The 72,089-nt window shown below is 43.6% G+C and overlaps 1 protein-coding gene across 1 annotated transcript; it reads left to right on the forward strand.

Moving 5' to 3' along the window:
• Nucleotides 1-20,650: 20,650 nt before the first annotated feature.
• LOC117531565 (E3 ubiquitin-protein ligase TRIM11-like) lies at nt 20,651-51,186 on the forward strand. Its single transcript, XM_034194686.1, has 6 exons — nt 20,651-20,832; nt 22,692-22,793; nt 34,314-34,487; nt 34,748-34,852; nt 49,965-50,011; nt 50,281-51,186. Exons 1-6 carry the CDS (start codon nt 20,651-20,653, stop codon nt 50,817-50,819), a joined length of 1,149 nt encoding a protein of 382 aa, XP_034050577.1. The 3' UTR covers nt 50,820-51,186.
• The last annotated feature ends 20,903 nt before the right edge of the window (nt 51,187-72,089 follow it).

Below are 72,089 nucleotides of genomic sequence, written 5' to 3' on the forward strand. Positions count from 1 at the left end.
CCTTTAATGTGTGCTGACAGCATGTGTCCTCACCCTTCCCTGCTTCACGGCTCGATGTGTCAAACCCAGGTGCGGTCCTCAGCGTCTCACAAACGAACATCACAAGGTAGAGTTCCCGGCAGTTCTGCTTGAATCACACATGCCTTAAAATCAGAACGCCATCCAATTATCTGCTTCAGCTGAAAGTCTTTAAGGTTGCATGTGAGCACCAGTCACAGGTGCTTCACATGATGTTGATGAGGGTGAGGATTCTTCAGCCAGCACTTTCTCCACAGACAAATCAGTTTCCATGCCACCTGAAGAGCAAAGAAAAGAAAAGAACACCAAAACATCCAGCCACACCCCCCAACACACAACACATTCTTTATAATATATCCTTTTTACACAATGAAATTTGCCTGCATTTAACCCATCCAAATTACACTTAGACAGTTCTTGTTATGTGCCGACATGGGTTGAGGAGCGGACCTGCGTCTGACTGAACCCAGCGCTAAATAACCAGAAAGCGGTTCCAAAAACAAAACAATTTTATTTTTCCCCTCTTGTGCAATAATTGTGTACAACATAAAATATGGTTTGTCTGGCAGAGTGAAGGACGGCGCGCTCTCCAGTGCCCAAAGGGATCGAAGCCCGGCGCTTCTGGACTCACATTCACCGCCAAACACCCCCCAGGTGGACACGACAAACTGACTCTGTGAAGGATAGAAGAGGTGAGGTAAGTCAACAGCTACAACTAATATCCCTCAAAGGCACACACTATCAGCAACACATTCAGGTCTGAATTTAAGCTTTATGTAAATGAGCAGCTTCTCACAACAGGTGGAGGATCATCAGTCCGTACGCCACGGCAGTGAGAAGCAAACTGCACAATTCTCATCAATGTTAAAATATACTGCGTAACAAAATACCAAATTACTATTAACAATTATTCAGACAATCAATCACCTCTGATGTGTGCTGACAGCATGTGTCCCTCACCCGTCCTCCTTCACAGGCACGATGTGTCAAACCCAGGCGCGGTCCTCAGCGTCTCACAAACGAACGTCACAAGGTCGAGTTCCCGGCAATTCTGCTTGAACCACTCATGGCTTAAATGCAGAACGCCATCTAATTATCTGCTTCAGCTGAAAGTCCTTAAGTCTGCACGTGAGCATCATCCACAGGTGCTGCGAGTCATTAGGCCTGCACGTGGACATCCTCCACAAGTGCAGCCAATAATGTTGATGAGGGTGAAGGATTCTTCTGCCAGCACCGTCTCCACAGACAAAAACCAGTTTGCATACCACCTGGAGAGCAAAGAAAAGAAAACAACACCAAAATGTCCAGCCAAACCCCCCAACACACAACAGTTCTCCCAATTCATTATCAATTTACAGCTTGTTTAATAACTCCTTGATATGTAACAAAAATAACCCTTATCCTTTTCCTGATTATTAAATGCCCCAAGCACACAGATCTGAGTTTTTAATATACCTGCAATTAAATGATTCATTTAGATTAACTAATCACAAACCCTGTAATCAATTACATTATTTTTTTAATAACTTGACAGCACTAATTAAAATATGTATGCTGTGTGTGTGTTTCAGATGGTTTTCTCAGTCACTGCTGCAAAGGTTCATGCCATGGAATGGGACACCTATGTCATCACGTTTGTGTAACATCAGTTTGATTTGTAAAAGTTACCAAGGCTTACTGATTTAAAGGCTAACAGGAAAAGCAGATAACCCGTAAGTTGGAGAGGAAATGGCGTCTCACTAATTTAGAAGATCTTCACTTAGCCTGGAAAAAGAGTTTGTTGCTCTATAAAAAAGCCCTCCGTAAAGCTAGGACATCTTTCTACTCATCACTAATTGAAGAAAATAAGAACAACCTCAGGTTTCTTTTCAGCACTGTAGCCAGGCTGACAAAGAGTCAGAGCTCTATTGAGATGAGTATTCCATTAACTTTAACTAGTAATGACTTCATGACTTTCTTTGCTAACAAAATTTTGACTATTAGAGAAAAAATTACTCATAACCATCCCAAAGATGTATCGTTATCTTTGGCTGCTTTCAGTGATGCCGGTATTTGGTTAGACTCTTTCTCTCCGATTGTTCTGTCTGAGTTATTTTCATTAGTTACTTCATCCAAACCATCAACATGTTTATTAGACCCCATTCCTGCCAGGCTGCTTAAGGAAGTCCTACCATTATTTAATGCTTCAATCTTAAATATGATCAACTTATCTTTGTTAGTTGGCTATGTACCACAGGCTTTTAAGGTGGCAGTAATTAAACCATTACTTAAAAAGCCATCACTTGACCCAGCTATTTTAGCTAATTATAGGCCAATCTCCAACCTTCCTTTTCTCTCAAAGATTCTTGAGAGGGTAGTTGTAAAACAGCTAACTGATCACCTGCAGAGGAATGGTCTATTTGAAGAGGTTCAGTCAGGTTTTAGAATTCATCATAGTACAGAAACAGCATTAGTGAAGGTTACAAATGATCTTCTTATGGCTTCGGACAGTGGACTTATCTCTGTGCTTGTTCTGTTGGACCTCAGTGCTGCTTTTGATACTGTTGACCATAAAATTTTATTACAGAGATTAGAGCATGTCATAGGTATTAAAGGCACTGCGCTGCGGTGGTTTGAATCATATTTGTCTAATAGATTACAGTTTGTTCATGTAAATGGGGAATCTTCTTCACAGACTAAAGTTAATTATGGAGTTCCACAAGGTTCTGTGCTAGGACCAATTTTATTCACTTTATACATGCTTCCCTTAGGCAGTATTATTAGACGGTATTGCTTAAATTTTCATTGTTACGCAGATGATACCCAGCTTTATCTATCCATGAAGCCAGAGGACACACACCAATTAGCTAAACTGCAGGATTGTCTTACAGACATAAAGACATGGATGACCTCTAATTTCCTGCTTTTAAACTCAGATAAAACTGAAGTTATTGTACTTGGCCCCACAAATCTTAGAAGCATGGTGTCTAACCAGATCTTTACTCTGGATGGCATTTCCCTGACCTCTAGTAATACTGTGAGAAATCTTGGAGTCATTTTTGATCAGGATATGTCATTCAAAGCGCATATTAAACAAATATGTAGGACTGCCTTTTTGCATTTACGCAATATCTCTAAAATCAGAAAGGTCTTGTCTCAGAGTGATGCTGAAAAACTAATTCATGCATTTATTTCCTCTAGGCTGGACTATTGTAATTCTTTATTATCAGGTTGTCCTAAAAGTTCCCTAAAAAGCCTTCAGTTAATTCAAAATGCTGCAGCTAGAGTACTGACGGGGACTAGCAGGAGAGAGCATATCTCACCCGTGTTGGCCTCTCTTCATTGGCTTCCTGTTAATTCTAGAATAGAATTTAAAATTCTTCTTCTTACTTATAAGGTTTTGAATAATCAGGTCCCATCTTATCTTAGGGACCTCGTAGTACCATATCACCCTAATAGAGCGCTTCGCTCTCAGACTGCAGGCTTACTTGTAGTTCCTAGGGTTTGTAAGAGTAGAATGGGAGGCAGAGCCTTCAGCTTTCAGGCTCCTCTCCTGTGGAACCAGCTCCCAATTCAGATCAGGGAGACAGATACCCTCTCTACTTTTAAGATTAGGCTTAAAACTTTCCTTTTCGCTAAGGCTTATAGTTAGGGCTGGATCGGGTGACCCTGGACTATCCCTTGGTTATGCTGCTTTAGACGTAGACTGTGGGGGGGTTCCCATGATGCACTGTTTCTTTCTCTTTTTGCTCTGTATGCATCACTCCGCATTTAATCATTAGTGATCGATCTCTGCCCCCCTCCACAGCATGTCTTTTTCCTGGTTCTTTCCCTCAGCCCCAACCAGTCTCAGCAGAAGACTGCCCCTCCCTGAGCCTGGTTCTGCTGGAGGTTTCTTCCTGTTAAGAGGGAGTTTTTCCTTCCCACTGTTGCCAAGTGCTTGCTCACAGGGGGTCGTTTTGACCGTTGGGGTTTTTCATAATTATTGTATGGCCTTGCCTTACAATATAAAGCGCCTTGGGGCAACTGTTTGTTGTGATTTGGCGCTATATAAAAAAAAAGTTGAGTTGAGTTTGAAAAGCTGTTTAAGCATAATCCAGTAGTAAAATAAGTTTTACATTTAATGGGGTCATAAATGTAAATGTAACAGACAGTAAAACTGCTTGTTCAAAATTCCTTCATGTAATGGTGCCTTCACTGAAGTGACTAAACCTTTTTGTTTATGTTAAATACCATTTGGTAAAATCTCAGTTTAGACATGATTATTCCAGCATCTGTATAAAGATTCAGTCAGGTGTAGTGTGCAGTGTCTTCTGGAGAGGCTAAAACCCAAATTAAAAATTCTTAGAAATGAACCATCATTGCACCAAAACATCAACGACAAAATGTTGTTTTACTGTTGACTCAGCATGAAATGACAAATTATGATACAGTCACATGAGTCAAATTGTTTACTGCAACAAAAAAGAGCAAATACAAAAAAAAAAAAAAAAAAAAGCAACACAAACTATACAAAATTTTCATGTGTCTGTAGTCTGGGTTGGGGGCGCAGGTCACATGCCCCGGTCACGCATCGCGTGCACAAGGTCGCCCAGCATGCCAAGATATGCCTGATTAAATGCAGCTTCCACCACCGTTGCTTTCTCAAGGATCAGTCGGATGTGTCGATCACACTGAAACCAGTTCAGCTTCAGCCTCAACATCACTCAAGATGTTGAGATTCGCTTGATGGAACAGGCTCCCTTTTCTCTTGCCTGGACAATGAAGGTAGAAATGGGAAAGTGCAAAAAAACAAACAAACAAAAAAACACACAACAACAACAACAAAACCTCCAGTCTCTTTATGATCATTCCCCAGAGTTTTAGTTATCTTGGTGACTTTGCATAAAAATTATGTTCTTTCAAAATTATCCTTCAACAAATCAGATCATTTGGAGCATCATTTTGAAAGAATATGACTTTTTTGCAAAGCAACCAAGATAACTGAAACTTTGGGAAGGTCCATCAAAACTGGACCATCAATAACGGACCTTTGTGGGATTTATTACAATATTTATGGGTTGTGGGTTTTTGTTTTTTGTGAAGGGGGGGGGGGGGTGTCACCCTGTATATATCGTATTTGGGAAAGTTAAGGTGCTGTGAGACGTTATTCTTACCTGTGATGACACGTTGCTGTGTGGTGCTGGACGTTGATACAGATGTTGAAGCTGCTGGTCGAACCCTCCTCGCTTATGGAACTGGATTCTTCAACAAAAACACAAAATGGCGACATGTCAAAAAAAAAAAAACCCACACACATTACAGTAATGGCACTAAATGAGTCAAATGTACATGTTTGTTGTCTTGCTGACTTTAGGTGTTTTTCTGTCAGACGTTAATACTTTAAAGCGGAGCACGGAGTTAGCTAGCTTGCTAGTTAGCAGTCAGCTAGCTCACTGTATCCGTGTACATGAGACAACGATGTTACTTTAACACAAGTTTAGACTCACAATCTTAGTTTGTTAAAATGTGCTTCCCACCAATGGGATAAGTAACGTTAAACGGTGCTTTCAAGCAGTGTTGGGAAGGTGTCGTGACACGGACCCACAACAGGGGGCGTTAATGAAGGGACAATGGAATAGCCAAAAAGTAACAATTTAATGTTGTGAAGCGCACAACGAAATACAGACAAATACAAATATGCCGGAATATCAATCAGACACAAGGTGACGTGTGGCAGGCTCGAAGATAGGAGACGTCTGGTGCGAGAAGAGCCGGATCCCACACAGCTTCCACCACCAACGGATCTGAAGAACACCGGAGCCGCCAAGCCCTGCGCCCCAGGTGGCCACTGTATTCAGCAGTCAGACCCGGTACTGCTGGCAGAGAACAGAAACAGTTCTTGGATGAGTGTGAGTTCGCACACTCAGTAATCCCACAGTCTGTATACAGTTAGGAGGGAGAACCTCCACCCCAATAACACACTCAGACAGCTCCTGAGACAACCACTTATCTGGGTGGGGTGGGAGGCGAAGCCGTCGCAGTCCACACCAAACGCCAACTCAGCAGACAAGGAATCAGTCCCAGGAAAACAGCTGCAAGAGAGATCAGATTAATGCTCGATTAAGGTTCAGCAGAGAATTACCTGTATGGTAGAAGATTTCTCGGCGAGGAGGTGGAGTTGCAGTCCGGCCTTTGTAGTGGTGGTGATGAGTGACAGCTGGTGTTGATAGGTGACAGCTGTCACTTCCAGCGGCTCCGACGCCCTCTCGTGCTTGGAGCCTGCACTCCAAGCAGGGCGCCATCTGGTGGTGGTGGGCCAGCAGTACCTCCTCTTCAGCGGCCCACACAACAAGCAGACTACAGTCACAAAAACACTTACCAGCCATCGCTTCTAACAAAGCCGAGTTGCGGTCATCCTGCCTCCCGTTGCTCGCCGGTCGGTGTCCGTAAACAGTGTTCCTGTCGAACCGTTTCCAGCCCTTATGGTCCGACCTACTCCGGTCATTGTAGTCCTGTAATCACTTTTAAGCTTTTTCAGCTGTTCTCTGAGTTGCTGTAATGTCCGGTGAGCTGGGCACGGCCAAAGACTGGGAAATTTTCTCATTTCGGATCGCTTCATCCACCAAACACAAACGTCTGCAACTCATCCACAGACCACGGTGTGGTTTTGTGCGATTAAAAAACAAAACAAAACACCATGAAACGAAAGAAAACGACAGTCGCTGTAACGTCGCTGTGACTATTTAAAAATGGCGGGTTTTGATTTTCGTCTCGAACGGCGCGCTCATGACTCGTCCAGTGACGACATTCTCTGACCAATCAGTGGCAGGCAGCCTATTGACGTCACATTTAAGTATCAGCTCGGCTCGCTTGGAACCGCTCCTGAGCAGGTACTAAAAAAAGCACCCGGTACCAGGTACTAACCCTGGTGGAAAAACAAAAAAAAAAACGAGTAGAGTCGAGCCGAGTAGTCTCGAGTAGTGCTACTTTTGTGAAGTAGAAAAGCGCCATTAGGTTCCTATAATGTAGGATTACTGAGAAAATAAGTGGCTCATAACTTTTAATGTTCACACCAAATGAAATTGTTCGGCGCACTGCTGCACAATCCGCAAAAAAATATGATATCATGTTTTCATGAAATCATGATATCATGAAATGTTTTCTATATGTGGGTAGAAGATGTTACTGGTGATAATATTGAGATGCCTCTATTCTCCAACTCTGTTAAAAGCAACATAGAGCCAGAAATGTGGACAAAAATGGGAAAACCTCACACCCCTGCAAATATGACACATTAGATACACTTATAATTCTTGTCAATAGCCACACTTAACTTGTAAATGTTTCTATGTTGGGCCGTGATTAATCATTTTTGCTGAAAGAGTATGTCGTTGGCAACCATACTGAGATTCAAACAATTATATCAGCAAAGATCAAGTCTTGGAGATACGTCAGGGCCCCGTCACACTGGAGCATGAATGCTGTACGAATCACACAAATTAGTAAAACAAAACAAAAATTGAGGTGCATTCGGACAGGACAGACAATGAAGGCAATCTGAATGGCAGTCGTACACCATGAAAGTCGAAACATGACAACATAATAAAATAAAATAATGAAGCCAGCAGGAAACCCCACAGTGTGGCAGTATGCAACATATGCTGAAAGCTTTCTCTCTCTCCCCCCTCTTTTGAAATCAGCTGCTCAAGGGGGCCGAATCAGCTGCTCAAGGGGGCCGTGGCATGTGATCACTGTGCTTCCTTCTCTCTCTCTCAGATACAGGTTCAATTTTCTGTTTCAGTGAAACTTTACTGACATGGAAACATACGTTTTCATTGTCGAAGCAAGTGTTACATTGAGCAAAAAATAAATATAAAACCCCTCTCTCTCTCTCTCTCTCTCTCTCTGCACCGAACCGGGGGGGTGGGGGGTGGAGCAAATGTTGATGTATTATTTGACAATGACTGTGTTTATTGTGAAAAATGTAATTTTTCCCCCCTCCTTCTCCTTATTTGGATATGAAAAAAAATGACAATATTCTTTCAAAAAAGCACTTCTCTTTACTGATGCCACAAACATGCATGAACATAAGCATGAGGTATCAGAATAAAGGTATTGACGAGTGAAATATGATCAAATAAAACAGACTCCAGACAACATGTTATTATTGTAACATAAGATGATACTTAAATTTTAACACATTCTTGCTTGTAGCTGTTAATCATTTAATTCACTCTATATCACCTAAAGTCTACTCCACAAACCTATCATACATTTTAGACACTTAACAAGACTGACAAATCCAAAACTGAGGTATTTGCATATAGAATGGACAGTGAAGTAAACTGTGACCTGTTGTAAAGATATTTACAGGTATTTGTTCTTTTAAACATTATTGATGATGATGTTTTCTGATCTTTAATAAATTTTTGGTGCTGTTTGTCTATCAGTGTCCATCAGAGTCCAGACTCATCTTTACCTGAACCCAGCTGTGTGTCCCTGAACAGTGATTGGTCCATGGATAAGCCTCTTCTTTTTAAAGGACAGCGTCCCTCTGTTGGACAGATGTGAGCTCTGACTGACACTAACATGTTTCTGTCTTTATGATGTCTCTGTGATCTGGTGAATCTCAGTCTGTGGTGCGGCTCTATATTGTTTCTCAGTGTGCATCATTGGATATCTGATAATCAAAACATATCATGATATTACATGACATTAATGTGCTTAATACCACTTTTATGATTTTTATTTAAATATCTGCATAAATTGTAGTGTGTGGTGTTGGTGTATAACTGAATGTTTTCTACTTTAGTTATACTGCCTAATGTGTATTGTAGTAGTATATCTGGAGGGTTTCCATCTCTGTGACCTCACATTTGCATCTCTGCTATTTTGCAGATGATGTGGTTCTGTTGGCTTCATCAGACTCTGACTTCGGATTCACACTGGGCAGGTTTGAGGCAGAGTGTGAAGCAACTGCCATGAGAATCAACATCTCCAAATCTGACACCATGGTCCTCTGTCGGTGAATTGTACATGCTGGGTGAGGGGAGAGTTACTGCCCCAAGTGGAGGAGTTTACATCTCTTGGGGTCTTGTTTAGGAGTTGGGGGTACTGTATGTTGGAGTGTGAAATCAGTAGACTGTTTGGGGCTGCGTCTGATGTTTTACCAACTTTGTACCGGACCACAGTGGTGCAGAAAAAGCTGAGCCAGAAGGCCAGACTCTCGGTTTACACTTGTATCCTCACCTACACTCATGAACTTTCCTCTCTCGGATACCTGGGCCTACGTTCCAGGACAGTGTGAGTAGCTCAATGAACTGGGAGGAGTGCTGAGTAGAGCCGCTGCTTCTTCACATCAAAAGGAGACAACAGAGGTGGTTCAGGCATCTGGCAAGGAGACCCTGGTCATGTTCCTGAAGGGGTTTCCCAGGCATGTCCAACTGGGAGGATACCCCAGGGAAGAACCATATGAAGGGTCCTCCTATCCTCCTATCCTCCTATCCTCACCGACACTCATGAACGTTCCTCTCTCAGGTTTCTGGGCCTATGTTCTGGGACAGTGTGAGTAGCTCAGTGATCTGGGAGGGGCTCTGAGGAGAGCTGGTGCTTCTTCGCATCGAAATTGAGCCAACAGAGGTGGTTCAGGCATCTGGTGAGGAAACCCTGGTTATGTTCCTGAAGGGGTTTCCCAGGCATGTCCAACTGGGAGGATACCCCAGGGAAGAACCATATGAAGGGTCCTCCTATCCTCCTATCCTCACCGACACTCATGAACGTTCCTCTCTCAGGTTTCTGGGCCTATGTTCTGGGACAGTGTGAGTAGCTCAGTGATCTGGGAGGGGCTCTGAGGAGAGCCGGTGCTTCTTCGCATCGAAATTGAGCCAACAGAGGTGGTTCAGGCATCTGGTGAGGAAACCCTGGTTATGTCTTTCAAGAGGTCTTCCAGGTATGTCCAACTGGGAGGAGACCCCAGGAAGACCAGGACACCTGTAGGGGTTATATTTCCCAGCTGGCTTTGGAACACCTTAGATTCCCACAGGAAGAGTTGGAGGATTTGGCTGAAGTGTGGTTTGAGCTGCTTGGTCGACTGCCACCGTCACTTGGACCTGGATCACTGGCAGAAAATGAATGAAATAATCTGACTTGAGTTCTGCAGAAAAGTTAAATTAAGTAAACATATTTTTGTTACTCATCAGTTCCACTTCATGCAGAATTGTCATAAATCTAAGGCACAGAGTCATTCTGAGTAAATATTTTAGTTGTTAAATATATTTTTATTCTTATTATTGGTGGTAGTATTAGTGTTGTTGTTATTACTGTACAGTTTGTAGTAGAAGAACAGAGAACTGTATTTATGGGAAAACTGCTCTCATCACTGCACCATCAGTATCTGCCCTCAGTGCTTGCATCGGTGCACCATTATTAACTGCACCCAGTGCGCTCTCTCTCTCTCTCACTCACACACACACACACACACACACACACACACACACACACACACACACACACACACACACACACACACACACACACACACACACACACACACACACACACACACACACACACACACACACACCTGTTTGACGCAAATCAGTCAATGTATTTAATATTGACTGTGTATAACTGCTGTAAACTGTTCAGGTGGCTCTTCAGAGTGTGTTATTATTATTTTGTTACTTTCTACTGGATCATCTTTGATGGTGTTGAACCATTGAAATCTTTTAAAAATCACTTTTTGTTAAAGTTTGAAGTTGTCCATCTGTATCCTGCTAACCAACCGCTTATTTTAAATTCAGCCTGCGAGACTTTGATTCAAAGCTTTGATTAAAAATTTCAAATATTCCGTGCATTGTGCTACAATCACTGCTTTGAATTGTGTTTTCAAGTGACGTTACTTGATATCTCACTTTATCAATGGATAACTAGGTATCATAGCTTAGTTAGTCTGTAGTCTGCTTCTTGGTTTCAATTCTCGCTATGAAAAGCTTCAATTCAAAGCTTCAATTTGCACTTACAGGATTCCAAAGAGTGCTTTGTGCTAATCTTTACTTTGAATGATGTTGTGTGACGATCACAAAAGCGCGCACATACAAAGTAAGACAATAGCAGCTTGAAGTTTGACTTAGAACACAAAGGCTGTGATGATCTTTGGTGTACCAATAATGTTTCTGTCCAGAGTGACATCAGGTGAGTGAACCTCCTGTACGACATGTGAGTGATTTGTCCAATAAAATTTAGATGTAACAAACAAACCTGAAAATCTTTCCATCAGAGCTGCGTCCCTGAGGGACAGGCTGATGAGCAAATTAAAACTGAGCCTCAAGTCCCATGATTATGGACGGGCGGAAACATTTCTGACTTTTAATGAGTGGCGACACAAAAAGGAAGTGGACTTTACGCTCACTGAAATGAAAAACTGAAATGTTGATTTAAATTCACACTGACAGACTCTGATTCTGAACAAACCAGACTTATTTCTAATTCATTCATTATGTTATAGATTTTCTTTAACTCAGTATTTTGAGGGGGTGGTGCCATAGCGCCCTCTATTGACCAGCTGCCACTGCTTTTAAACATTATTGATGTTTTCTAATTTGCTGTTTTTCTGTCAAGATCCATAAGAGTCCAGACTCGTCTGAACCTGGACCCAGCTGTGTGTCCCTGAACAGTGACCATGGATAATCCTCTTGTTTTTAAAGGACAGTGTCCCTCTGCTGGACAGACGTGAGCTCTGACTGACACTAACATGTTTCTGTTTTTATGATGTCATGATTATTTATCCTCTGAATTTGATCATAAACAGGAGTTTTGATTGATTAATTAATTAGTCAATACAAGAATCTGAAGATGAGACTGTTTGGCTGGAGGACTTGCAGACATGGATACTGCTGGTGACCAGACCCTGGACGTTTATGAGGAGGAGCGGGAAGATATATACCTCTCCTGTCCTGTCACGTTGGACTGGCTACTTTAAGTAGTTGTCTGAGGCTGATCCTCTTCCTGGGATGTTACACAGATGTGGCACCATAGTTCTTAAAGCTGATTGTCCAGTCAGTTGTGAACCACAAAATCTTGTTGAGATCACAAAGTCCATGAAGCAGCTGATAGCAGGGAAGGATCTGGGCATCTGTGGTCCTGGAGCTGGTAGTTGAAGTTGCTGTTCTCCTTCCATTGCAGTCTTTTTTCCCTATCTAATCTGGGAGACAAGTGTCAACCCTACAGACTGGAACAACTGAGGACATTTGGTCGTGTCTCTCCCTCAGTCGTCTTCTTGTAACTACAGGAGTTAATTATTAGGTTTTGTTTGACATCAGATGGTTAGTTAGGGACAGAACTCGTTAAACCTCACGTCTCTTCTCAGAATACTTTATATATATATATATATATATATATATATATATATATATATATATATATATATATATATATATATATATATAATTTAACTTGTTTAAATTGGCAGAAGACAAACGATTTGACTTATTGATATTTTGAGAAAAGCTTCCAGTTGGACAGAATATATCAGTTTCTACAGAAAGGACAGAATTTACATCTGGAAGCTGTGAGGAAACTTAGCCTCGGTGTGGAAAAGTCACAGTTTAGACTTCGGGATCTTGAACCTTGTTGGATTCTTGGACCCGGTGGTTGTCAAAGTCCACAGCTGGTTTGCTGCTTTCAGGGCCATCTGATCTGGACAGAAAGAGACAACTTTGAGGAAATCATGTTTTCATTTACGGCATGCAGAGATTTCCTGCTGGAGAACGGACTCAGTGAGAGCGACTTAGAATCCCGTAGAGGGAGGAAGTTCATTGGTACCAGCGAGCTGTGAGGAGACAGAACAGGACGTGGACATCTGTCAAATAACAGCAGCTGCATGAACGGATCCTGAGTTCCTGATCATTCAGTTTGATCCTCACTGCAGACACCTAGTACACAGACAGGAAGTCAACATTTATCATCTTCAGTCAGGATCAAAGCTCTTCATTTAGTGGTGCTGATGGAGGAGCCGTCACTGTTTCTGGCATGGCGGGCCGTCCTGCCAAGACTGTGGAAAGGAAACACAACCAACAAGGTCAGTGTGAGGTCCTCTGTGGACGGACAGTCAAGCCCACCGTGGGACACTCAGGGGGACCAACAAGAAGACCATGAAAACCAGTTTGAGTGTTCAGATCAACGATGCAGGTTGATGTGAACTTGAAGCTGTTTGTGTTCAGACATCATGTGAGTAAACTGTTTCTGATTGGTCCACAGAGTGAAGCAGCAGAGTTCAGAGGTTCTCAGGCTTCCATCTGCTCAGCAGCATCAAAGACACCTGAACCACATGTCTACGGTCTGTTGACGTCCATCTGATGTCCTCATTGGAGAGTTTGTTCATATTGTCTCCATGCTGCAGCAACAAACACTTTGATCATGTTTATTCTCTCATTTATGCTCATCAGTGCATCATTCATGGATTCATCAACACTGACACACTGACTGTTGTTGTTGTTGTTCTTGTCCATGTTGATGTTCTGCTGCAGAACATCGAGGAGAACATGGGGTTGTTTATGAAAGATGAGCTGAAGATGATCCAGACGTTTCTCCTGACAAACGATGCAGAATACTTGGAGAGTCAGAGTGAGGATGAGGAGCAGTCCATCCGAGAACATCCGACTGGTTTTCCTGGACCTCACAGTGGCCTTCATGAGGAGAATAAATTATGAGGAGCTGGCTGACTGTCTGCAGAGCAGTAAGAGGACTTCTGTCCACATTTAACGCACATGCTAAATGACACGTGATGTTTGTCCATTTGAAATATACGAGGTCTGTTAGAAAAGTATCGTACCTTTTTATTTTTTTCAAAAACTATATGGATTTGATTAATATGTTTTTACGTCAGCCAAGCTTGAACCTTCGTGCGAATGCGTGAGTTTTTCCACGCCTGTCGGTTGCATCATTCGCCTGTGGGCAGGCTTTGAGTGAACACTGCTCCACCCCTCTCATCGTTGTTTCATTGCGAGGAAATGGCGGAATGATTTGGGCTTTTTTTCCATCAGAATTTTTTCAGAAACTGTTAGAGACAGGCAGCAGGAAACCATTCGAAAAATTTATCTGGCTTTCGGTGAAAATTTTACGGGCTTCACAGAGAATAAGGACTGTTACTACAGCTTTAAGGACGACCCACAATGGCGCACGGCGAGCCGTGCTCCGAGCCGCCATCGAGAGGCAGAAACCACCACATCATTTCTAAACGGATGGCTGTGTGGAGCCGGGACCATCGTGTGCTCTTTCTCTGGTTATCACAAGAGCTGGACATCAGCCATTTTCCGGCAGATTTCACTTTTAACAAGAGATCATCGCGCGTCACGACCGATTCGCTGATGAAGCGAGACAAAGAACACCTCCGTTTCGGACTGTTAGAGGACAAGTTGGGTCAAGCCCAGCTCTCCACAATTTCTCTTATACTCACTCGACTGGTAAGCACTGAAAGCCAAGATAGGCATGTCCCAACTTGTCCTCTAACACTCCGAAACGGAGGTGTTCCTTTGTCTCGCTCCATCAGCAAGGTCACCCACCTCTCAGAGGTCGAAGTGGTGACACTTTTCAGACTGATCGGTGACCAAACAGTGAAAAAAGAACAACAGCCTGTTTGTTTAGATCTCCCTATGAGATAACCCCACGAACAGCTAAAATGGGTAACTGCTGTTGTTCTCACAGTAAACATGACACACAGTCAAATGATGTTAGGTACATGAAGACAAAATATCCAGCATCACCTGAACACTTAAAAATGTGGCGAGAGACAGTTAATTTCTCGGGGAAAATTACAGTTAAAATCTACAACAAAGTCATTTGACACCATAAAAGAGAACACCAGTGATTTTAAGTGTATTTTGTAGAAAAGTGCAAAGGTCAGCGCTGCAGAGCAGCCAGAGGTAAATCCCGTGGCCGTGTGATATAGAGGAATTTGACATGTTGGAATTGTGGAAATAAGGGACACTTTGCATGTGAATGTACACACTCGCAAAGATGAGTTCTCCGTTTTCAACATGAATTTCGTTTATGTACATAAGGTTGCAGAACCCCTTTTTTTTCTAGCAGATTATAGTTGTCAGTTTTTCCTTACTTTTGTTCTGTTGTCGCTATATAGACAGATTGTGTGTAATTATTGTGAATTGTTTTAGATAAAACTGTCAAGGTCACAGTTGGTGGCGCTCCAACATTTTAAAGTGTGGAGTTAAGAAACTGAGAAATAAGTGCACATTAATCATTTTTGTACATGTATATGAGTGTGAGTTGGTGTCCAGGGTAAAAATAGAGTGTTTTGAGGGAGAATTCTGAAATAGATCTGTTGATGAAATAGAACTTTTCAGCTTGGTTTGATGATAACTCAAAGACAATAAGTGTTATCGTCTTCCTACTTCCCATATTGAATGATCATGTAACTGGAATGAAGTGGTTAAAATATGGTTGATTCTTGTGCACTGGATAGGGTGTAAAAGTTGATTGGTTTCGCCTATTTGATGGATTTTAAGCAAAGCTGATTAAGATTATATTTCATTAATGATTGGTTTATTGTTGTGTGATATATTTTTGTGTGTTGTTTTGAAATGATTCTCTTCTGTCTGGAAAAAAAAAGAAGAAAATTCAGATTGACTGCTTCAACTGAACATTGCAGTATTTGGCTAATCTTGCCTCAGTAATTATGAATGAGCTACTGTGGAACTGACCACTTAGATCAATGAGTTCCAGCGGGTATTCATAAACTCGTCTGGAAACAGGCTCATCTAGGCAATAAAGACTTTGGGTTATAAAACATTTCTATGAGTTCCCCAGTATACATATTAAATACTGCTAAAAGATTGAAAAATTGTGATTGACTGATCCACTAATTTTTCTTTTGATGGCACATAACAGACAGAAGGGAGCAGTGGTTGTGGTAGATTCTCTGAGGACTATTAAAAAACTGATTGTGAGACCGTGATTGCATACCCGGTTCTTGACCTCCGGGTCCCAAACAACCTGACAGAAGGTTGGTGAAAGAAAAAAGAGAAAAAAGTCTTCTATCAGTTCGCTGTGCTTGGTGGTTCTGTTGAGGTCTACGTGTCTACATGTGTGTATAATATGTTGCGTGTAATGTAACACAGGTCTTCTTTGGACCTGTGGACGTTTTTTGGGTTTTTATTTGAGAAGAGTTGGGATATTTTGCTTATTTGTTGTAAGCAGTTGTGATATTCTGTTTTTGGTCTGGGGTGTTGGAGGAGGAGCGTGTGCACACAGCTGCTGAGGGAAGCTCTAAATGCTCACTTCCCTCCTCCTCCTCCTCCTCCTCTCCTCACCGCTCCACACCCCCACAACTTGAGGGAGGATTTGAGAAACACTGCAGCAATGTTTTGTTGTGCTTTAACACATGAAATACAGTTGGTTTACATGTAATTGATACTAATGTTTTAAAAGTGCTTCTTACTGTTAAATTTAGAGATGTTGTTTATTTGATGTAATCATTTCCAGCTTTAATGTTGTTTTGCATTACGTTGCATTGACCTTACCAAATGCAATGTTCTCTTTTTTTTTTTTTTTTTTTTTTTTTTTTGAAGTGTGGTTTGTTTTGGGAACAAAGTGTAATTTATCACTCCAGCTTGAGAGCAGAGCAGAAGGTTGTACAGCATGTGAACAGTAAAACTGGGCTTCTGTTAGACACATTAATGTTGGCGAGGGTGAATCGACAGTAATGTAGGAGCAACAAATAATGAGAACTCAATATTTTTGACATATTGTGTGAATCTATTGTGTCAATAATGTGAATTTTTAAGTGGATGCAACTAACCCCTGCTGCACATCAAACAAGAAGCTGCAGGCTTTCATAAAGCATTGATCACCAGTGAAGTGCTTATTATTTTTTTTATTTTTTTTTTACATGCAGATTAAGTTAGGCTTTAAAGGATAGAGATTGTTGGACAAGTTTTCACTTTATTATTGTCCATTCTGACCCATAGTTACTCCTGCAAACCAAGTATTGTTTGTGTATCCGATTCTGCCATTATTTTTATTCTATTTATTGTTGGTGTTTAAGCATTGATTAATCCAACAGATCCACTCTGGGATTAATAGAATAGAATAATCTATTCTGGGATAAATTGCTAAAAGATACTTCAATTCACTTTCAATGATCCTGTATGTTTAATGTTCTGTGCAATTAAAACTGTTTTGACATGACACCTCTTAATGGGTGTTCCCCCACCCCTTGGAACCCCTGCCCAGTATGGAAGGCTGCGAGCCCATGACGGGTAAGATCCCATCTTAAACCCTGGGACAACCTAAGACAGGCCCAGTCACGATTACTCGACCTTGTCTCTGTGACGCTCTGACTCACTAGGACATGAGGAGATGGCACTGGGGTACTATGGTGGAATCAAATTTGCCCGCATGCCTACATGGTAAGGCGGTGTATTGATTTAATTGGAGTATTGGATCATTGTCAGGAATTGAATTGTCATATTAAGATCGGCCTGTACGTATTAATTGATGTTAATCAATGCTTATCATTCATCCAATCAATCAATTTTGAAATGGTTGGACTGGTTAACAATCATTTTGTGACATTTGGATTTCAGACATATGCAAAGCATTACTGCGGAGCATGTTTAACCTGTGAGAAACACAATTCACAGGGTAATGAGAGACCAAAACGAGGGAAATTTCCAACACCTCAATCCCCGTTTCAAATGGATTTTATTGAATGAACCAATGTGAAGTGAAAATATTGCCTAGTATTGATTGAAGCATATAACAAATGGGTAGAGGTGTTCCCTGTTAGACATGCAGATGCTCTAACAGTGGCAAAGATACTTTGTAGAGACATAATTCCAAGACATGGGCTACCCGAAACAATGTACAGTGATAATGGCATTCATTTTGTAAATGAAATCATTCAACATTTGACAGAACATTTGGAAATAAATGCAAAAACACATTGTGCTAATCATCCTCAAAGTGCAGGTTTAGTGGGAAGAACAAATGGAACAATTAAAAGTGAGGTCAGGGAAATGCATTGTGGAAGGAAAAAATAAATCCTGGGTTTGTTTTTTTATTTGGTGAAATTGTACATGCATATAACACCCAGCTCATGACTAGCTGCTAGCAAACTAGCGACTGTCCTTAAGCCATTCAAAATTTTGTATGGCAGGCCCTACAGAATACCAGATTTACAGAAGATAGCAGGGCCTGATAGTGAGGATGAGGAATTAGTTGATTACATGAGATGAGTGTTGTCCCATAAGAATGTTATACATTCTAACACGATACCAGACGCTCCTATTTCTGTGCAGGACCCTGAGAATCAGATCCAGATCGGCGACTGGGTGCTGATAAAGACTATTAAGAGGAAGAACTGGTCATCTCCAAGGTGGGAAGGTCCATTCCAAATGCTGTTGACCACCCCCACTGCCATGAAAATCGCAGAGAGGTCATCTTGGGTGCATCTATCCCACAGTAAAAGACAAAGATACCTGAAAGATCCCGAACAAGACAAGGGGAGTGACGTGTAACAGTGTCGGCTGACGGCCTATGGGTCCAGTAACAGCTGGAAGCGTGTCACAACAGAGACAGAGAGTGACCAGGAGTGAACAAAGACAAAGACCAGAGATTGAAGCAGGCGCCTGGGTCCTGAAGCAGATGAGAAACCAGCTACAACCGAGGAGAATCCTGTCCACATAATCCAGGATTAGAAGCAGACGTACTACAGTCTTGAAATAAGAGCACTGACGTGACCAGACCAGGAGAAAAGAAGCAGATGAAACTGCATCTTTGAGAACGGGAGACAATCCTGTTCTATCCCTGTGCACCTGTGTTTAAAGAAAACATCAAGAACAGGGCACAGGACAGAGTACATAACACATTATTTTGATTCCATTTGCAACATGCTGTTGTGTGGGCCGCTGAAGAGGAGGTACTGCTGGCCCACCACCACCAGAGGGCGCCCTGCCTGGAGTGCGGGCTCCAGGCACCAGAGGGCGCTGCCGCCGACGAAGGCTGCCAGGGTGACAGCTGTCACCCATTACTGGACACAGCTGACTGCACTCAGGACGGAGGTATATCAGCAGGACAGCGTCTCCACCTCAGTGCCGAGATATCGCCTTGAGATTAAGGTAACCTTCTCTGCAAGCTCATATTGAAGACTCTGATAAACCTTGGTAAACCTTTTCAGGACAGCTGACTACAGAAAGCTACTTGCTTGGATAAGTACTCACCTTTCCTGCTTCATTGTAACAAGAGGTGGAGGCGGCTTCTCCCCTCTCTGTCTACTGGGTGCTGTCGCACCCATACCTGTGTGTTTGTGCTCTTTCCCGCCAGCAGTACCGGATCCGACGAGCGGAGGCAGTGGCCACCTGGGAATTTGGGACTTGGCGGTTCCAGTACTTCTGGGGTTCGGTGGCAGAGGAAATCTGGGTGGTTCCGGTTCGACTAGGACGGACGCCTCCTACCTTCGAGCCTGCCCACACGACACCAGCAGATTTCGGCTTCAAACTCCAAATTATTAATTGTTGTATTGGTTGTGCTCTTTTCACAACAGTAAAACTTGTTATTCACCTTTCTCCATTGTCCGTTCATTGCGCCCCCTGTTGTGGGTCCGTGTACCTACACTTTCACAACACATGCTTTACACATACTGATGATAGCACAGATTATACACTACAGCTGAAGGGAACTAACATAAAAAGAGTTCCAGATTCCCTCAGCCCCTTGCTGAACAGAACTGAGACTGTGAACTGTCACCAAAGAAAGAAGACATCTTCAAGACCAGAACCGTAGTCTCTCTCTCTGGAAAAAAAAAAAAAGAGAGCAAGAGGGACATAGCAACTGGTTGTTCAGAATACTGTTTTAATTATGGAGAGCTTTGCCGCCAGAGCAGGCTGCAAACTGTGCACCCTGATGATGATTTTGACAATTATTGCTGTAATTGTGGCGTTTACTGTGTGGTGGTATGAAAACATATATGAACTCTGTTACAAGTCAGGCCAGAAGAAAGTGAAACCACAAAGTTTTGAATGGATGTTTGATACGCCTCGCAACCCATATCAAACGAACATGTGGTACAGATATGCTAAGTTTTTGGCTGACGGAGTGAAGGTGAACAACTGTTTTGTATGTTCCTTAATGCCTGTCTTTGCCACACACCCACGTATAAAACCACTGCCGCTGTTGAATGTTAGTCTTTTGTTTCCACACGTGGTAGCATCAGCAGTGGATGCCATGGTACTCAATGACTCTGTTCATGAACATACAGGCTCTTACATCACAATCAAGGCACCAAAGAACATTTCATTTAAAAATTTCCTAGCAGCAGAAGGGTCACTGACAGTGCCTATTCATACTAAATCTTTTCCTTGATCCCAGAGCTCAACTCATCTGTTATGCCAATGACCAGCCTTTGTTCTCTGGTCCAATTACTGATATGGGCAAGGTTGCTGAGCCATTTTGTAAGGTGATATTGGGGCCATGCACTCGCCTACTGGATGGAAGCTTTAACCACACTCAAGCTCCCTATGGGGGCAAGTGTGTAGATTACTTTCAAGCACCGGACCCGACGGGGACTTACGCTTAGGTGAGCATGTACTGGTTGTGTGGCCATGATGCCTTCATAGCCCTCCCCGCAGGATGGACAGGCAGATGCGCTCCAATAACCATGGCTCAGCACTCCTACGTCGTAGCCGCTCACCCCTTGACCAGTCATCGCTTCAAGCGAGACTTGGCTCCCCATGACCCTATATGGGGAACAGACGTGCCTCAAGATGCCAAGCTGTGGTCTACAGACCAGAAGATCCTACTCTCACTTTTTCCCTGGGTGGGCATGGGCAAGGTGATGCTGTGCGTGGAGACACTAAATTATCGATTTAGTTACTTTGTGAACTCCACAGTTGAGGCTCTAAAAGGCATAAGGGCGGAGCTGACTGCTCTGCGGATCATGGAAATGCAGGATAGGATGGTTTTAGATCAATTAACCGCGGCTGCGGGTGGGGTATGCGCCATGGTGGGTGAAAGCTGTTGCACTTTTATTCCTGACAATGGTGACGATGGGGGTTCCATTGCCTTAGCTATTCAAAAATTGACGTTGCTAGAACGCACTGTAGTTAAAGACTTTGTCCCAGACAATGGCTGGGCTACATGGCTCTTTTCAGGATCATGGTACCACATCCTGTTGAGAATGATCACCCCACTCGCGATTTTTTTAGGCGTATTGAGTGTCATGATTTGTTGCGTGATCCCTATTGTACGGTCTTTGGTTCGTCGGATGATTTCTGCTACAGTAGATGGGTTGCTGTTGGACCGTGACTACATTTTCTTGTTGCAATCACATGATACTTCAAATGGCCTCGTTTAGACTGGGCATCTTGTGTACATTATTCTTCCTGAGTGTAAGGGTTTGATGCTTCTGCGCAAATGATCGGGCCACTGAAAATCCACAGTCGGAGGTGGTGGTTTTGTGATATTGACAATGCAGACATTGAAATTTGATAAACAGGGAGGAAGAATGACAGGGTTTTTCTCTTTATTGTCGATATATGTATTATCAAATATTAATGTCTTCACTTTGATGTGCTCTCTGTAATCATGTCTTTGATTTCTGTTCTCTATTTTTCATATATGCATATATGCAGGTGTAAAAGCTTATGTATCATTATTCCTTTAAGTAATTACTTAGTGACAAAAGCAATCATATACACTGAATGATTCAAGTGCATTAAGACTGTCTAACAGTGAGCATATGACGTCTGTCCATTCAATGTGCAGGTCATCTATCTACAATGTCAGACTGGCTGGCTGGGGTCATGATTAACTAATCGCAGATATGTACTTTTGATTAATAGTTCATCCTTGGACAGGAACAGTACAAACTGACATCGGCTCATATCAGAGTAAGACCAGACTTTCTGTCTTTTCATTGTTTTGTGATATCGTCATTCCTATATGCTGTATGTAACGATATTCAATAAAAAGGAGAGGCAAGGGGCGGGACCTTCAGGACGGATGACAGTTCTTTCTGAAGGAGCTTCTCGTTCCTCCTCTCCTGCAGGATAAAGAAATTCAGTTTCTCCTGTGATCATTTCTGTGTGTGTGTAAACTTTTCAGGTCTAACTCTGAAAAACTCTAACACACAGTTTGATAAGAAGAATCTGAAACCGTTTGTTACATTAAAAAAAATCACCTTTGACAACATCATAAAAAACAGAGGACGTCTCCATCATCTGGTTAGAAGGTAAAAGTCAGAATAATAACTTTATTTCTGTTGCTCTTTCAGGATAAACACCACTCAGCAACAGTCTGGAACAGTTTTTTTTTTTTTTTTTTTTTGCTGATGATGTCACGGCTCACACTCACTGATCTGAACCATCTCAGTGAGATCAGTGCTCACATTCCATCCTCATCTTCCTGATGTTTCAGTGTTTGTGTCACATTTGGAACTTACAGGGACAATAAATCTGTATTTCACACTGTGATGGAAACTTTGGAGTTAAATCACAGTTCATATGTGAACTGAACCGGGGGACCGGGGGGGGGTCATCTGTGATCTGTTCTATCACGAATTTTAACAGAGACTTAATTTCTGTGATTTTAAAGTTGAAAATCTTTCTTGTTTTGAATCGTCTCTGCAGGTTATCTGGCTGTAATCTGTCAGAGAGAAGCTGTGAAGTTCAGTCTTCAGTTCTCAGCTCTCAGTCCTCCAGTCTGACAGAACTGGACCTGAGTCAGAACCGGCTGCAGGATTCAGGAGTGAAGCTGCTGTCTGCTGGACTGGAGAGTCCACACTGTCACCTGGAGACTCTCAGGTCAGGATTTAGTTTCTGCTTCAAATGGTTCAAAATGTCCCTGAATTCTGTTTCATCAGATTCAATTTCACATCAACACTCAGATTTGTCGTCTGAACCAGAACTAAAGGATTTCAGTCTCTGCTGGAAACATGGCAGAGTGGTGCAGGGGGTATCACTTGTCTCACAGCAAGAAGGACTTTGGTTCAATTCCCACCAAAGTCCAGGTCCAGTCTGTGTGGAGTTTCCATGTTGTCTCTGGGTCTGTGAGTTTATTCCTGACATCAACCGCCTTCAACCTGAATACTGAGTATGTACTCAGTTAGTACTGCAGTGCTAACTAGAAGTAAACAAGTAGTTTTTCCTCTTCTGGAGACCAGGTGACTGACCCTCATTATTATCCACATTGATTGATTGATTGATTGACTGTTCAACGAACCTGTTCTGATGTTTCTCTCCAACTTCACTTAAACATTCCCAGGAATCGAGTCCACATCACTCCAGACAGTCCACTCAGTTTGAATTTGACTTTTTACCTCCAGACATCAGAAAATAAGATTTTTTTTTTTAAATTTTCAGAGATAATTTGTTTAATTTAAACCATGTGGTCCAGGCTGCAAAGCTAACATTAGCTTCTTCGTCAGGACCCTGGAATCTGAATGAGAAAGAATCAAGGCGCCACCTGTGTTACAACCGCGCTCCCCCAAATCACAGTCACCTTGGTTCAATGATTATCTGCGTGACCTCAAGCATAAAGCAAGAGGACTAGAACGGAAATGGCGTCGTTCAAAATTAGAAGTATTCCACCTTGCATGGCGTGATGCTATCTTAGACTATAAGCATGCACTATTGGCTACAAAGCGGACCTATTACTCTGATTTGATCAACAAAAACAAACATAACTCAAAGTTCTTGTTCGACACGGTGGCAACACTTGCATGCCTTAACCCAGCCACTACACCCTGCTATTGAGGTGGGTGCCATTACTGAAGTATTACCTAGATTTACAGAATTTGATAGTATCTCACTAGGCACGCTGACGAAACTCATAACATCAACAAAAAGCACAACCTGTTTATTTGATCCTATACCAAGAAAACTGTTTAAGGACCTGTGGCCCACTCTTGGGCTGACTGTGCTGGAAATTATTCATCTTTCTTTAACTTCTGGATCTGTTCCTAAATGTTTCAAATCTGCAGTGATTAAACCATTACTTAAGAAACCTAATCTTGACCCTAGTGTATTGACAAACTATAGGCTGATATCAAATATATCATTTTGCTCTAAAATTCTGGAAAAAGTGGCGTCATGGCAGCTCATGGACTATCTTACTGAGAATAATCTCTTTGAGCCACTGCAGTCTGCTTTTAGAAAATATCATTCCACAGAGACAGCTCTCACTAAAGTGGTGAATGAACGTCTGCGTACAATGGATTCAGACACCACTACGGTTCTGGTGCTGTTAGATCTCAGTGCTGCATTTGATACTGTAGATCATCATATTCCACTTGATAGGCTGGAAAATTATTTTGGGATTACTGGGAGTGCCCTTGCATGGTTGATGTCGTACTTGATCAGTCGTTCTCACTGTGTTTTGTACAGCAACACTACCTCTAACCTTAGTGACATGAAATTTGAGGTTCCACAGGGGTTTGCCATAGGCCCCCTGCTTTTCTCCCTTTATATAGCACCCCTTGGGCACATATTGTGGTGTTTTGGGATTACCTTTCATTGCTATGCTGATGATACTCAGTTATACATGCCAATAACTGCTGGTAATCTCGTTCACATAAAATCCGAAGAAGATTGCCTTGCATCAATGAGAAGTTGGATGTCTAGAAACTTCCTACTTTTAAACTCTGGTAAGACTGAAATGATGGTTCTTGGTCCAGTGAAACATCGGCATCAATTTGACCAGTTAACGTTCAGCCTAGGCTTGTGTGTCATACATCACACTGACAAAGTGAGGAACCTTGGGGTAATTTTTTGATCCTACGTTGTCCTTTGGCCTCCACATTAGAAATTTTACCAGGGCTGCTTTCTTCCACCTGCAAAATATAGCGAAGATTCGTCCCATCCTGTCTATGGCTGATGCTGAGACCCTGATCCATGCGTTTATCTCTTCTGGATTGGACTGCTGCAATGTTCTATTTTCTGGTTTACCGCAGTCTAGCATTAGGGCTCTCCAATTGGTTTCCATTTTGGCATCCCTTCAATGGCTTTCTGTCCCATTGAGATCAGATTTTAAGGTTCTGCTACTAGTCTATAAAATTGTTCACGGACTGGCACCTCCCTACCTAGCTGACCTAATTAAACCTTACGTACCGGCCCGGGCTATGCGTTCTCAGGGTGCAGGATGACTTTGTGTCCCTAAGGTGAATAAGAAGTCTGCAGGTCATAGAGCTTTCTTTATCGTGCCCCTGCTCTGTGGAGTCATCTCCCTGCGCCAATAAAACAGTCAGATTCTGTGGAAACTTTCAAGTCCAGACTTAAGACACACTTATTTTTCCTTTTGTATGACTAGTATTGTTGGGGAAGTGTAAGGACACAGACCCACAACAGGGGGCGCAAATGAACGGTCAATGGGTAGTCAAATAAATACAATTTATTGGGGCAAATGTGCACAACAGGTCGAATACTATTTTTAGACAGTCAATTACAAATGTCAACAGGTGACGTGTGGGCAGGTCCGCGGGTAGGAGACGCCTATCCAGAGAAGAGCCGGGGCCCACAAGTTTCCGCCGCCAATGAAGACCTGCAGCAAACCGAAGCCGCCAAGTCCCGAGTCCCCAGGTGGCCTCTACTTCAGCTGTCAGATCCGGTACTGCTGGCAGGAACAGAAGACAGGTTAATGGTGGGTGTGTGCACACCCAGCAGAACAATCAGCAATTCAGTTCAGTTCCTTTTGTGGGAGAATCTCCACCTCCGACACAAAAACACAGTAGCGCAGAGCCTGAGAGCTACTTATCCGTTTTGGCGTGAGGGGTGAAGAACGTCACTCCTACATGGACCACAAAACTAAGCACCAGCTGAAAGCAGTCACCAGGATCTCCTGCAAACACTCAGAAAAAGATCATGTGCGTACGGCACAGTCAAACGGTTGAGAGTTTACCTGAGTGGTAAACTGATATCTCGGCAGAGATGTGGTGTCTCCTCCAGTCTTATATGGGATGGGATGATGATGAGAGATTTCTGACAGCTGGTAGTCCTGGCTCCTGGGTGGTGACTGCGCCCTTTGGTGCCTGAAACCCGACTACAGGCAGGGCGCCCTCTGGCGTTGGCCAGCAGTACCTCCTCTTCGGGCGGCCCACATAACAGGACCCCCCCCCCCTCAACGGATGCCTCCTGGCGCCCGACCTGGCTTGTCGGGGTGTCGCTGGTAGAACTCGGCCAGGAGGCCGGGTCCAGGATGAAGCTCCTCTTCACCCAGGAGCGTTCTTCAGGTCCATAACCCTCCCAGTCCACCAGATATTGGAGACCCCAACCCCTCCGGCGAACATCCAGAAGCCTGCGGACAGTCCACGGAGGCTCGCCGTTGATGATGCGGGCAGGAGGCGGCGCAGGTCCGGGGGTGCAAAGGTCCGAGGTGTGGTATGGTTTGATCTTGGAGACATGAAAAACAGGATGGATCCGCAGTGAAGCCGGGAGTTTCAGCTTCACTGCGGCTGGACTGATGATTTTGGTGATCCGAAATGGTCCGATATATCTGTCCATCAGCTTTTGCGACTCCGTGTGGAGAGGAATGTTCTTTGTTGACAGCCAGACCTCCTGCCCGGGCTGATATTCCGGGGCCGGGTCACGTCGGCGGTCTGCATGGCTCTTCGCCCTCGTCCGGGCTTTCAGCAGGGCAGAGCGGGCTGTACGCCACACCCGACAGCACCTCCTGAGGTGGGCCTGGACCGAGGGAACCCCGACCTTTCCCTCCACAGCCGGAAACAATGGGGGCTGGTACCCCAAACACGCTTCAAAAGGGGAGAGGCCGGTTGCTGATGAAACTTGACTGTTATGAGCGTACTCGATCCAGGCCAGATGTTGACTCCAGGCCGTCTGGTGCGCGGAGGTCATACACCGCAGGGCCTGTTCCAGCTCTTGATTAGCCCGCTCTGCTTGTCCGTTGGTCTGTGGGTGGTACCCGGACAAAAGGCTCACGGTGGCACCCAGTTCCCTGCAGAAACTCCTCCAGACCTGGGAGGAGAACTAAGGACCACGATCCGAGACGATGTTCGTAGGGATACCATGCAGACGTATGACGTGGTGGACCAGGAGGTATGCAGTCTCCTGGGCCGACGGGAGCTTCGGGAGGGCCACGAAGTGGGCCACCTTGGAGAACCGGTCCACTATCGTCAGGATGGTTGTCATACCCTGGGACGCAGGGAGACCCGTGACGAAGTCCAGGCCGATATGGGACCAGGGGCGATGAGGCACAGGCAGCGGCTGGAGGAGTCCCTTCTCCGGTTGGTGGACTGCCTTGCCCCTGGCACAGGTGGTATAGGCCCGGACATACTGCCGGACATCGGCTTCCAAAGACGCCCACCAGAACCGCTGCCGAACAACTGCCATGGTCCTCCGCACCCCTGGATGGCAGGTGAGCCTCGAACCATGGCAGAAGTCCAAAACTGCAGTCCTAGCGTCTGGTGGGACGTACAAACGGTTAGGTGGTCCACTGCCAGTGTCTGGGTGACGCGTCAGGGCCTCCCTGACAATGTTCTCCATGTCCCACGTCAGTGTGGCAATGATAGTGGACTCCGGGATGATGTTTTCTGGTGGATCCGACAGCTCCGCTCTGACTTCCTCTTCATGCACCCGGGACAGTGCGTCCGACCACTGGTTCTTAGTCCCGGGGCGATAGGTGATCCTAAAGTCAAAACGGCCAAAAAAAAGAGACCAACGGGCTTGCCTGGGGTTCAGACGCTTAGCGGTCCGGATATACTCCAGGTTCCGATGGTTGGTGAAGACCGTGAATGGAACCACAGCTCCCTCCAACAAGTGTCTCCACTCCTCCAGGGCCTCCTTCACCGCCAGGAGCTCCCGATTGCCGACGTCATAATTCCGCTCTGCTGGGGTCAACCTGCGGGAGAAATAGGCACAGGGGTGGAGTACTTTATCGGACTCCCCGCTCTGGGACAGCACAGCTCCTATCCCTGAGTCAGAGGCATCTACTTCCACAACAAACTGGTGGCTAGGATCAGGCTGCACCAGAACTGGCGCAGTAGAAAACCGGTGTTTCAACTCCCTAAACGCGGCTTTGCACCGATCCGACCAGGTGAAGGGAACTTTTGGGGAGGTCAGGGCTGTAAGGGGACCAACAACCTGACTATAGCCCTTGATAAACCTCCGATAGAAATTAGCGAAGCCGAGGAACTGTTGCAGCTTCCTACGGCTTGCCGGTTGGGGCCAATCTCTCACCGCCGCTACCTTGGCCGGATCAGGGGCGACGGAGTTGGAGGAGATTATGAACCCCAGGAAGGACAAAGAAGTACGGTGGAACTCGCACTTCTCGCCCTTCACAAACAGCCGGTTCTCCAACAACCGCTGCAGGACCTGACGTACATGCCTAACATGGGTCTCAGGATCCGGGGAGAAGATGAGGATATCGTCTAGGTATACGAAGACGAACCGATGCAGGAAGTCCCGCAAGACGTCATTTACTAATGCTTGGAACGTCGCGGGGGCATTAGTGAGGCCGAACGGCATGACCAGGTACTCAAAGTGACCTAAGGGGGTGTTAAATGCCGTCTTCCATTCGTCTCCCTTCCGGATCCGAACCAGGTGATACGCATTCCTAAGATCCAATTTAGTGAATATTTTGGCTCCACGCAGGGGCGTGAACACTGAATCCAACAGGGGCAACGGGTATCGGTTGCGAACCGTGATCTCGTTCAGCCCTCTGTAATCAATGCATGGACGGAGTCCGCCGTCCTTCTTGCCCACAAAAAAGAAACCTGCACCCATCGGGGAAGTGGAGTTCCGGATCAACCCGGCAGCTAATGAGTCCCGGATGTAGGTCTCCATTGATTCTTGCTCGGGGCGTGAGAGGTTGTACAGTTTACTGGACGGATACTCAGCACCCGGGATTAAATCAATGGCACAATCGTATGGTTGATGCGGGGGTAGAGTGAGTGCCAGATCTTTGCTGAAAACGTCAGCAAGCTCATGGTACTCAACAGGCACCGTCGTGAGATTGGGGGGACTCAAACCTCCACTTTAGCAGTCACACCGGGTGGAACCGAGGATCGTAAACACTCCCGGTGGCAGGTTTCACTCCATTGAGCCACAACCCCAGACGGCCAATCGATCCAGGGATTGTGCTTACTAATCCATGGATAGCCCAAAATTACTCTGGAGGTAGAAGGTGTCACAAAAAACATAATCTCCTCCCTGTGATTCCCAGACACAATCAGTGTTAAGGGCTGTGTCTGGTGTGTGATTAATGGAAGAAGGGTGCCATCTAGTGCCCGTACCCTCACTGGTGAAGGAAGAGCCACTAGAGGGAGCCCTACTTCTGTAGCCCATCTGCTATCAAGCAGATTCCCTTCCAACCCCGTGTCAATCAGTGCTGGGGCTTGAAGGGTTAAATCCCCACAGAGGATCACAACTGGGATTCGTGCGGATTTTCGTGCAGTACCCGCGTGTGTGTTATGGCCCACCCTTAGCCCAGTTTCTAAGGGTGAGCGTAGGTGTTTGACCGCTTGGGGCATTGTTTCTGCAGATGCTCGTTAGAGCCACAGAAAAAGCACTCTCCGCGGGCCAGCCTCCTCTGTCTGTTTTCTAATTTTATTTTGGCCCTGCTCGTGTCCATAGCTTCGTCAGCAGGGGGAGCTGTTGTCACACGGAGCACTCGGGCTCTGGAGCGTGGGGAAGGCGGGGCTGCTTCGGAACGGGAAGGGAGAGGGGCGGCGCATGCCCGGCCACGTCCTTCATCTCGCTCCCGTCGACGTTCTTCCAATCGGTTGTCTAACCGTATAACCAGAGCTATAAGCCCATCTAAATCCCGCGGCTCATCCTTAGCCACCAGATGCTCCTTCAGGACTGACGACAGTCCGTTTACGAAGGCGGCGCGGAGTGCAGCGGCATTCCAGCCGGACCTCGCAGCCGCTATGCGGAAGTCGACCGCATACTCAGCTGCACTCCGACGCCCCTGTCTCATTGACAGCAGCGTCGTAGAAGCAGTCTCGCCTCTGTTTGGGTGATCAAAGACTTTTCTGAACTCCCTCACAAACCCAGTATAAGAGGTAAGGAGCCGTGAATTGTGCTCCCAGAGTGCCGTAGCCCAGGCGCGTGCCTCGCCTTGAAGCAAATTAATTACATAAGCCACCCTGCTGGCGTCTGACTCGCACATCACGGGACGCTGTGAAAAGACGAGCGAACACTGCATTAAAAAGTCTGCGCACGTCTCCACACAACCCCCGTACGGCTCTGGGGGACTTATGTATGCTTCAGGGGATGGTGGCTGGGGTCGTTGAATGACCAGTGGAATGTCTATATTCGACACCGGGTCAGCAGGAGGAGGAGCTGCAGCAGCGCCCTGAGCGCGCGCTTCCACCTGCGCGGTGAGAGCCTCCATTCTACGATTGAGGATGACGTTCTGCTCGGTCATTAGATCCAACCGAGCAGTAAAGGCGGTGAGGATTTGCTGCAACTCACCAATCACGCCTCCTGCAGACGCCTGTGCACCCTGCTCTTCCATTGGCTGTTCAACTGGTGGTTGACGCCCCTCGGGATCCATGACGTTGGCCGAGATATCCTGTTGGGGAAGTGTAAGGACACAGACCCACAACAGGGGGCGCAAATGAACAGTCAATGGGTAGTCAAATAAATACAATTTATTGTGGCAAATGTGCACAACAGGTCGAATACTATTTTTAGACAGTCAATTACAAATGTCAACAGGTGACGTGTGGGCAGGTCCGAGGGTAGGAGACGCCTATCCAGAGAAGAGCCGGGGCCCACAAGGTTCCGCCGCCAACGAAGACCTGCAGCAAACCGAAGCCGCCAAGTCCCGAGTCCCCAGGTGGCCTCTACTTCAGCTGTCAGATCCGGTACTGCTGGCAGAAACAGAAGACAGGTTAATGGTGGGTGTGTGCACACCCAGCAGAACAATCAGCAATTCAGTTCAGTTCCTTTTGTGGGAGAATCTCCACCTCCGACACAAAAACACAGTAGTGCAGAGCCTGAGAGCTATTTATCCGTTTTGGCGTGAGGGGTGAAGAACGTCACTCCTACACGGACCACAAAATTCAGCACCAGCTGAAAGCAGTCACCAGGATCTCCTGCAAATACTCAGAAAAAGATCACGTGCGTACGGCACAGTCAAACGGCTGAGAGTTTACCTGAGTGGTAAACTGATATCTCGGCAGAGATGTGGTGTCTCCTCCAGTCTTATATGGGATGGGATGATGATGAGAGATTTCTGACAGCTGGTAGTCCTGGCTCCTGGGTGGTGACTGCGCCCTCTGGTGCCTGAAACCCGACTACAGGCAGGGCGCCCTCTGGCGTTGGCCAGCAGTACCTCCTCTTCGGGCGGGCCACATAACAAGTATACTGGTATAGTTTTGTTTTATGCTTTTTACTCTTTTAATTCATTTTATTTTGAAACGGAGCATGCCGCGGCCTCAACTTTACCTAAATTCGGGGTCTTTTAGTGAAGCTTAGGGCTAGTGGCTGGTGATGACCTTAGTATTTCTTCTGTTTTTCTTGTTGATGAATGCTGGAAAATTATAGAGTATTTCTTGCCTTTTTGATGCCTGATTGTTTATTTCTCTCTGTTTAAGGTGCAGCTCCATCCAGAGATAGGAGTTGTATTTGTGCTGGTGACCCTCCTGTCCTGTGCACCAACAAAATTTTCTGTATATTCGTTTTGTGAATTGTTGTGTAATTTATGTCTGTATCATGGCCCAAGTAGAGGGTCACCCCTTTGAGTCTGGTCTGCTTGAGGTTTCTTTCTCAGAGGGAGTTTTTCCTTACCACCATTGGTCTGGGGGTTAGTAAGGTTAGACCTTACTTGTGTGAAGTGCCTTGAGGCAACTCTGTTGTGATTTGGGGCTATATGAATGAAAATAAATTGAAAAAAAGAAATTGAAGGTTGTAGCAAACATTTTTGACAAATAATTTGTTGGGAAAGTGTAGTGACACGGACCCACAACAGGGGGCGTAAATGAACGGACAATGGATGAACCAAAAGATAACAATTTACTGTTATGAATGTGCACAACGGAATACAGACAATCACAGATTTAGAATCCAGTCAATATACAAAGGTGATGTGTGGGCAGGCTCGAGGATAGAAGACGTCTGTCCAGAGAAGAGCCGGGTCCCACACGATTTCCACTGCCGACGGATCTGGAGCACACTGGAGCCGCCAAGTCCTGAATCCCCAGGTGGCCACCGTCTCCAGCTGTCAGACCTGGTACTGCTGGCAGGAAGCAGAAACAGTTTATGGTGGGTGAGTGCGCACCCAGCAAAACAGTCAGCAATCAGTTCAGTTCCTTTTTGTGGAAAAATCTCCACCTCCAATACAGGAACAATAAACGTGCAGCGCCTGAGTGACTACTTATCCAATTGGGTGTGAGGAGCGAAGAGCGTCGCCTCCTCCACAATCCACCAACCCAGCTTCCAGCTGCGGATAGTCAACAGGTACGCCTGCAGAATATTCAGAGACAAATGTGTGTGTTCGGCACCAAAAACGGCTGAGGGTTTTACCTGAGGGGTAGAACGATATCTTGGCAGGGAGGTGGAGTTGCTGCCCGGCTTTTATTGTAGATGGTGAAGTGGTGGTGATGAATGACAGCTGGTGATGAGGTGGTGATGAGTGACAGCTGTCACTCCCGGCTGCTCCTGCGAGGCGGCTGCGCCCTCTCGTGCCTGAAGCCCGCACTTCAGGCAGGGCGCCCTCTGGTGGTGGACCAGCAGTACCTCCTCTTCAGCGGCCCACACAACATAATTCACATCAATAAAGGCCCCTTCACACACAACACAACGTTGGGCGAATCAGGACAAAACAGGCCAAATGGGTGAAACTCGAAAAATTCTAGCGACAGTCGGGAGGGATGGACAGAGGGACAGCCGTGTATGGATGCTGTATGATCCTGCAGCGATGAACACAGTTTGAGCACGGTGAGAGGTGTGATACCACATTGTGCTGTCACAGCAGCAGAAGCAATTAAATGTTGTACAAATGTTCATTAATCAAAGAAAATGTGTGAAGGCAAAATAATGAGAGACCATAGAACATTATAAGAACAATGAATGTATTGTTTAAATGCCCATGGAAGTAAACAAGGAATTAATGAAAGTACATGAATGAGATCAAATAAAATGAAATAAAGACATCCCCCTCTCCCTATCACACACAGTGACCAGAGGTCAGGACAGCAAAGGTCACGGCTGCTGAGGGCCACCTGCTTGGAGCAGCTGAGCCACACGGACGTGTTTTGTACGGATCCACAGTGAATTGATCTCCAGTAACAGATCAGGAATATTGGCCCCTGTGTGTCATTCAGGAGTTCTAAATCCTAAAACCCGGGGGGTCCTGGGTTTTATGTTTGTGAGGCTTCAGACTGACTCCTGGTTGGATTGCTGCTACTCCAGCAACAAAAGCTCATACTCTCATCTGCAGCTTCTTCCTGTCTTTATGTGCGGATTGTTGTGGTGCACGTGCACGCTGGCTGTGCTGTGTTCATGCACTTTGGACTTGTGCCAGAATAAAATAATGACCAAACTTTGTTGCACGGCTGATTTGCTGCAGAAATGTTGACACCAGGCCTCTGTTCTCCTGTTGTTTCGTTTTCATTGTGCTTTGGGTTCAGTGGGATGAATTGAGTGCTCGTGCACTCCAACACACTGCTGCACAGTGCATGTTCAAATGGAAATAGTTGAGATTTGCAACAATCCTCAGGAATCACTGATGTGGCTGATTCTTGGCACTTTATGAAACAACAGAATGATTCTGCTTTCAGCTGAGGCTTTTACGTGCTGACGCACTGTGAAGATAAAAGCAGAGATTTTGCTGAGCGGTGCAAACAAACACACAGTCACACAGTTCTTCTGTGTGTGTTTTTAGATTCTGAAGTCCAAACTGTACACATGTAACCAGAACTTGTTGCTTGGTGCTTCTTGTCCTGTGGTGTATCACATTTATCACAGTCTTGTTTGGTCATCAAGCTGCGCGCCGTCTCCTCCCAGGTTTTGGAGCAGACCGGGTGAAGTGAAGGCTGATGGCAAATGTTCTGAAAAAGTATATTTCGGCGTTAAGAAGGACCTGAGTAAAAGTAGAAGCAGGTTTCCATCAAGAAGGTGAAAAGTTTAATGGTGGCCAGCAGCAGAATTCCAACCCCACAACCAGCATTTATAAAATAGATGATTGACATTTGAGGATCAATTTCACAGCACATGACTGTAAACATCTAAATCCACTGAAGAATCATGTTGGACTGAATAAAAACACTTTGTGTCCAAAGCTGGTTTCTGGATCCTGTCTGAGGCGCAGAACGATCTGAACCTGCATGACGACACAAATCTGTTTCTTGTTGATTTTGTCTTCAGGCTGAGTTTGTGTGATCTGTCAGAGAGAAGCTGTGAAGTTCTGAGCTCAGTTCTCAGCTCTCAGTCCTCCAGTCTGAGAGAACTGGACCTGAGTAACAACGATCTGCAGGATTCAGGAGTGAAGCTGCTGTCTGCTGGACTGAAGAGTCCACACTGTCACCTTGAGACTCTCAGGTCAGGACTCATGTGTACAGCAGCTCCATAAATCAGAGTGAAGCTGCAGCTTTGCTCCCTGTCATGTTGTGTGAGTGTTGATGGATCTCAGGGTTTGAACCACAGTCATGAGCTCATCCTGCAGCAGACATCAGTGTGTCCATGCTGCTGCAAAGTGGGGACGTCCTGACACTGTCCTCACATTGTGTCTGCTGGTTTGTGTGTCTGCAGGCTGTCAGGCTGTCTGATCACACATGAAGGCTGTGCTTCTCTGGCCTCAGCTCTGACCTTCAGCGCCTCCCATCTCAGAGAGTGGACCTGAGCTACAACCATCCAGGAGACTCAGTCAACCTGCTGGATCCACTCCGGACTCTGGACTCTCTCAGGTATGGACTGGGTCTGGTGGAGGAGCTCCGTGTGGTTCCTGTGGACCTGACACACCGAGCTGACCTCAGACACCTCACACTGACAAACAGCAACTCAGCAAACTCTCTGTGCCGACTCATTGTTCCTGTTTGACATGAACACGTGACAGAGATCCAGCTGATGGTCAGCTGACCACTAACATATGTGTGTGTGTATGTTCTGCTCACGTGTTTGAGAAAATCATTTGTTAGTCGTTCACACATTCTGGTGCAAAGTCAAACAAAAACAGTCGTCGATCATTTTCACTGTCAGTCTGTTCAGAGTCACATGTTTCAAAGAGGAACGGAGGCAAAAAGCTTCATTTCTCTGAAGCAGGAGTCACCAACCTGCTCCTGGAGATCACCTGCTGCCTGCATGTTCTCCGTGTGCACCTGCTGCAGCCACAGCTGATGAGTCAAGTCTGGTGTTTCCTCACAGGCGTCATATGAAAGAGCTTCAGCAAACTTTGTGGAGTTTTTAGGCTTAAGAATTCAAAGTTTGAGGTTTGTGTCTGCAAATTCCTGCAGTTTTTCAGCTTCTGGACCATTAAAGGTTCACTTGTTCTAGATGATAGAAAATCTTAAAGTACCGTCAGTGGTTCTGCAGTAAATCATTAGTTTCACAGCCAGTTTTCTATGGAGATGAACACTTGAACATTTTCTCGGACTTCATTTCCTTCAATCCTTCAGAAATCCAAACAGTCTGATACTGTGGAGTAAATCTGTGTGCAGCAGGCAGCTCTCAAAAACTGAGTGACTGAGAGTGAGGGAAGCCACCAAGACACCCAGACAGCTCTGAAGGACTTACAGGCTTCTGTGGCTGTGATTGGAGAAACTGTGCAGAGTGAAACATTTTTCTGAGACAGAAAATCTGATCTGGTCCATCTGTGGACTCGTGGACACCGCCATCTTACGAAGGGATCACTCACTAATACTGCATGCTGATTGGTCCGAATCATTGTGGACGTCATTCTGCACCAACTGGAACAGAAAAGCACCAAAATTAAAACAGCATTTTTTTTTTAATAAAAACTGCAGGATATACATTTTTCAAACATAAAACTTAAATTTAGTTCTTGATGATCTTTGAAAAATGTAGTTTTACTTCTAGAGGATCTGCTACAATATGAGGAGACATGTAACACCTGCAGCTGATTGGCTGAACACACCTGACTTAATGAACAATGGGCGGAGCCTGGAGAGTCAGGTGACCTCCAGCAGCAGGGTTGGTGAGCCCTGATTGGTTAAATCCACTGCAGCAGATTTTCACCAGAATTTTCAAACCTGAAAAAGCCAAAAGTTGTTGTTTGCTGCTGATCAGCACAGTTAGAGGTGATCAATAATCAATGATCCATTTGGAGCGATGAGTGTGTTAGAAGAGAAGAACTAAAGTGTGTGGATGAGATCAATGTCATGTTGATGTGTCCATGATTAAAAAACATGTGTTGCTCCGCCCCCTCCTCCTTTCAGGGTGGATCCTGTTGGAGTCCGATGGCTGAGACCAGGTCTGAGGAAGTGTAAGTGTCTTTGTACACTCAACAAAAATATAAATGCAACACTTTTGGTTTTGCTCCCATTTTGTATGAGATGAACTCAAAGATCTAAAACTTTTTCCACATACACAATATCACCATTTCCCTCAAATATTGTTCACAAACCAGTCTAAATCTGTGATAGTGAGCACTTCTCCTTTGCTGAGATAATCCATCCCACCTCACAGGTGTGCCATATCAAGATGCTGATTAGACACAATGATTAGTGCACAGGTGTGCCTTAGACTGCCCACAATAAAAGGCCACTCTGAAAGGTGCAGTTTTGTTTTATTGCGGGGGGGGGGGGGGGGGGGGGGGATACCAGTCAGTATCTGGTGTGACACCAGTCAGTATCTGGTGTGACACCAGTCAGTATCTGGTGTGACCACCATTTGCCTCATGCAGTGCAACACATCTCCTTCGCATAGAGTTGATCACGTTGTCAATTGTGGCCTGTGGAATGTTGGTCCACTCCTCTTCAATGGCTGTGCAAAGTTGCTGGATATTGGCAGGAACTGGTACACGCTGTCGTATACGCCGGTCCAGAGCATCCCAAACATGCTCAATGGGTGACATGTCTGGTGAGTATGCCGGCCATGCAATCAATCAATTTAATCAATTTAATTTATATAGCGCCAAATCACAACAGACAGTTGCCCCAAGGCGCTTTTTTTTGTAAGGCAAGGCCACACAACAACCACGTAAAAACCCCAACGGTCAAAACGACCTCCTGTGAGCAAGCACTTGGCAACAGTGGGAAGGAAAAACTCCCTTTTAACAGGAAGAAACCTCCAGCAGAACCAGGCTCAGGGAGGGGCAGTCTTCTGCTGGGACTGGTTGGGGCTGAGGGAGAGAACCAGGAAAAAGACATGCTGTGGAGGGGAGCAGAGATCAATCACTAATGATTAAATGCAGAGTGGTGCATACAGAGCAAAAAGAGAAAGAAACACTCAGTGCATCATGGGAACCCCCCAGCAGTCTAAGTCTATAGCAGCATAACTAAGGGATGGTTCAGGGTCACCTGATCCAGCCCTAACTATAAGCTTTAGCAAAAAGGAAAGTTTTAAGCCTAAGCTTAAAAGTAGAAAGGGTGTCTGTCTCCCTGATCCGAATTGGGAGCTGGTTCCACAGGAGAGAACCAGTGTCCAAGAACTGGGACATTTTCAGCTTCCAAGAATTGTGTACAGATCCTTGCAACATGGGGCTGTGCATTATCCTGCTGCAACATGAGGTGATGTTCTTGGATGTATGGCACAACAGTGGGCCTCAGGATCTCGTCACGGTATCTCTGTGCATTCAAAATGCCATCAATAAAATGCACCTGTGTTCTTCATCCATAACAGACGCCTGCCCATACCATAACCCCACCGCCACCATGGGCCACTCGATCCACAACATTGACATCAGAAAACCGCTCACCCACACGACACCACACACGCTGTCTGCCATCTGCCCTGAACAGTGTGAACCGGGATTCATCGGTGAAGAGAACACCTCTCCAATGTGCCAAACACCAGCGAATGTGAGCATTTGCCCATTCAAGTCGGTTACGACGACGAACTGGAGTCAGGTCGAGAACACGATGAGGACGACGAGCATGCAGATGAGCTTCCCTGAGACGGTTTCTGACAGTTTGTGCAGAAATTCTTTGGTTATGCAAACCGATTGTTTCAGCAGCTGTCCGAGTGGCTGGTCTCAGACGATCTTGGAGGTGAACATGCTGGATGTGGAGGTCCTGGGCTGGTGTGGTTACACGTGGTCTGCGGTTGTGAGGCTGGTTGGATGTACTGCCAAATTCTCTGAAATGCCTTTGGAGACGGCTTATGGTAGAGAATGAACATTCAATACACGAGCAACAGCTCTGGTTGACATTCCTGCTGTCAGCATGCCAATTACACGCTCCCTCAAATCTTGCGACATCTGTGGCATTGTGCTGTGTGATAAAACTGCAACTTTCAGAGTGGCCTTTTATTGTGGGCAGTCTAAGGCACACCTGTGCACTAATCATGGTGTCTAATCAGCATCTTGATATGGCACACCTGTGAGGTGGGATGGATTATCTCAGCAAAGGAGAAGTGCTCACTATCACAGATTTAGACTGGTTTGTGAACAATATTTGAGGGAAATGGTGATATTGTGTATGTGGAAAAAGTTTTAGATCTTTGAGTTCATCTCATACAAAATGGGAACAAAACCAAAAGTGTTGCGTTTATATTTTTGTTGAGTGTACTTTGATCCATCTGTTTCCATAGAAACCACCCTCTGTGACATCACTCATTCAAGTCCTACTGACACTGAGGCAGAGTTCAACATGAAAGCTGCTACAAACCATCAATTGATAACTATGACTGTGTCATCCTGTTGATTGATAACTGTGTCGTGGTGTTGACTGATGAACTGATCGATTGATAACTGTGTCGTGGTGTTGACTGATGAACTGATCGATTGATAACTGTGATGTGGTGTTGATTGATGAACTGATTGATTAATAACTGTGTTGTGTTTTGTTCCATCAGATTTCTCTGAACTCTATCTGGATCCAAAGTCAGCGAACAGAAAACTCAAACTGTCCAAAAACAACACAAAGGTGGAACGTGTGGACAAGGATCAATCATATCCTGATCATCCAGATAGATTTGACCTTTGCCTTCAGGTCCTGTCTTCAACTGGTCTGACTGGTCGCTGTTACTGGGAGGTCGAGTGGAGAGGAGACGTTGGTATATCAGTAAATTACAGAAGAATCAGAAGGAAAGGAAACAGTTTGGACTGTGAGTTTGGATGTAATGATCAGTCCTGGACTCTGATCTGCTCTGACTGTCTTCGTTATTCTGTTTGTCACAGTAACAGGCAAACATTCCTTCCTCGCTCCTCTTCGTCCTCTCACAGAGTCTCAGTGTTTGTGGACTGTCCTGCTGGCACTCTGTCCTTCTATGAAGTCTCCTCTGACTCTCTGATCCACATCTACACCTTCTGCTGCACGTTCACTGAACCTCTGTGTGCTGGGTTCAGCTTCTGGTCTGATCCTGGTTCCTCTGTGTCTCTGTGTGGACTGTAGGATGGAGAGTCTCCTCCTATGGACACAAACACTCAAACATGAGTGTTTGGACAGTAAATGTCCAGCTGGTTTGACTTTGATGTCTCAGTGGTTGTAAACTAACATGATTTTTGGCGCCCCCTTCTGGCTGACATATGATCCAGACACCAGGGTGTTTTTGGTTTTGTGTCAGCGATACTGCGCCTTTAAAACGTACAACTAGCCTGTGCAGTGTTACCACACAGTCCAGACCAACATCTGGACATCTGCAGAGCACCACACTGTGCCAGAACCCAGCTTGCTGGACTTTGACTTCTTCAAACAGCTGAACCGAGTTAATTCCAGCCAACAAGAGACTGCAGCTCCGGATACACGTGAGCTACGAAGCAATTCACAGAACGTCCGAAGAGGAGGCGAGGGAAGAGAGGCGGGCTAAATCCTAGGATAAAGGCTAGAGCTACCAGACCGCAGCTGCCTGGTCTGTTACGAGCTCCTAGGTTAAAGCTAAATAATTCGCTTTTAGCTGCAGAATCAATCGCTGTTGAGCTGAGTGGTTGACCTATTTTTATTTTTACCAAATAAAGCTACACAGAATTAGGGTCAGAAACATAATTTGCTCAATGAATGAATGAATCTTCCATTACTAAACTAAACATTAATTTTCATGCTATTTTATTTGTATAAAAATAGTTTTCTCATGTAAGAAAAGTTTTTTAACTTCAAAATGTACAGTAATCAGAAATTAATGTTGAATTAAAAACATATTTTCAGGATTTTAGGTGGCCAAGAATTTAAAAACAGAGATCATCAATAGCTCCAAAGCTCCTGCCAAAACTCGGAAAACTCAGATGTGAGTGAAGGTTGAACAAGTTGATGCATTAATGTGCAATAAATACTCCTATTGTTCCATTTGAATTGATAGGGAGAATCATTATTATTTTTGAGTTCTTTGAATTGTCTTTTCCTTTACGCTGTAGTTTTCTGAACCACAATGTATGGTTTTTGGATTAAAGGCACAATACAAGTTCTGTGGAAAGACTGTGATGGAAAAATTGAGGCGACAAAAAAAAATTAAATTAAACAAGGGAGCAGCCAAAGGGACTTACCTATATTATATATATATACAGATCAAATCCAGGTTTGCATCTCAGATGTACCTTCTGGCAATTTGTAGCTAAACTTTCAAGTCTTCATCATGATGGATAACTGTTGATACAAAATGCAAAGCTTGCACTGTGCACAATCTCAATTCCAATCACAGCCACGTAAGCCTTGTAACTTCTTCTGCGTTGTCTGGGTGTCTTGGTGGCTTTCCTCAGTTTTTGAGAACTGTCTACTCCATGCAGATTTACCATAAAGTGCCATACTGTTTATATTTCTTTGTAATTAATGTAAATAAAGTCCGAAACATATTCAGTGGCAGCTTTACCATCATTGAGCCTCGTGCACAACTACCACAAAAGACTTCAAGCTGTCATTGATGTTAAATGGGGCAACACACTGTATTAAGAGGGGTATGTAAAGTTTTGATCTGGGTCATTTGGGTAGTTTCTATTGTCATTATGATTTAAAAAGAGGAAACACAGTTGTCTGACAATAAATGGTTTGACCCAACCATTAACCATGAGTGGAAAGAAGTTTTTGTGTTCTCCAATGGCCATCAACCTTGTTTGACCTTTACTTTGGAGACCAAGCATTCGACAGTCAAAACTATTCCATTTATTAATTCTATTCACTCAACCAATAATTTGCATCACTTTTTTACCAAAACTGAAGTAACTTTAACTTTTCACCCTTGTAGAAACTGAAATTGACCTTTCACCATTTTTGCTGTTTTTACCCCATAACTCCATAACATTCAGTCACGGATAGCCCAAACTATACATTTTTGGAATCCTTATGATCACACAAATAGTGTGGTATAGTTTTCAACATGATTGGAGAATTTTTATATTTTGACCCCTGTGTAATTCTTTATTGACCCCTGTAGCTCATTAGAGGTCACCTCCAGGATGTCTCCATATCTGAAATTAAACATTAGTTAATTTAGAATGTGTGCCACATTTCATGCTTTTAGCACAAACTGAACAATTGTTTTGGTTATCTGCTGCACTACTACAGCAATGTTCATTTTGTGATCATGAAAACACAATTTACAGATCTATGATGCCCATTGGAGCGCTTGAAATTACCATTCCACTCACGCATTTTTTACACACAGTTTATAGTGTTTTCTATATTGTCTGCAAAAATGTTGTTTTAACGTTACATGAAAATTGGTCCGTGGCGCAAAAAGCTTGCGGGCCGCTGCTCTAGGCTATATGAAACTTGGACTCGTGACGCTATAATCCAGATTCCTGACCTATAATAGCATAATACATAAACATTACATTGCCACCCCACATAATAGTGCCTGTCCCCGCTTGCCACCCCATGAATTTATCTCTAGATCCGCCCCTGTACTGACTACAAGGTTGGAATCGTTTCTTTCATCTTAATTAACTGCTTTACTTTTGTTAGTCTTTAAATGCAACAGCTACGGACTTCAGCTCCTTAATTTGCTGCTGTGTGAATCCTAGCAGTGGTTAGCTTCTTGTTAGCATTATATAGCATAATCATTATAGAACTCTCTCTCTCTCACACACACACACACACACACTTTGGAGACACAAAAGCTTTTTTCCGCTTGTGTGCTTTTGCTTCCGTTTTCCATTTTTGCTTTCATCTAAATCCACAACAAAGTGTTTTCTCCCCTCAGCAATAAAAAAGTGCTCCACTGTCGCATTATGAAAGTGAAACCTAAAAAGCGTACATTGCAGCACGCGTGCACGGACTTTTGTTAACACGACTTTAAGGTTGGACGAAACATCCTTAATATCTATGAGAGACACGAGTAAAGCTGAAGTCTAGCTACAAAGAAAGTTTTGCCGGCTGATGTGACCAGTGTTGACGTCCGTCCTTCTTTTCAGTTCACCTGAAACGACGAGGGAAACAAGAGGTTCCGCCCTAATAAAATACCACTGAAAACTTATTCCTCATTGTTTATTAATTTATACAGTACTTGGTGAATGTATCAATTTTATATTTCTTTCTCCGCAAAGTTTTCCTGGCAGCCGTGTGTCCTGGCGTGTCGTCGTGTCTTTTAGGGAAAGTTCGGCGTCAGGGGGGAGCGTGAAGCGCAGCTTGTGCTGCATTGAAGGGCGCTCAGAGAGCACAGTTTTTGCCAGTTAAAGTCATTCGCGAGGTCCCTTTTTTGAAAAAAATGTCACCCACAACTGGGGTGGCAAGAGCTATTTTTAGGGTGGCAGTTGCCACCCCATGTCACCTCAGTAGATCCGCCCCTGAGTCAGTAGAAGAGCAGAGAGAAGTCCAGGCGCCGAGGAATCAGTCCATTCACAGGGGTGGGAGCGGCCGCCTGCTCTTCCTGCAATCTGACTGGCCACCCTGTATGCTTCTCCAATTGTCATTGGCTGTTGGTCATGTCAGTCATTGTGCTCGATGTAAGTCACCGTTGTGTGATCAAACGGAAACAAAACAAACCTAGAACAAGTCTGCGCCGTGTATGAAACACTACAGAACTTTTATTTTGACACAAATTCAGGAAGTGGTTCTGCAGCTGCGCCGATTAAATGCTGTAGCTTCACCGATCACGGACTTTCCTCTTGTTGACAGCAGCGCGCGGTTCGAGAACACTGTATTTCTATAATCTCTATAAATATGGGAGGGCCGGCCCACGCACGTCTAAACGTGCAGTGGCCCACTGGGCAAATGGCCAAAATCACCGATTACCAGTCCAAGCCTGCCTGCATGTTCTCCATGTGGACCTGCTGCAGCCACAGCTGATGAGTCCAGTCTGATGTTTCCTCACAGGCATCACATGAAAGAGCTTCAGAAAAGCTTCTTCATGGAACATCTCTGAGCTCCAACAAAACTTTGTTTAGTTTTTAGGCTGAAGAATTCAAAGTTTGAGGTTTGTGTCTGCAAATTCCTGCAGTTTTTCAGCTTCTCGACCATTAAAGGTTCACTTGTTCTGGATGATAGAAAATCTTAAAGTACCATCAGTGGTTCTGCAGTAAATCATTAGTTTCACAGCCAGTTTTCTTTGGAAATGAACACATGAATGTTTTTTTGGACTTCATTTCCATCAATCCTTCAGAAATCCAAACAGTCTGATACTGTGGAGTAAATCTGTGTGCAGCAGGCAGCTCTCAAAAACTGAGTGACAGAGTGAGGGAAGCCACCAAGACACCCAGACAGCTCTGAAGGACTTACAGGCTTCTGTGGCTGTGATTGGAGAAACTGTGCAGAGTCAAACATTTTTCTGAAACAGAAAATCTGATCTGGTCCCTCTGTGGACTCGTGGACACCGCCATCTTACGAAGGGATCACTAATACTGCATGCTGATTGGTCCGAATCAATGTGGACATCATTCTGCACCAACTGGAATGAAAAAGCACCAAATTTAAAACAGGATTTTTAAAAATAAAAACTGCAGGAAATAAAATTTTTTTTCCCAATTATTTTTATTAAAGTGTTTCATACAGCAGAATTTTAACAGAGGTACACTTCACTGGGGTGTAGGCAGAACTTACTGACTTCATGGTGTACATATTATGCATGAGCGTACTCAATGCGATATACATATATGCAATTATAGAAAAATAACAACAGATAACAGAACCAATAAAAAAAAAAGACCTGCGAAAGTATAAATATGTGACATATAGTACAATGAAATGCTTGCGAGGGCCATTAGGAGGAGGGCTGTCCAAATCCAAGGTGGTTTAATTGATTTATAAATGGTGTTTAACTTTTTTCATAGTAGTTAATAAAAGGTTGCCAAATTGAGTAAAACAGCTGTTCTTTTTTTCTCAGAGAGAATTTTACTTTTTCCCAATTGCAAGTATTGCATAATTTCTCTTACGTGGTTTTGATGAGTGGGAGGGTTCTTATTTTTCCAATTAACCAAAATTAAGCGTCTTGCCAGAATTAGCACAAAACATAGCGCATTGGTTTGAAAATTATTTAGGCTTACCCCAGTAGGAACAACACCAAATAATGACATTATTGGATCAATAGGGAGTTTCTTCTTGAAAATGTCAGACAAAATGTCGATAGTTTTGGTCCAATATGGGTTGATGATAGGACAGTTCTAAAATGTATGTGACAGTGAAGCTGGAGAGAACCCACAACGTTCACAGGCAGCATTTACTCTTGGAAACATCTTAGACAGTTTTTGTTTAGACAAGTGGAAGTGATGAAGGATCTTGAACTGTAGTAGTCCATGTCTCACACAAACTGAGGAGGAATGAACCCGTTCCTGAGCTTCAGTCCATTGGTCTTCTGTGATGTTTATTCCCAAGTCTTTGCTCCAAGCATCCTTTATGTGATCAAGTGATGTTGTACGTTCAAACTGTGAAAGGTTATTGTATACTTTAGTTATCGATCCCTTTTTTAGTGGGTTGTTTAAAAGTATATTATTCAAGGGATATTCGGAGGGTTGATTGGGAAAGGAGGGAAAATTTGTCTTTGTGAAGCTACAAATCTGCAGATATTTAAAAAAGTCTATTATCAATGTTAAATTTATGCTTTAGCTGTTCAAATGTTGAGAAAATATTATCCGTAAAAAGATCTTTAATGGAGTGCACCCCTTTGCGGTCCCACGATTGAAACATTTTGCCTGTGAGAAGTTTGTGTGCATGGTTATCAATTAATGGTGTTAGAATTGAGCATTGGTTCCAGTGAAAATGTTTTCTATTTTGTGACCAGATTTTCAATGAGTGTGACACTACTGGGCTATGACATTTAAAGCTAGAGAGATCGGAGGTGTGAAATAGTAGTGATTTTAATGCATTAGGGGAGAAAGCTTGGTTTTCCATCCGTTCCCAATCAGATTTGTGATTTCCATTCAAAATGATATACAACGAATATTGCAAGACCAGTAATAAAGACGAAGATTGGGTAGGTCCATCCCTCCCATTGATTTTGGTCTTTCTAAAAAAGATTTTTTAATTCTCTGGGTCTTTTTGTTCCAAATGAAGGAGGTAAATAAGGAATCTAACATTGTGAAAAAACTTTTACTTATCAGAATTGGGGTACATTGAAATAAAAATAAGTATTTTGGCAGAATGTTCATTCTGATTATATTAATTCGGCCCGCAAGAGATATGGGCAGGTTGGACCATTTCTCAATCTGTTTTTTAGTTTGCTGGTATAGGGTCAAAGTTTTTGCTGAAGAGACCAGAAATTTCTTGTGTGATATTTATGCCAAGGTATTTAAAACAGTTGGAGACAGCAAAAGGGTAAGCAGTCAATGTATTAACTTGTCTTTTTGCCTCAGTACTGATAGGAAACAATATGCTTTTTGATAAATTAATTTTGTATCCTGACACATCTCCAAAATTTTTTAGTATGGTCAATATCTTGGGCAAAGATTGAGATGGATCTGAAATATACAACAATAAGTCATCTGCATACAAAGATACTTTGTGTTCTGAGTATCCTCGAGTAATCCCTTTATATTCTTTTTTGGAGCGTAATGAAATAGCAATTGGTTCTATGGCCAAAGCGAATAAGAGGGGAGATAAGGGACATCCTTGGCATGTGGAACGGTGGAGAGAAAAGGGACTTGAGTCTTTATTGTTGGTGCGCACAGTAGCTCTTGGGTGAGCATACAATAATTTTACCAAAGCAATGTAATTCGGGCCGAATCCAAACCTTGACAGGGCCGAGAACAGGAAATCCCACTCGACCCTGTCAAAGGCTTTCTCTGCATCCAATCCATCCATCCATCCATGTATCTGTAGTCTGGTATTGAAAAATAACTGTCTTTGCTAAACCCTGTTTGGTCAGGTGACACAATTGTAGGTAAGACTGATTCTAAACGGAGGGCCAATATTTTGGCCAGTATTTTAATATCCACATTTAATAGACTTATGGGTCTATATGAACCTGGATTAAGTGGGTCTTTGTTACTTTTGTGAATCAGGGAAATACATACCTCATATAGTGTTGGAGGTAGAGAACCTGTTAGTGCTTCATTATAAACATCTAAAAGCAGAGGGGTAATCTGATCTATTAATGTTTTGTAAAATTCAGCACTGTAACCATCGGTGCCAGGGCATTTACCATTTTGCATATTCAGGATGGCTTGTTTTACCTCCTCTTTCGATATGGGTCGGTCTAATTTTTTCTTATTTTCTAGGCTTATAGTGGGTATTTGAAGATTTGAGAAGAAGTTTTCTATTAATTTGACATCATTTTGGGATTCTGATGAATACAATTTAGAATAGAAATTCTTGAATGTATTATTTATTATGTCTGGATCTTTTGTTATTTGTCCTGTATCTGTTCTAATTTCTGGAGTTAGCCTGGACATTGCTACTTCTTTAATTTGCTGAGCTAACAGTTTGCCTGTTTTTTCTCTGTATTCATATTGTTTGTGTCTTAGTTGTGTCAGTTGTTTCATCGTTTCATTTGTGTATAAAAGGTTGAGTTTTGTCTGTATTGATTGTCTTTTCTTATACAAGTCTGGTGATGGGGAAAGGTCCTAGATTTGATCAATTTCAACAATTTCTTGGGTTAGTTTAGTTTCCTCTTCCCTACGCTGTTTGTTTATCAGACTATTCATTGAAATAATTTGGCCTCTTAGGTATGCCTTTAATGTTTCTCATAGGGTGGATCTTTTAATCTCAGGTTCATCATTTATTTGGAGGAATAATTTAATTTGCGTTTGCAATTCATCTGTTTTTTGTTTGATAGGAGCGTGTTGTTAAATCGCCATTTTTTAGTTGGTAAACTGTATCCTATCTCTAAATGGAATGATACTGGACTATGGTCAGATATAACAATTGCTTCATAATCACAATGTTTGATATTTGTCAGAAAGGAGTAGTCAACCAGAAAGAAATCTATTCTAGAGAACGAATGGTGTACTGGGGAGAAATAGGAATGTTTTCTTGTGTTTGGAGGTAAGGTTCTGAATGGGTCAATCATTTTGAAGGTGTTTTTCAATCTTTGAATAGTTTTGGTTGATTTTGATATGTTAAGTGCTTTTTGGGAGGATCTATCAATTGTAGGGTCTAATACCTGATTAAAATCTCCACCAATAATCAAACGATGAGAGTCCATGTTAGGGATTGCAGTGAAAAAATTAGAAGTAAAAGTTTCATCATCAATATTGGGGGCATATATACAAGCTAGAATAACTGGGTTATTATATAATTTTCCAGCAACAATTATATATCTTCCACGAGGGTCAGATATCACTTTTGATGCTATGAAGGGAACTGTCTTTTTAATAATAATGGCTGCCCCTCTATTTTTTCCAAAAAACTTTGAATGATATACTTGACCTATCCATTTAGCATGTAATCGCTTATGGTCTTGATCTTTTGAGTTTCTTGTAGAAATCCAATATCCATTTCTAGATTTTTAAGATGAGACAACACATTTCCACGCTTGATGGTACCATTGAGACCTTTACAGTTCCAAGAAATCATTTTAACCAAGATTTGGTGTCCGATATTTTTTAAGCGCTTAGCCATGATTATTTAATTAGAAAAATATAGCTACTCATTTTTGTGTTTTTGGACAGCCTCCGATTAAGACTAAGGTTAAATTGTATACAGATGCAGGAAAAAACATATAAACAAAAACTCTTGAACCCCACGAACCCCAATCCCTCCCTGTGCTCCCCTGAACTAACTACTCTGTAAGAACTATGAGAGTAAAAGCTTGAACTGAGTCAAAAAGTGTCTAAACTCAGAGGAGTGCTTGAGTGTAAACATTAGACTTACCACTAAGCTCCTGTTTTCCTTTTTTTGTTGTTGTTTTTTCAGACCATATTACTTATGATTAGGCCATTACAAATGTAATAGACACCAGATAATATTATAATATTCTTGTTTCAAATTATAAATGTAGTTAAGATTATGTGCGAGGTACCTGGTAAATTGTTTATTTCAGTCTGCTTGGGCCATTGCATTGAGTGCCATTTTGATACAATTTTTCAATTCCTTCTCGATGAGATGCCAGGTATTTTTCTGCTGCATCTGGGTCAGTGAAAGTTGTTTTGGAGCCGTCCTGCGTGATCACGAGCTTCGCTGGGAAAAGCATTCGGTACTGGATTCCGGCGTTGCGAAGTTTGGCTTTAACTTGGTTGAAGGCGGCTCATTGTTTTCCCACCTCTGGGCTCATATCGGGGAAGATGTGGACCTGGGATCCTTCGTATGACAGCTTGCCTTTGGCCCGGGACAGAGACATGATTTTACTTATATCCGAGTAATGTTGGAGGCGGGCGATTATGGGTCGGGACGTTCGCCACTGTGCGGTTTCGGGGCAGGGCTCCTGTGAGCTCGGTCGATAACAATAGAAGTGGAGAAGTTTTCCTCACCAAGTACTTCAGAAAGGAATCTGGATGTAAACTCGGTCGGCTTGTTGGACTGAGCTCCCTCTGGGATATTTAAAATTCTTATATTCTGGCGGCGGCTTCTGTTCTCCAGATCAAGTAGTTTATCCTGCATTTTTTTTATGCTCAGCGGCGAAAGACTGGTATGATTTCTCGAGAGTCATGAGTTTATCCGAGGTGTCATTAAGGGACTGTTCCATGGTGGTCTGTGTATGAGCCACTTCTGCTTGCTGTGAGAATAGTTTATCAACTTTCTCGGTTAGCTCGTCATGTATAGCATTGATGTCCGCTTTGGTGGTTTCCCGCAGGGCAAAAATATCATCACGTATTTCTTTGTGGAGACCTTCCATCGCTGTTTTGATGATCGTCTGCATGCTGTCTCTGTATCCACCGAACTCAGCTCTCAATTACACCCGTAAAGTGCCCAGAGATATCGGCGTTTCATCTGTTAGCTTCTTGGTGTTAGCTTTAGCCGGTCCGTCTTTTCCTCCGGCAGCGGTGCGGGTGTCGGCTTCTAACGTCGTCTGGGTATAGAGTTTGTTTCTTTTGGAGTTCATGTTTGCTCCAGTGAAGTTACGGCACCTTTAGTTGTAATTACTGGTCTGAAATTTTTTAATTTAGTTGTACGTGCAAGGAGCTGGTCTTTCGCGCTGCTTACTCCATACGACCGGAAGCAGAAGTCTCGGAAATAAATTTTTTAAACATAAAACTTAAATTTAGTTCTTGATGATCTTTGAAAAATGTAGTTTTAGTTCTGGAGGATCTGCTGCAATATTAGGGGACATGTAATGCCTGCAACTGATTGGCTGAACACACCTGACTTAATGAACAATGGGCGGAGTTTGGAGAGTCAGGTGACCTCCAGCAGCAGGGTTGGTGAGCCCTGATTGGTTAAATCCACTGCAGCAGATTTTCACCAGAATCTTCAAACCTGAAAAAGCCAAAAGTTGTTGTTTGCTGCTGATCAGCACAGTTAGAGGTGATCAATAATCAATGATCCATTTGGAGCAATGAGTGTGTTAGAAGAGAAGAACTAAAAGTGTGTGGATGAGATCAATGTCATGTTGATGTTTCCATGATTAAAAACCATGTGTTGCTCCGCCCCCTCCTCCTTTCAGGGTGGATCCTGGTGGAGTCCGATGGCTGAGACCAGGTCTGAGGAAGTGTAAGTGTCTTTGTACTTTGATCCATCTGTTTCCATAGAAACCACCCTCTGTGACATCACTCATTCAAATCCTACTGACACTGAAGCAGAGTTCAACATGAAGGCTGCTACAAAGCATCAATTTATAACTACGACTGTGTCGTGTCGATTGATGAACTGATCGATTGAAAACTGTGTCGTGTCGATTGACGAACTGATCGATTGAAAACTGTGTCATGTCGATTGACGAACTGATCGATTGATAACTGTGTTGTGTTTTGTTCCATCAGATTTCTCTGAACTCTCTCTGGATCCAAAGTCAGCGAACAGAAAACTCAAACTGTCCAAAAACAACACAAAGGTGGAACGTGTGGACAAGGATCAATCATATCCTGATCATCCAGACAGATTTTACCTTTGCCTTCAGGTCCTGTCTTCAACTGGTCTGACTGGTCGCTGTTACTGGGAGGTCGAGTGGAGAGGAGACGTTGGTATATCAGTAAATTACAGAAGAATCAGAAGGAAAGGAAACAGTTTGGACTGTGAGTTTGGATGTAATGATCAGTCCTGGACTCTGATCTGCTCTGACTGTCTTCGTTATTCTGTTTGTCACAGTAACAGGCAAACATTCCTTCCTCGCTCCTCTTCGTCCTCTCACAGAGTCTCAGTGTTTGTGGACTGTCCTGCTGGCACTCTGTCCTTCTATGAAGTCTCCTCTGACTCTCTGATCCACATCTACACCTTCTGCTGCACGTTCACTGAACCTCTGTGTGCTGGGTTCAGCTTCTGGTCTGATCCTGGTTCCTCTGTGTCTCTGTGTGGACTGTAGGATGGAGAGTCTCCTCCTATGGACACAAACACTCAAACATGAGTGGACAGTAAATGTCCAGCTGGTTTGACTTTGATGTCTCAGTGGTTGTAAACTAACATGATTTTTGGCACCCCCTTCTGGGTGACGTATGATCCATACACCGGCGTGTTTTTGGTTCTGTGTCAGCGACATTGTGCATTTAAAACATCCAACTAGTCTGTGCAGTGTTACTACACAGTCCACACCGACATCTGGACATCAGCAGAGTCCACACTGTGCCAAAACCCAGCTTGCTGGACTCGGAGTTCTTCAAACAACTGAACAGAGTTAATTCCAGCCGACAAGAGACGGCAGCTCTGGATACACGTGAGCGAAGAAGCCGATGGAGCTATTCGCGGAACGTCGGAAGAGGAGGACAGGAAAGAGAGGCGGGCTAAAGGCTAGAGCTACCAGACCGCTGCTGCCTAGTCTGTTACTAGCTGATGTCCGCTCCTTGGCTAAAGGCTAGAGCTAAAAGACCACAGCTGCAGTCTGTTTTGGGGGAGGTGATGGTCTAGTGGTTAAAGTGGGATCCTCAGTTCAAATCCCAGCCTAACCAGAAAATCACTAAGGGCCCTTGGGCAATGTCCTTAATCCCCTAGTTGCTCCCGATGTGTAGTGGGCGCCTTGCATTGCAGCAGCCTCACATCGGGGTGAATGTAGGCGTTGATGTGTAAAGCTCTTTGAGCATGCAGTCCATTTACCATTTAGCTGCCTAGTCTGTTACTAGCTGATGTCTGCTCTTAGCCTAAAGGCTAGACCTACCCCAGCTACATAGTCTGTTACCCGCTTGTAGGCTAAAGACTAGAGATACCAGACCCCACCTGTCTGGTCTGTTAGTAGCTAGAGTCTGCTCATAGGTTAAAGCCTAGAGCTACCAGATCACATCTGCCTAGTTTCTTACAAGCTGATGTCCACTCCTATGCTAAAGCTAAATAATTAGCTTTTAGCTGCAGAATCAGTCACTGTTGAGCTGAGTGTTTAATCTGTTTTTGTTGTTACTGCCGTAACTACAAGTATCAACTTTAAATAATGTAGTTTTTTTTTATTTAAAGTTTTTTAACCATCAAGTAATCAAAGAAAATAGAACAATGCTGTTTCTTATTTTTTTATTTTAAGAAATATTTCTTGACCCACATCAGAAACAATTAGTTGAATGAGTCTTCCATTACTACATTAGACATTGCTTTTCATGTTATTGTATTTGTCTAAAAAGTTTTCTAATGTAAGAAAAGTTTTTTTTTAACTTCAAAATGTACAGTAATCAGAAGTTAATGTTGAATTAAAAACATATTTGTAAGGATTTTAAGGTGGCCAAGAATTTGAAAACAGATAAAAAAAAACAAAAAAAACAAACAAACTAGGAAAACCCAGAAGTGAGTGAAGGTTGAACAAGTTGATACATTAATGTGTGATAAATACTCCTATTGTTCCATTTGAATTGATACTGAGAATTATTATTTTTGAGTTCTTTGAATTGTCATTTCTTTTACAGTGTAGTTTTCTGAACCACAATGTATTTTTTACTAAAGGCTGGTAGCACAATGCATGTTGTGTGAAAAGACTGGTTGAAAAATTGACCTAACCCAACAAAAATAATTACATTTTTAGAGATTTATTTGGTGGGTAAATAGACCTGAAAATACACCAGAATGCATCTAAGAGCTCAAATTTTTACTGGCGGGGAAGCCCGAGACCCCCCACCAGGGCCTTTGGGCTTTTGGTCCTTGCCAAAAATTTTCAGGTTTATTTTTCCCATGGCTCACTGAAGCATTGATATGTGAAGCCTAGACTGATGCTGATATAAATGCAATGAGCTATATAAATGCAGTCCATTTACCATTTAGCTGCCTAGTCTGTTACTAGCTGATGTCCGCTCATAGGCTAAATGCTAGACCTACCAGACCGCAGCTGCCTTGTCTGTTACTAGCTGATGTCTGCTCGTAGGCTAAAGGCTAGAACTACCAGACAGCAGCTGCCTAGTCTGTTACTAGCTGATTTCTGCTTGTAGGCTAAAGGTTAGACCTACAAGACAGTAGCTGCCTAGTCTAACCAGACTACCACTAGCATGAGATCAGCTGTGTTCTTATTTTGTCTTAAACCTGGTCCTGGGACAGTCCGCTGGATTCGGCTCTGCAGCTGCACACACTCGGTGCACCGTGGCAACCGCACGCCCACCTCAGGGACAAACAGAGGATGAGGTGTCTGCATGGACAACAGATGGTGTTTTTGACGTTCCGGTTGTCTGACATCAAACTGTTGATGGGGACGTGCTGACTGTTTGACCTACCAAGACAGATCAGAGCTGTGTGTCTGCTGTCTGTGGATGGATCTCGTGACTGCACCGGGGACACTGCAGGACGTCCTCAGCAGACATGAGACTGTCCACCCTGATGTTGTCTTCGTCCTGGCTGGTGACTGTTGAGGAAGGCTATCGTGTCCTGCAGATCAGAGTCGTCTGCAGATGTCACCGTCTGTGGAGACGTGTCTCTGCAGTGGCCTCAGTCCACAGTGTCCTCAGTCCACCGACAGCCGGCCAATGTCTTTCCTACCATCAAACCTCTGAAGACCGTTGTCTTTTGTCCACAGGTTTGTTGATGTTTCAAGGAAAGTGTGAAAGTGAAACATCCAAAAACAGTCTAACATATTTTCAGCTTCGAACTACCGTCATGTGATTTTTTTTTTCCATGTCATCGATTTTCATTTGTTCATATGTTGATATTTTCCTCATATGACTTTTAAATACCATCAACATTTGACTTACAGCAGAAAAAACTTCAGGCTTTGTTTTGTTTTTAATAAATAAATAAATCAAACATCATGTAACTGAGACCAAAATAATAAGGGAAAGCAGTGAATAACTGGGGCCTATACTACGAAGCGGGGTTAACTTACTCAGATGTAACCCAGGGTCAACCTCTTAAACTGGGGTTGACAAAACCTGGTTTCCTCAAGTGGTGTTAATCGGTACTACGACACTGAATAAGATGTTGATTTGTTGAACCTGTGTTAACCTAATTGGAGTTTGTGCGCGTTCACATAAAAGAGGCAGGTTGCAGCACACATCACCATTTTTCAATGATGGCGCGGTCACCTTACTTTACCGAAGAAGAATGCACGATTATGCGGAGCTACAAGGAATTTAAATTAACGTTAAGGGGGAAATCAAACATCGTCTGCCAATAAAGCAAGACAGGCTTGTTGGCAACGTATTGCTGATCGGGTAAATGCGCAAGTACAATTCAATTGTTCCCCAAATCTGTTACAGATGCTTAACCTGTGGAATGTCTGTGTAAAAAAATGACCTTTCATTAATTATGCCCAGATGCAACACAATTCAGAAGTGGGCATAGGCCTACTAATAAATGTTAGGTTAATTTAATGTTTCCTAAATAGGCTACCTTGACTGTATGATTGCTATTCCTAATCCTGTCAATATTTCAGATGCAATAGCAGTACCAAACGCACCTGGCAGCAGGTGAAGATGAAATATAAAAACATCCTTCAGAACGGTAGGTTTATATTCATAGCTTGATAAGCCCCACTTCGCCTAATTAATGGACATGCATTAGACCTATTTTGATATTAGTAATTACCCGCGATTGCATAAAACCCTTCTTTGATTTGCATTGCGGATAAATGGCCAGGGTAAACGACAAATGCATTCAACAGTTTAGATAGAGCAAGTACTACCTTGCGAATCATACGACATACAGTATTCTTGCTCAGATGTTCAGCATCACCGATGGAATACATAAATTGTCCACTGGCAAAATAGGCACAAGGCACATTATCTGCTCGATCGTCGGGGCATTGCCACACTGTAAAAAAAATGACTTGTTTTCACAGGAAAACGCTGGCAGCCATGGAATTCCTGTAAAACATACAGCGGCACAGTAGATAACATTACAGACATAATATGTATATGGATTTACAGTGAATGAACCACGGCTGACTCACATTAAAAGAACTGTTAAATCTACAAACAAGAGCTCTCTTTTTTGTACATTTAACTGCTGTATTTTTTACAGGAATTCCCTGGTAACCACAGCTGCCAGTGTTTTCCTGTAAAAACCTTTTTTACAGTGTACGATGGGTGATGTTGCAGACTTCTGGCCCGATCAGCTGACAAAGATAACGAATTCCCGTGGCTGAGAATCTATATCTTTCATAGAGAATATCGTCCGGGTATGTCGGTCTTTAAACACCCTCGCCCTGCGAAGAGAGCCCCTCACAATTTGTGCCCCAATATCAAACGGATCATCCAGGTAGGCCGGCATTGTCTCCGGAGTGATTGAAGGTGGATGGATGGTACTTATAAAGGGAGTGGTTGAGCGAAAACCTCAAGCTAACCGAGAACATAACCTGCTCGGAGCAGGTTTGGCACACAGCATAAATTGCCATGGCAGCATACCTCGATCAAAACCTATCCACCTTTCGTAGTACGGGTTAACCGGGAAGTTACTCCACACGTCATCAACTTACTCCCGAAGTTACCCTGATAAGCCAGTAACCCCGCTTCGTAGTACAGGCCCCTGGTCTTCTGAAAAGTTCGAGAGACATCCAGTGGCCAAGAAGACAAACAGCAGCTTTATTGTGGGAAATAATAATAATAATAATAATAATAAACTCTCGGCTCTTAGTCGGAAAACTTCCTGGAATTTTAAGAGTTTGAAAATTAATCATGTTTAAATAAATGTCTTTGAATCATGTTAAATCTTTGAGTGTTAAATTACAATGTCATCTGCATAAAAAGGTGTGATTTTCATGTGGTGCTCCTACAGCAAGTGTGTTTATAAAAACTGTAACAATATGGGTCTAAAACTGAGCTCTGAGGGACACCTTTTGAATTACTCAAGCCTGTTAAGGCAAGCGGGTCGAGGAAATGGTCACGCGTAGGGCAGAATAAACGATACATATACAGGTGATCTCTTTAGCCTCCGTTGTGGCTTTATTGTAGTGGAACAGAAGCCGTGGCCATGAGCACAAGAAGAAAGAAGAAAAGCATGAGCATAGTGATGACACATCCTGTGGGTGTCTACAAAATAAAAACCTTTTACACAGGGAGCAAGAGTGCTACAATAACAAACACTTAACACCCCCACTCACTGTTCACTCACTGGGTAAAATATTTTCAATGGCAGCTTCTCAATTTGCATAAACAGTATTTGCCAAACATTTTAAGTGCGAAACTTAACCCTTGTTTAGTGGTTGGTTTTGTCAAAACATCATGTCAGATCCCGCTTTTTAGATACACGGCACACGCTCACCCTCCGATGAGTGTTTGTGTAAAAACCAGCTCTCCGTCTCTGGGGTCCGACCTTCGTGTCTCCACGGGTATTACCCAACAGGGCTGCACAAAGGCTGTTCAAGCTGGTGGCGAGGAGATTCGTCTAGCTGCTCACTGCCTCCATCCGGACGTCTACCCCGCTGAAGCTGATCTCGCACCCCGGTCGAATAGCCTTCTCAGGAACCAGGATACGAAATGGCCACGCCCGTTAACAGCAGCTCTCCTCTTATGGATCAGGGCTCTTGGAATGTTGCTAGATTTTAAATTTAGTGACTCGTACAGCAAGTCCCCAGGATGTGTTATTTTCATTAAAAAACCAGACTAACCTTTTAGAGCCTTCTGATGTTGTACACCCAATAAACTTAACTTTTACACCTTAAGAAGCATCAATAATCCAATGTCCGAGCCTTAACACTTTAACTGCATGCTTGGAATTTTATTGCAGGTTTTGCAAGTGCCGATAACATAATCAAAATAGGTTATATGGTGATAATTTCACAACAGTAATTCAAGTATAATTAGAATAATGATTGGCAGAGATTTTTGTTTTTAGTTCAATAATTCTGACTGATCTTACTTTGACTGGGACTGGATTGATTTCTCAACAAATTTTCCTAGGAGTGAGGGAGGAAGGCTTTCGAGGTTAAGGTCCCCAGCTCGATGAACTTGATTTCCTCTTCATCAGCTATTAGTTGTTAGCTGACCACGATCCTTGTGTGACATTGTAATCCTTCAGGAAGTTAATCCACATAAGAATTTATTCCGTCTTCAATCAACCAAAAGTTGATCTAATCCATTCTGGTATGCGGTGATGTTCCTTGAGAGAGAAATCGTTGAACATTCCCCACTCAGACTTAAGGCCAGTGGTTATCCTCCATTGTTCTGCTACTCCGTGACTGGACGGCCTGAGTGGGAGTTGAAATCTCTCTCAAATGATCTTTTATGGCTCCAATCCTCTCACTCCACGATTCCAATTGATGCTCACAAGATGGTCAAGTCTTGTGATCTCCTCGTAGCAGGGGAGTAGTGGCAACAGCACCTCTCCCTGGAAGAATAACCCCATTTCCTGGTGTTTCAACAAGTTATATATGTTCTTGACTCCAGTCATCCTCAGATGATCTTGGTTACCATGGGGACGCTGTTGACTCAAAACCTCCTCCACTCTCCTTCTGCTTTACTGGAAATCCCCGCAGCCCCTACCAGTAACTTATTTCTCAAGTTCCTCTTTTCTGTTAACACTTCAGCTTTTCCGAGAATTCATTCTTTTAAATCATTTCTTCAAAATCACATCAATCATATTTAATCATTTCATTACAACTCTCTTTTACATAAAAACAATTCAACAATTGAAAACAATTCAATTGACAAATGTGACATTGTCTTCATTCTGTGTTATATGTGCAGCTAGTTGTTGTATGTATCTGGTAACCCACCAAGAATCATGGCTATGATCAAACCACCACTTAAAGTCTCACCGGCGTCACGTAGAGCAGTAATCAGGTTCTCTGCTCAGATAATGTAGCCCGTTGCTGACTCGTCTGTCTTCCGTAGTTTTGTCAAAGATGTGTAGAGGTTTATGAGCCGTGTGTTGTGTGGGCCACTGAAGAGGAGGTACTGCTGGCCCACCACCACAAGATGGCGCCCTGCTTGAAGTGCGGGCTTCAAGCACGAGAGGGCGTCGGAGCAACCAGGAGTGACAGCTGTCACTCATCATCCGTACCAGCTGTCACTCATCCACTACTCATCACCACCACCATAAAGGCCGGACTGCAACTCCACCTCCCCGCCGAGAAATCAGCTACCATTCAGGTAACTTTCTCTGCTGACTCAAATCATTGAGTGATAACCTGAACTACTTTTGCAGCCGTTATCCTGTGGTGTTCTGCCTTATCTGTGGGATTGGTGTGATCAGCGACGGCTTCGCCTCACACCCCAAACCAAGATAAGTGGTTAAACAGGAGCTGCACGAGTGTGTGATTGGAGGTGGAGGTTCTGAGAGTACTGAGTGTGCGAACTCACACTCATCAGGACTGTCTCTGTTTTCTGCCAGCAGTACCGGGTCTGACTGCTGAAGACAGCGGCCACCTGGGGCGCAGGGCTTGGCGGCTCCGGTGTTCTTCAGCTCCGTTGGTGGTGGAAGCTGTGTGGGGATCCAGCTCTTCTCTCGCCAGGTGTCTTCTATCGTCGAGCCTGCCCACACGTCACCTGGTGTATGATTGACAGTCCACCATATTGTTATTGTCTGTACGTCGTTGTACGATTCACAACATTAAATTGTTACTTTTGGCTTATCCATTGTCCGTTCATTACCGCCCCCTGTTGTGGGTCCGTGTCACGTCACTTTCACAACACCGTGGTTTACTTTCCCTGAGTAATGTTCTGTCAGTATTTTCAATGCTTTTCTGCCGTCGTATGTTGCATCGTGTCTAATTAGCGACAGACTTTTATCATCGATTAGCCTTATTAGCTCAGAATAGCAATCTGCGTTCTTGGCTCCGTCTGCTGCAATTTGCGCTTCATCCACTGGCTCATTCAAAATAGTCTTCAACTTTAGAGTATGCAAATGTCCCAAAAACCTGGTTTCCCAGACGTCATATTTGTCCTCTGATCCATCAAAATACATTTGCGGGGACAGGCTACTAGCTGCACGATTAGCCATTGTGTTAACTTAGCTCTTTGCTAAAATTTGCTTGTTGGCCGGCCAAATTTGTCGTGGTCGGCTTTGATTCAACACAAACTGGCATCACACAAGTCCCTAGTTCACTGTAAGCTTCGTGTAATACTTCACGTTTGCTTCACCTGAATTTTTCAGTATTTTCTTGGACTCAAATATGCTCTCGCACACCTTCGGCAGTCCTCTGGTCCGTTGCCTGTATTACTCGGTGACTGGGTGACTGGGCCCATAACCTGTTAAGGCGAGTGGGTCGAGGAAATGGTGACTCATAGTGTCTCACTTTTTCCCGGACATGTCCTACTTTTGAGACCTAAAAAAATGTCCAGGGGGAATTTCAAAATCGTCCGGGATTTTGTTCAACTGCCTCAAATATAGTGGTCCCTCGCTATAACGCGGTTATCTTTTGTGGCCTCGCAGTTTCGCGGATTTTTTAGTCCAATTTTGCCTGTTTTTTTTTTTTTTTTACAGTGCATTGTGTTCTGCGTCCTCATCAAGCAGCCAGTCGCAGCACCGCGAAGGGAGAGCACGCACATTGTGTTCTGCGTGTGTCGTTTTATTAGTGCCATGATAACGCCATGTTGGTGCATGTTTAAGCATGAGATTGGTCCAAACCTCCAGCCCTCCCACACCTGGTCCCTTCAAAGTGTGGGTTTTCAATTCACAGATTCACAGCAGCATTTAAAGATGTCCCTTTTTTTTTTTTTTTTTTTTTTTTAAACGCAGTCCAAAAATAGACACTCCATCACAGTTCCACAGTTGTGCGCTGTGCGCCAGGCTGCTGTCCACCTGTGCACCAGACCAGCTAGACCCGAACCACGGGTTCCTGGAGAGTCATCTCTGTGCTCTAAGTGGCTTCCTTTCCATCCGTGACTTGCTGGCTTTATTTTTTTCCCTGGCTTTAAACAGTCATTTTTATAACGTGATTCCACTTTCAACTGTGTGTTCGTCCGTTTAATTCTGCAAAAGCACTCTTTTGCGCGCGGTGCCGTTCTGCATACAGAATGAGGCGGCCTCTTTATTATATACACCTGTGGATCATTTTCAATATATATATTTCTTTATTTCTTCCGCAGCTTACAAGTCACCATGATACAACTTTTAACTTTGTATTATGTCTTCAAAATCGGTCTTTTGCGCGTTCTCCACCTGTGTTGCCGCACAGCTCCTGCTCTTAGTTGCTCCACTGGAGTTATTATCTTCCATGGCTTTAAACACACATCCACTTTCATGCAGTCACCCAAATTTTAAATTTGTGTTCGTCCAATATTGACTGAAAAATCAAAATCACTCTTTTGTGAGCTGGCGTTCTGCCTAAATGCTCGTTTGAAGCGTGATGAGTCACTGCCTCAGTGTGTGCACACATCGGAGCTCATGTGATCCATTAATTCCAGAAGTGATTAGGTGTTTTCAGCATCCAAGGTTTGACAGAAAATGATTAATCTGCTACAAAATAATTATTTTATATAGACTCCAGCACACAGAGCAGGTGGAATTGTGTGCGCAAGAAGAGACCCGCTCCAAAAATAGCCTCTCAGGTCCTGCCTCAGTGCGCACCCACAGCGGAGCTCATGTGATCCATTAACAAGATATCAACATACTTTTTCATACAACAGACATCAACATACAGACATACTTTTACAGCTAGGAACTGTTTTATCAAGCTATAAAAAAACATTACAAAATATATTCCACATGGAGCAGGAAAGAGGAAAAAAAGTGTCCAGATGAAACAGTCCTCTGTGATTCCAGAAGTGATTAGAGGTGTTTTCAGCATCCAAGGTTTGACAGAAAATGATTCATCCGCTACAAAATAATTATTTTATATAGAGTCCAGCGCACAGAGCAGGTGGAACTGTGTGCGCAAGAGGTTGAGCCATTCCAAAAATAGCCTTTCAGGTCCTGCGAAGGTGCCAGGCGCACAGATAATGGACTTTTAGCAGACTCGTAAGCACCACGCAAATGCCTCTACGTCGTTGCAGTAACTCGAACACAAACTGCGCCACGCTGTTGTTGCTAAATGTTGAACTTCTTGAAATTAGCGCCACGCTCAGAGGAGCCTCGTTAACTGAAGATGCCTCTAAGAGCCACTCAGCCATGAAACTCCCACGATAGTTGAAGAAACCCTCTTGTAGCAAAGAAAACATGCTGCGTGGCTCCTTCTTCATCCTTCATTATTCGGTAGGATATGAAGGAGTCACGCATGGGTGTGTCACGATTATTCGAAGAATGACCCACGTTTTCATCTATCATGTATCCACTATGAAGGTGCCACTATGTGCCTCTCTGTACCCCGCATGTGCCACGTAGCAGCCTCTAGTGAGCCACAACCGACCTGTCATTACAGCCTCGAATGGCTCGCATCAGCCACACTAAGTCACTTAAGAATCTTCTCGCCCAGAAGAAAAAACGAGCGCCAACAGCTACCCACAACTGTGTTTTTCACTCGGAAAAAGACACCTGCAGTGAGGAGTGACTCAGTGGAAAAAGGCGTGACAGCGCAGCGGCACCACGACGAAGAGGCGCGATCAGACAGAGGAACTGTGAAATACTGGTCAGTTACTATTAATAATTTCTTATGTGTCCAACCTCGTAGGTTGATTGTTAAAATTTAATTTGTTAGTTCTAAAAGACAGTGTACATATGTTGTTTTGTGTTATTCGGGCCAATAAATGCAATTGTTATACAGACACCATGTCATTTGTGTCATTAACATACACCGATACACCGATGAATTCCCCCCACCCCCCAAAAAAGGTGTCCTTTTCGGAAACCCAAATCTGGTCACCCTATCATAGTGCAGAATAAACGATGCATATACAGGTGATCTCTTTAGCCTCCTTTGTGGGCATCTTTATTGTAGTAGAACTTGGTAACACGATGAAACAGAAACCGTGGCCATGAGCGCAAGAAGAAAGAAGAAAAGCATGAGCAAAGAGCCATGAGACCATCACCTCCCCATAAATTAAGGTGTGGTGTCTCCAGTTATCAGTGGAGATTGGAGGAGAAGAAGACCTGCTTAAAGGAACATTCTCTGGGTTTTCTGGTGGCAGATGAGTCCGTAGGTGAGCACTTGGCATCCCTGATTTGGAAGAAACTTGGAGTTGAAAATTCCTTTTAAGGACTGTGTTATGTGGGCCGCTGAAGAGGAGGTACTGCTGGCCCACCACCAGAGGGCGACCTGCCGGAAGTGCGGGCTTCAGGCACGAGAGGGCGCTGCCGCCTCAGGAACAAGCCGTGGTGACAGCTGTCACCCATCATCTGTGACAGCTGTCACTAATCATCCACATCTGGTATAAAAGCAGGAAGACACCTCCACCACACTGCCGAGATATCATCTTCTATCAGAGGTAATACTCTCAGCCTTTTTGTGAGATTTGTAAATCTGTTATTGTGAGTGTTTGCAGGAGTACCGGTCGTTTTTGTGGAGGCTGTGCAAGGCGGCGCTCTTTTTCTTCTGAGACCGCTGCAACGTGTTGAGTGAGAGGTGGAGGTGGAATTCCCTCCAGGATTGTTACTGGGTGTTCACACACCCACCCTTTGACTGTCTTTTGCTTTTTGCCAGCAGTACCAGATCCGACACGCCGTGAAGGTGGCCACCTGGGGACTCCGGGACTTGGCGGCTCCAGTATTCCTCGGGTTCGGTGGTGGTGGAAATTGTGTGGTTCCGGTTCGTTTCCAGACGGGCGTCTCCTATCGTCGAGCCTGCCCACACGACACCCTTATTGATTGACTGTTGCACATTCTGAATCTGCTGTGTTTGGTTGTGTCATTCACAACAGTAAAGTGTTATAATTTGACTCCTTCCATTGTCCGTTCATTTACGCCCCCTGTTGTGGGTCCGTGTCACTACACTTTCCCAACAGACTGTAGAGGACAAACAGAAGACAATGGGGCCAACATGAGTGGAATAAACAAGGGAGTACAAGCCGCCAGGCTCCTATAAATAAATCCTTGAGGTTTTTTGTGCCATGTGGGGCGCAAACCTTAAACTTGTTTGTGGCTGATGCTGTAAAAAAAAAAAAACTCCACCAGTGTTCCATGTGACTGGCATTTTGCAGAAGCTACACCTTGTTTTCAGCCTCCACACAGAGACGGAGCATTTTGAGAAAATCATGTTAACATTACTTTGAAAATGTGCTCTGAAACAAGGAGGGAAAGCAAAGTAAAGAAGTCTCCCAGCATGCATGTGGACACTGCAGTTGGTCTCCTCAAAAAGACAGAGAGCGTCTCTGTGATTACAGAGAAAAGGACTTCGTTTCTGCACAGATGTCCACCAAGGACATGAACACAGAGGCTGTTTCAGAAAAGAAAAGACTCAAAGGTCAACAAAACGACTCTTCTCTTATGAATCTTTTGGTGATGCAGTGAAGAAACGAAGTAAATTCTTCAACGTTGTTGTTGATTCTGTAACATCAGCATTTAGAAAGGTTTGTCACTGTGCAAAATGTAGGACACAAGTTTGGTGTTCTGACTAGTTTTCAAAGTCTCTCTGATGCTGAAACGACCAAACAGTGGTCAGTCTGACCTGGATGGCAAAGAGCGAAAGAACCTGCCAACAAAACCAACGTCCTACTTTAAACTGCCGTCTGTCATTCATGAAGCTGAACCTCAATTTGTGGACGGCTCTGAGAACAACACGAACTCTACCAGGAACTGTAGCTGAGGCAGAAAGAAGCTTCTCCAAACTCAAACTCATCAAAACAGATTTAAGGGCAACAATGTCTCAAGAGCACCTTTCTGGACTTCACAAGTCACAGGTATCAGCAGTCACAAGTATCAACCATATTCTTGCTGAAAAAAAATTCATATGATGATGTTATTGATAGGTATACAAGAAGGAATAAAGCTTTTTTTTTTTTTTTTTTTTAGATTTCACTGGATTTGATGTGGATTATAATGTCTGCTTTTGCTATGAGCTGTGAATAAAATATGGAGTTCATATTTTTATTTGAATCTGCTTTCAGTACTTTTTGTGCCTTGGAGCAGGTGATGCTGTGGACTGGAAGGAAGAATAACTCCAACATTAGGCACACAGGTTTATTGCAAACTAGGCAGCGTAGAAGCTTAGTGAAACTGATTATAAAAACACAAACAATTGATAAAACATTCAACATAAGTCAATAATCCCCATCTGCAGGTGGCCTCTCTGAACATGAGAGGGCGCCATCGCACCACCAACTCCATAAGCAGGCAGCCTAATTTCCAAGCTGACAACAAATCCAGACAGGAAGCAGCAGACATCAGGGAGGAGCAATGGACTCAACTCCAGGCAAAACAGCAGAGGTTTCTGCAGGGCTCACTCCTCTCCATCAAGAACCTGGAACTTCAATTGCACAAATATTTGGAGGTGGAAGCCAAGCCACCCATACATACCACTCCATCGGTCCCAGCCAATGCAGCACTGTAGCATCCAACAGCCAGCAAGCATCTGGCACCCCCCCCTGCCGAGCAGTGCATTCACTCACACACACACACACACACACAGTATGTGGAGAAACCATTTTATTGGTTTAAAAAAAGTTGTTATCTTTGGAAATTAATAAGATAAAACAGCAAGTTCAGCAATGAACAAAGGTGGTTCCGTGAAAACACACACACACCCCTAACCCTAGGGTTAACCCTAACCCTCATAATTATATCTATATCTATATATATATATATATATCACACACACACAGTATGTGGAGAAACCATTTTTTTGTTTTAAAAAAGTTGGACGAAAGGTCTTTGTGTTATCAAAACAAAAATGAAACCACTTTGCTGTTCTCTTTGGAAATTAATAAGACGAAAAGTTCAGCAATGAACAAAGGTGGTTCCATGAAAACACACACACACACTATGTGGAGAAAGCATTTCACTGGTTGCTTAATCAATCAATCAATTTTTTTATATAGCGCCAAATCACAACAAACAGTTGCCCCAAGGCGCTTTATATTGTAAGGCAAGGCCATACAATAATTATGTAAAACCCCAACGGTCAAAACGACCCCCTGTGAGCAAGCACTTGGCTACAGTGGGAAGGAAAAACTCCCTTTTAACAGGAAGAAACCTCCAGCAGAACCAGGCTCAGGGAGGGGCAGTCTTCTGCTGGGACTGGTTGGGGCTGAGGGAGAGAACCAAGAAAAAGACATGCTGTGGAGGGGAGCAGAGATCGATCACTAATGATTAAATGCAGAGTGGTGCATACAGAGCAAAAAGAGAAAGAAACAGTGCATCATGGGAACCCCCCAGCAGTCTACGTCTATAGCAGCATAACTAAGGGATGGTTCAGGGTCACCTGATCCAGCCCTAACTATAAGCTTTAGCAAAAAGGAAAGTTTTAAGCCTAATCTTAAAAGTAGAGAGGGTGTCTGTCTCCCTGATCTGAATTGGGAGCTGGTTCCACAGGAGAGGAGCCTGAAAGCTGAAGGCTCTGCCTCCCATACTACTCTTACAAACCCCAGGAACCACAAGTAAGCCTGCAGTCTGAGAGCGAAGCGCTCTATTGGGGTGATATGGTACTACGAGGTCCCTAAGATAAGATGGGACCTGATTATTCAAAACCTTATAAGTAAGAAGAAGAATTTTAAATTCTATTCTAGAATTAACAGGAAGCCAATGAAGAGCCAACTTTGTTAATAACAAAGTTGGACGAAAGCACTTTGTGCCATCAAAACAGAAATGAAACCATTTTGCTGTTCTCTTTGGATTCTCTTTTCTCACTCACTCACACAGCATTTTGAGCACACACACACACACGATGAAAACTTGGATCAAAGGATGCAGTGTTGCCAAACCGAAATAAAACCATTTTGCTGTTCTCTTTGGAAATTATTAAGATAAAACAGCAATTTCAGCATTCACACACACACACACACACACACACACACACACACACACACACACACACACACACACACACACACACACACACACACACACACACACACACACACACACACACAGTCTGTTGAGAAACCATGTTTCTGCTTTGCTCCTGAAAAACGTTCAGGCATTTGTCAACACAGAAAAAGAAACCATTTGGATGTTTGAAAAATATTGCCATGAAAGACAAATTTAAGCATTCAAACACAAGTGTACATGCAAACACACACACACACACACACACACACACACACACACACACACACACACACACACACACACACACACACACACACACACACACACACACACACACACACCCTGTTTGTGTTAAGCAACCATGTTTCTGCTCTGCTCCTGAAAAAAAAGTTCAGAATCTAAACAGAAAAAACCATTTGGCTGTTTTCATCTTTGAAAAATATTATGATGAAAGAGAAATTTGATGATGCAAACACACACAGCTGAACTCAGCCACATGGGGTGTGCAGCCAGTACATTCTGAATGCCGGTCCCAAGCCCGGATAAATGAGGAGGGTTGCGTCAGGAAGGGCATCCAACGTAAAACAAGCCAACCCAGCTATGCAGACGTAAGAATCGAATTTCCATACCGGATCGGTCGCAGCCCGGGTTAACAACGTCCGCCACCGGAGCTGTTGCCAACAGGGTGCCGGCGGAAACTGGGCTACTGCTGGGCAAAGACGATGAAGAAGAGGAGGGGAATGTTTCCACAAACAGCGGGAGAAGAAGAAAACTAGAAGGGTGGAAATGACAGTGGGGACTTTGAATGTTGGTAGTATGACTGGTAAAGGGAGAGAGCTTGCTGATATGATGGAGAGGAGGAAGGTAGACATATTGTGTGTGCAAGAAAAATAAAAATCAATTTTTTTTTATATAAAAAAAAAATTGATTGATTGATTGATTGAAGAAACCAAGTGGAAGGGAAGTAAGAGCAGGAACATCAGCGGTGGGTACAAGTTGTTGTACCATGGTGAGGACAGGAAGCGAAATGGTGTTGGGGTAATTTTTAATGAAGAGTATGTTAAAAGTGTGTTGGAGGTTAAGCAAGTGTCTGACAGGGTGATGAGTGTGAAGTTGGAAATTGAAGGGGTGATGATGAATATCATCAATGCATATTCCCCACAGGTAGGTTGTGAGATAAAGGAGAAAGAAGATTTCTGGAGTGTGTTATATGAAGTGGTGGAAAGTGTGCCCACCATGAAAGAGTGGTGATAGGAGCAGACTTCAGTGGGCATGTTGGTGAAGGGAACAGAGGTGATGAGGACGTAATGGGTAGATATGGTATCAAGGAAAGGAATGGGGAAGGACAGATGGCAGTTGATTTTGCAAAAAGGATGGAAATGGCTGTGGTGAATACCTACTTTAAGAAAAGGGAGGAGCACAGGGTAACATAAGAGTGGAGGAAGGTGCACACAGGTGGACCACATTCTTTATAGGAGATGCAAGCTAAAAGAAATCAGAGACTGTAAGCTGGTGGCAGGAGAGAGAGTCATTAGACAGCATAGGATGGTTGTTTGTAGGATGACTTGGAGGTAAAGAAGAAGAAGAAAAGAGTGAGAGCTCAACAAAGGATCAGATGGTGGAAGCTGAAGGAGGAAGACTGTTGTGTGAAATTTAGCAAGCGGATGAGAGAAGCACGGGTTGGAGGTGAAGCAACGTACTGCAGATGTGGTGAAGAAGACAGCTAGGACAGTACTGGGTATGGCATCTGGACAGTGAAAGGAAGACAAGGAGACTTGGTGGTGGAATGAAAAGGTCCAGGAAAGCCTAAGGAGAAAGAGACTGGCGAAAAAGTTTTGGGCTAGTTGGCGAGATAAAGAAAGTAGACAAGGCGAAAAGAGAAGTGGCAAAAGCGAAGGAAAAGGCATATTGCGAGCTGTACAAGAAGTTGAATAGTAAGGAAGGAGAAAAGGACTTGTACCGATTGGCCAGACAAAAGGGACAGAGCTGGAAAGGATGTGCAGCAGGTTATGCACCTGCCTAATTTTGTTTAATTATTGCACACTTTCTTTTTTTATAAAAGGAAATCATCAGGGGTGCACAAACTTTTACATACCACTGTATATCAGAATTCCCAAAAAATTGTACAAATATTCCATTTCAATGTCTGTCCAGTTGTATTTTTTCCCTAATGCCTTGTTTTTTGCAGCAATTTTATTGGTGTGGTGCAAATTGTTCTAATTGTGTCAACTGCAAAAAAACAAAAGAAAAAGGTATTTTTGACTTCAGCACTTCAGCTGGGTTTACACTGTGCGAGTTTTGGCCCTTTTTCAGCTCATTTTTCATTAATGAGAGAATTTTTTGGATCGCACCGAGTTTCAGGTTAATCGCGCGTCCTACATCGTTTAGTATACATGGAGTAACAACCTGCGTTTAACATCTCATGAACACCTCCTGATCGCCGAGCCGATCATATGGTCAAATGAAAAATCATGTTGTGAGGGTATTCCGCTGCTGAAGAGCTACAAGCATCCAACCTCTCGCACTGTGCATGTGCAAACACCGCAGACCTGTCTTGTAATGTTTTTTGTTTTGTTTTTTTAAACTTTGATGTCTCCCATCAAGAGTTTTTTCTAAACACAACTCCAACGTGTGGTTTCTGAACGTACAATGTGTGTGAGAACATAAATCGTGTGCTCTGAACTTTTACACCGTTGGGTTCTGTCGTACAGTTTGAGCTGGAACCGAGTACAGTAATTGAAAATATCATACAGTGTCTGCCCAGCTTCACTTTGAATACTGCCATGAACACTGCTGGCCAGTAGATGGCAATACAGACCGTGAAAACTTGCCAAAACAAAATTCCAGATAATCTGTGTCTGCTACGTCAGGCCTCTGAAAATGCATACCGCCCTCCAAAAGCATATTATTGTATTATTATCTTGTTTTTATTTAAAGATTGTTGTATACGAGGTCTCTTAGATAATAAACCGACCCTTTTATTTTTTTTTTTTAACTATATGGATTTGAATGACATGCGATTACACCAATCATGCTTGAACCCTCGTGCGCATACGTGAGTTTTTTCACGCGTGTCGGTGACGTCATTTCCCTGTGGGCAGGCCTTGAGTGAGATGTGGTCCCGCCCTCTCGGCTGAATTCCTTTGTTTCACACGCTGCTCGAGACGGCGCGCGTTGCTTTATCAAATTTTTTCTGGACCTGTGAGGAATATCCGAGTGGACACTATTCGAGAAATTAAGCTGGTTTTCTGTGAAAAGTTTAACGGCTGATGAGAGATTATGGGGTGTTTCTGTCGGTGTAAGGACTTCCCACGGAGCGGGACGTCCTGCAGCGCTTCCAGGCGCTGTCGTCGGCCTGTTTCGAGCTGAAAACATCCTAATTTAAGGCTTAATTCACCCAGGACATCGTGAGAGAACAGAGAAGATTCAGAAGAGGCCGGCATGAGGAATTTATGCGGACATTCCACTGTTTAAGGACATTTTTTTAATGAAAGACGTACGCGCAAATTCGCCGAGTCGTTTCCGTGATGACTCGGCAAATCTGTGTGCGCCGCGACAGGAAAAACACCTCCGTGTTGAAAACCATTTGTAGAATTCAGGCGGCTTTTAATGGCTTTCAACAAGTGAGTAACTGAGAAATTGTTTAACAGCTTGGGCATGTTCCAACTTGCCCGTTAAGATTTCCAACGGAGGTGTTTTTCCTGCCGCGACCCCCCGCGGTCGGGTCCAGCCCGACATGCGACTCTGCCCGCACGTTCTTTCATTACAAAATGACCGTTAACAATGGAATGTCCGAATAAACTCCTCATGCCGACTTCTTCTGAAAGTTCTCTGTTCTCTGACGACTTACTGCGTCAACAGAGCCTGAAATGTGGAAGTTTTCAACTTGAAACGGCGAGACGCTGCCGCCTCGAAGCGCAGATCGCCGTCAGGCGCCGTGGACCGTCCTTAAAGCGACACTATCAGACCAAAATCTCTCATCAGCCGTTAAAATTTTTACCGAAAACCAGCTGAATTTATTGAATGGTGTCCACTCAGTTGTGCCTTACAGTTTTGAAAAAAATGTTATCAAACAAAGCAACAGTCTGAGCCATTCCTAAACAATGAAAAAAATCGACGAGCGGGTGGACGACTCCTCACTCAAAGACTGCCCACAGGCGAATGACGTAACCGACAGGCGTGAAAAAACTCTCGCATGCCCACGAGGGTTCAAGCATGTCTGATGTAATCACACGTGATTCAAATCCATATGGTTTTTGAAAAAAATAATAAGGTCAGATACTTTTCTAATAGACCTCGTATAATCAATGGCATATCTAGGGACTGCAGCGATTGCTTTTATGACTGACACATTTGATTGATTGATTGACATTGGGAAAGTGAACTCTGGCATCCCCTGCTGGAGCTGTTGCCCCGTGACCCAATTCTGGATAAGCAGTTGAAGATGAGTGAGTGAGTGATATTGTGCAGTCTCTGATAACTTCAAAGGGTTTAATTTTTTTTTTATAACTTCAAAAATTTCATTTGTTGGTGTTTTGCCTAAAAAGTTCTCAATATTTAATCTTTTATTTCAGTTACATGTTGCTGTGTTGCCTGTTTACTTCACATTATTTACTTAACTGAAATAACAATAACAATGATAATAATAATAATAATAACAGTGTAAAAGTGTTTCAGTGAATTAATTCAGCTCTGGATCCTGATTGGTTGTTCATGTATATTAGTTTAAAATCGAGATGTTTGTGGATTTTGTGTGAAACACAAAAAGCTGCCACTGATACATCAATATTCACACCTCATCAAACACTAGGGATCGATATCTTGTCGATATTTCAGGGACAAGATGCGACAGTCCAAATGACTAACACAGCGCCCTCCGCTGGACACCAGGTGTGGCACATTAAAAAACTAAGAGCATCGTGACCGGGGAATTACCTTAAGGTATTTCTTCAGGTTCTTGTTCATCAGGCCTGTTGCTCCCACCACAACTGGGATGATATCGATGTCTTTCAATGACCATGTTGTTCGTAGGTCATTTTTCAGGTCTTGGTATTTTGAGATCTTTCCCCTTTCCACTCGATTCAGGCCGTAGTCATTGGGGACTATCACATCGATGATTTTGGCTTTTTTTTCTCTTGCTTGTTCCAGATGACAATATCAGGTTTGATTGCACCTCCTTCGCTGTGTCTTCCTACTGGGACCTCTTCCACAATTGACTATTGCAGTGTTTTATTTTCTGGATTGCTATAAAATAGTGTAGGATGTCTACAGATGGTACAGAATTACTGTTGCTCAAGTTTTGATGAAAACCAGGAGGTTTGATCACAGACACTCTGGCTTCCCTTCACCGACTCAAGGACTAGATTTCAAGATTTTGTTAGACATTTCAGGCTCTCGTCTAAATGGTCATGAACTCAACGATGTTGCTGAACTTGTTCAGCCTTATGTGCCTCCTCGTGCCCTGTGGTCCTTTTTTGCCGTGGTCATATCTTGTGGAACAGGCTGAGATAAGACTTTATTGATCTCACAGTGCAGAAATTCACATGTGACGTCAGCTCTTAAAAAACACACAAGATGGGTGCGAGTAGAGGAAAATGTGTATCAAACAACGTGTGCACGGATAAGCAAAAATAATAATACTTGTAACAATACAATAAAATAAGAAAATGAGGTAGAAATAGAATATATATATATATATATATATATATATATATATATATATATATATATATATATATATATATATATATATATATATAAAACATGACTGGAATTGAAAAACGGAGCATCTTATTTACAATATGTGAAGTGGAATTTAGATGTGATAAGGTGACATTAGTGCTGGGATTTGTAAACAAGTTGTTATTGCATATGATTTGTGGACATATTAACATTGCACGTGATTTGTGGACATATTATTGCATGTGGTTATTTCACAGTGTTATTGTACAGTCTGACAGCAGCAGGGATTAACGACCTGCAGAATTGTTCCTTCTTGCACTGAGGGTGCCTCAGTCTGTCACTGAAGAAGCTGCTCAGCTCCACTACATTCCAGTGCAGAGGGTGAGACGAGTTGTCCATGATGGATTTGAACTTGGTTAACACCCTCCTCTCAGGCACCTCCTCCAAAGAGTCCAGAGGACAGCCCAGGACAGAGCTAGACTTCCTGACCAGCTTATTCAGTCTCTTTCTCTCCCGCTCCGTGCTGCCCAACAGACGACCGCATAGAGAAAAGCAGAGGCTACAACAGAGCCTGTTGGCATTTGAAATGTGACTTTAAGACTATTTTTAAAACATATTTTCTGTAATTAGTTTGAAGGTTTTTCATCTTCTTTTCATTATTTTTTCTTGTTGTATTTAATTCTTTTCTGTTTTTGTTTTTATTTTGGGACATGGGGATCTTTGTTTCATGTTCGTCTGCAGCTATGTTCAGCACTTTGAG

Source organism: Thalassophryne amazonica, chromosome 18 (genome assembly GCF_902500255.1).
Source record: "Thalassophryne amazonica chromosome 18, fThaAma1.1, whole genome shotgun sequence".
Taxonomy (NCBI): domain Eukaryota; kingdom Metazoa; phylum Chordata; class Actinopteri; order Batrachoidiformes; family Batrachoididae; genus Thalassophryne; species Thalassophryne amazonica.

Excerpts from the sequence above, each read along its gene's own strand:
- LOC117531565 (XM_034194686.1), top strand. The coding sequence starts at position 20,651 with ATGGCTCAGCACTCCTACGTCGTAGCCGCTCACCCCTTGACCAGTCAT. Across the intron at positions 22,794-34,313 it reads TGTCACCTGGAGACTCTCAG|GCTGAGTTTGTGTGATCTGT; the intron begins GTCAGGATTTAG and ends TTTTGTCTTCAG. Across the intron at positions 34,853-49,964 it reads CGGACTCTGGACTCTCTCAG|GGTGGATCCTGGTGGAGTCC; the intron begins GTATGGACTGGG and ends TCCTCCTTTCAG.